At 41.5% G+C, this 72,089-nt stretch overlaps 1 protein-coding gene across 1 annotated transcript; it reads left to right on the top strand.

Annotated features, from left to right (window-relative positions):
• Nucleotides 1-21,045: 21,045 nt before the first annotated feature.
• LOC148014371 (hsp70-Hsp90 organizing protein-like) lies at nucleotides 21,046-39,046 on the top strand. Its single transcript, XM_087666230.1, has 9 exons — nucleotides 21,046-21,201; nucleotides 36,060-36,989; nucleotides 37,114-37,402; nucleotides 37,492-37,577; nucleotides 37,885-38,055; nucleotides 38,156-38,208; nucleotides 38,327-38,393; nucleotides 38,505-38,564; nucleotides 38,732-39,046. The coding sequence occupies exons 2-9, from the start codon at nucleotides 36,090-36,092 to the stop codon at nucleotides 38,843-38,845; spliced, it is 1,740 nt and encodes a 579-aa protein (XP_087522356.1). The 5' UTR covers nucleotides 21,046-21,201; nucleotides 36,060-36,089; the 3' UTR covers nucleotides 38,846-39,046.
• Nucleotides 39,047-72,089: the final 33,043 nt, after the last annotated feature.

The raw sequence follows: 72,089 nt of genomic DNA, 5'->3' as shown, positions 1-72,089 counted from the left end.
TTGCAGAGCGCATGAATCGGACCATACATGATAAGATCCGTACGATGCTATCTCATGCTGCATTACCCCATGGCTTTTAGGCAGAGGCTATTATGACAGTCATCATCTGATTAATAGGTCAACAAATAGGTCTTTGGGGGGGAGAGTCCCTCCGGAAGAGTGGTTGGGCAAGCCACCTTATTATGCTCATTTGTGAGCATTTGGATGCGAGGATTTTGTGCACATACGAAAAGAAGAACACAACAAATTGGAACCAAAGTCCTATAAACGCATATTCCTAGGATACGATGACGAGGGTGAGATGGGGTATAGACTTTGGGATCCCAATAAAAGAAAGATAGTACGCAGCAATGACATCATCTTCCGTGAAGATCGCATGCATAAGCACCCCGAGAAGATTGAGGAAGTCAAAAGGGTTGTTCTCAGAGAGGATGTACCTTTTAGACAGTCATTTGTGCCAAGTGAACAGCAGCATATACCTACTGTAAATACTCCTGAAAATGCAAGAAATGGTGTTGGAAATGACTTGCAAGGTATTGCCCATGATACACCATAGTTTCAACCTGAAAACATGCAATTAGAATAGCCTAAGCTGTCAGGATAGCATGCTGGAATTTCATGACAACAACATGTATATGCAAAATTACATGCCTGTATTTCAAGACAATGACTTGTAAATGCAGATTTGCAGCCCAGCAGAGCCAGCAAATACTGAGCCTTTGCTCTATAGGCTGACTCGACCATCGAAATCACCTGACAGGTTTGTTCCTAGTGCGCCATATGCTGCAGATTGTCATGTTGACAGATTGTGGTGAGGCGTCATGCTTCAAGGAAGCAATGACTAGACTGTACAACAAGAAGTGGTTCAAGGACACACTGTCGAAAATGGAATCACTTGATAAGAATGGTACTTGGGACTTGGTGCAACTGCCTAAAGGGTAGAAAACTCTTCCATGCAAGTGGGTTTACAAGATGAAAGTCACTTTCAATTCTTCACCAAAGTACAAAGCATGATTGGTTGCAAAGTGATACAAGCAAGAACATGGAATTGACTTTGATGAGATCTTCTCTATTGTAGTCAAGATGACTACCTTGACAACCATTTTGGGCTTGGTTGCAGCCGAGGATATGGAACTCATATAGATGGATGTAAAGACTGCATTTTTACATGGTGGTCTGCATGAGGACATATATATGCAATAGTCTAAGGGTTTTGTTGCTAAGGGCAAAGAGAAGATGGTTTGTAAACTAAAAAGAAGTTTGTATGGGCTGAAACAAGCACTGAGGGAGGGAATGATGTCATAAGTTTGATACTTTCATGCAATCTCAGGGCTTTCACATAAGTCAAGTTGATCTGTGCTTGTACACCAAGAAGGCAACAGATGGCAACCTGATTATCTTGGTTCTGTATGTTGATGACGTGCTAATTGCTAGCAAGGATACTCATGCATTGGATTCATTGAAGCAAAGTCTTCATGGCAGCTTTGAAATGAAGGATCTTGGTGATGCCAATCACATTCTTGGGATGCGGATACTCTGAGATAGATCGAAGGGGTTACTCTATCTATCTCAGCTGGAGTATGTATCCAAGATTTTGCAGCGTTTCAATATGGAGGGGGGAAAGCAATCGAAGTTCCATTGTCTCCATATGTAAAACTTAGTGCAAAGGACAACCCTACATTTGATGATGAGAAGGCTGAAATGGCCAAGTTTTCATATGCTTTAGCCGTTGGCAGTTTGATATATGCTATGGTTGCTACACATCTTGACATTGCCTTTGCAGTGGGAGTGGTTAGCAGGCACATGGAAAACCCTGGCAAGAAGCATTGGGAAGCAATGAAAGATATTATGAGATACCTCAAGGGCACAAAGGATTTGTGCATCTGCTTTGGTAAGTAGAAGGCATCTATCATTGGCTTTACAGATGCAGACTATGCTAGACATCCAAATTGCAAAAAGTCCACTTCAGGATATGTGTCTAACTTCACAGGGGGATCTATTTCTTGGATATCCAGGTTGCAGAAGTGCGTTACACTGTCTACTACAGAGGTAGAGTATGTAGCTACCATTGAGGCATGAAAAGAGGCCTTATGGCTATCACGCTTGGTTGTTGAGCTTAGGATTAATGAGGTTCATGTTCTCCATTGCGATAGTCAGAGTGTTATCATGTTAGCACGGAACTATGTCTTTCATGCAAAGACAAAACACATATAGGTAAAGTATCATTTCATCAAAGAGGTACTTGATAGTAAGAGCATTGAGCTGGTCAAGGTCACATTGATGATAACCTTGCAGACATTCTCACGAAGGGTCTTCCAACAAAGAGGTTTGCTCATTGCTAAGAGATGATGGGTATTGGATAGGTATAGTATCTTCAACTTTGTACATACTTAGACTTAGCTGATTCTTTTCCTTTACCTTTGGGCACATTGCCTTTAGGGGAGAGGTTGTTGGGATAAAAGGACAGTGCCCGTGTCTGCCCGTAAGGGCCAAGCTGCACATAGTACATATACCTATCTAAAACATTATTGAGATACACTCTTCAGTACCACAAATCATGTGTCTCTATCTCTTCTCTCTCTCTCAACCTGCATCTCTACACATAAGCTCCATTGCAACTACCTCAACAATTAAAGAGGTGGTGGCTAACAAGGAGGCTACCAAAAGGGTTGTGGAGCAATGCAACCTAGCCAAGTACTTCGAGAAATTTGGGCAGGAGCCTGACCACACCAAATGTGTGGAATTTTTTAGAATCTACAACCTTGACGGGGAATGTGGGATGGTGACCGTGGGGAGGGGAGAAGGAGCTAAGCAAGTGCAGATTCAGCTCAGTGAGGCCTTGGTGGAGAAGGCACCGGGTCTAGAATCCAAGGTGGAAAGGAGACAAAAGTAGGACATTTATGCCATGCTGAACATGAAGAAGGAGCAAGTCTTGACAAATGATGGCATAAGCATTCAAGACATCCCCAACCCAGAAATCAAAATGCAAGCAAAAGTCATCCATTCCCTCTTCTCCAGCCAAATATACAACTCCCTCATGCACAGAATCAGTGCACTCATACTAGAGAGCTTGGTAGCTCACTCGTTGGATGAAATAGACTAGAATGGCTAAGTGCAGAAAACCATCGATCAATCCGCTAAGGCACTAGCCCTGGGAAGCAAGTCAGCTTATGGAGAATCCCCGGCATCAAAGGGAGCTGAGAGAAAGAAACCCTCTTCCGAAGCCTCATTCATTAGGTATGGGGGAATTTTGATTACTCTCATCCAAGAAGCAGTAAAGGAGGCATGGGATGGAGAGGAAGGAGCCGATGAAACACGTGGAAGGTCACCTCCCCATCATGAATGAGAGCAGTCAAGCAAGAGAACAGTTAGTGAGGAGGAGGGAGAACCAGAAGCCTAGTCCAGCAAAAGAAAACCAAAAAAGCCCAAGAAAAAGACAACACAAGGGAAGCAGAAAGAAGAAAGGAAAAAAAGGAGAAGGTAGACTTGCAAAAAGCTAAGAAAGAGTCGAAGAAAGAGGCAGAGGAAAGGAATAAGAAAGAGAAAGAAGAGTCTGAGAGATTGGAAGAAGAATCAAGAAGAGCCAAAGAGGAGAGAAAAAGAAAGGCTACTGAGAAAAGGAGGAATTGAAGAGAAACGAAGAGGAGGACGTCGCGCTAGCTACGCACTTGTCCATCGAATAACAAGGCAGGCAAGACGAGCACCTTGAGCCCGTTAAGAGATGAAGGCCCGGGCTCGAGTGCACATGTACCAAAAATTACACCACCTGCAATGTGAGTAAGGGCAAGGCCAAGGCCCCTATTGACCCCATCCCACCCCTTTTAATACCCACCATCGTAGTAGCAATGTCTACTCAAGGCACCCTAGCCACAATAGATGCCAACAATCTCATGGCCTGGGTGCAGTACTTTGTCAATAAGGAACTAACACAGGGAAAGAATGTTGAAACCACAATTGTTGGGCAAAAGAGACCGGCAGCAGCAGCGGATGCCGGGTCAAGACATGATCCAAAACGACAAAAAGTGGAAACCTCCATGACTCCCATCCCTACAACAATGATGCCAACTGTTGACTATGATGAGTATGTCAAAGAGCTACTCTCGTAGCTAGAGAAACCTAAGGAGGAAAAGAAAATATCAGTGGGGCTAAGTTGGAAGCTCAGAAGGAGTCGGTGGCTATCTTCGAGCTGGAGAAGACTAGACAAGCGGCCATGTGCCAAAAGGAAATATACGACATGAGAGAAGAGCTCAAAGCAAATGAAGGAGAAGACAGACGGTAGAAGGCAAGGATGGCTAAAGAAAAAGAGATCTTCATGAGGATGCAACAAAACGCTGCGGAGTTGGGAGAGTTATGTAAAGAACTATAGGCGAATATGGCAAATCTTAGGGATGCCACAGCAACACTGAAAACACTGAAATAGAAAACTTGAAATAGGCAGCAGCCTCAGAGCAGGAGGAGTAATAGAGACTCAATAGAGAGATTGAAGATCAAGAGCAGAGGCTAATGGTACTAGCTCTCGGAGGCAAGGGGAAAGCCTTGAGGAAATGAAAAAGAGAGCTGAAGGCTGGGCAAACCACAACGAGAGAAGAGTCAAAATTTGGGCGAACCCAACAACATGCCTTCCTCAACACCTTGCTAGACGTCACTCAGACAAAGAAAGGGGAGACTATTGACACCATAAAGAAAAAGCTAGAGATTGCACATAGGGCCCTACGAGCATGCCTGCAGATGCCACGCAACTCGTGGGAGTCAACTTAGCCCTTGAAGAGCAACGAAGTTACCTACTGCAAGCAGGCTTGATACCACAGGAAATAGATGCACTAGCGTTCGTAGAGGGAGTAGTACAGGGAGACCATCAAGGAGAAGGGGTTGGACTGAGCTTTGAGTTTGGACCTCAAGAAGTGAAGGGGATGCAATGGCAATGGAGAAGGAGAAGAGAAAGCTGCGGGAGAGAAGAGCACACATAATGTAGGTGATGTCCAATTGAACTAATAGCCTTATTGCACTATCATATTATATATGAATAAAGAATGGGTGATCACAGTGTACACGGGCAGGCTCAGAGGCCATTTACCCCAACAACCTCCCACTAAAAGGCCAATGTGGCTAGGGAGTGAAAACAAAGAAAAGAAAAGAAAAAAGACAAGGTGAGGAATCATGACATCTCACCCAATGCCCAATCAGAAAGCGAGCTGTTCAAGAAGTGTTGGGAACCTCTGTAGAAGAAGAGTCAAGCATCTCCGAGTCCTTGACATCTAGGAGATAAGCGATCCTGCAACTCCATACAATGGAGCAATCCAAGAATGCTTCTCATAAAGCAAGCACAACTCATCAGTGCATGACTGTAAAGCACCAGAGTCTCGCATAGCATCACCGTAGCGCATATAAGACAGCGAAGAGCTGTCAAACTCTCCAGAGTCAATCACTGAAAGAAAGCCAACATCTCGGACACTCATCCAACAAGGTCTCAAGACTACATGTGGCCTCAGCGAAGCGGAAGACTAACATATGGTTGGCTGTCCAACCTGCAAAACTACAAGAAAACTGCTCTCATGAGCCTACAAGGGGTCTAGCAACTGACCACCAACATCCTGACCCTAACTGCTATGCATAGCTATGTCATCTGGGCCAATAAGTGCCTCATTTTCAACATAAACAGCTTGTTGTAATGGCACTATAGCTGCTATAAAATCAGCCATAAAGCATATTGAACGCTCATCAAGAGGCCTGAGAGATGTCTGTGTCTCATAGAAGACAACATGATGGCTACGTATGATCTACTAGGCATCCAAATCCCATAATCTATAGGCCTTAAAGTCACCATCTCCATAACCAAGGAGGATACATCTACGTGACATAGACTCATGTGGCATATGTACAAATGCCAGCCAACCAAACATCCTCAAGTAATCGTAGGAGGGCTACATGCCACTCCATGCCTCATGGGGTGAAATACCATCCAAGGTCAAGCACAGTGTCTTGTTAACCAAATAAACTGCCATCATAAGGGCCTCAATCCAAATGCCATAAGACAACCCATCTATGGTAAGCATAGAAGCAACCTTTGCATGTAAGGTCAAGCACATGCCATGAGCAATCCCATAATACCGTGGGCATAAGAAATCAATGCCATACTGCTGACAAGAGGTCCGAAAGCTGGGAGAGAGAGCATGACTCTCATAATCCATCTGCAAGCACTTAGGCTTGCTACTAGTAGAATCCATAAACCTGTCAAGTGTAACTGCAGCATCCTCAATCTGCACCAAGGGAAAAGCCCAAACACAATGGGTAGAATGATCAACAAAGGTAAAAAATTATGACGCTCCACCAAGTGACTAGGAAGGCATAGGTCCATATACTACACAATGGACAAGATCTAGAGGAGCATGCCTCGTACGATTGCCATGAGCCAAGGGGGCTCTGCAAGGACCAAGAGTACAATCAGGGCAAGCATCAAGATCTATAAGTGACATAGGAGGCAACAATGAGTCTAAACGAGACGAGATCTCCATCTCTTTGTGGTGCATATGGCCTAGGCGATAATGCCATAACAATGCATGTGTTATTCGGATAACTGCAACCATAGAATCTCCCACATGAGAGACATGCACTAGGTAATGAGAACCAACTCTAGAACCTTTGGCCAAAACCAAGCAACCACGACAGATCTTCCATGACCTATCCTAATGAGAAATAGTATATCCTGCATTATGCAATTGACTGACACAAATCAAGCACTTACGGAGCATGGGAACATGTAAAACATCCCTGAGTATAAGAGAAGTCTCATTAGGCAAAGCTAGGTGTATATCCCCTGTACCAACAATAGCATAAGACTGCTCAAGGCCCAAATCAATACATCCGTCAACCTCTGTGTAAGAAGAGAACCATGCTCTATGAGGGGTAACATGACAAGATGCCATAGAGTCCAAAAGCCAATCAAATGCATAGGCCTAATCACTGAGCAAGTAAGCTGTAGGGAAACAAGATGATAGGAGTACATGCTCAACTGCATCATCATGGGTAACTGCATGTATCTCACCAATAGTAAGAGTGGTAACACCTATTTCATATGTTGTATCTCTAACTCTCTGCTCATGTTGAGTCCGTCTCTGTCTCTGCTGCTCTCTAATCCGTCTAAAGCATTTTCTTTGAACATGCCCAAGCTTCCCACAATGGAAGCAAACAACATTTGAAGTAGAAGAACCTGTAGAAGACGGTAAGGAATCCAAGTCATCATGAATAGGGCTATCCATAGCATCCACGGAGCTCAAGCAATCGAGGGCTATCCCAATGGAGGGAACCTACTGATAAAGACAATCATCTGCAAGTACATCAATGGAATAAGCATGCTACAAAGGCTCATGAAACCTCAACAGACGGGAGGCCATAAAGGCATCCAAGGATGCAAAAGCTCCCACATGAAGAAGAGTTGTAGCCAACTGCATGACATAACCAACCACAGTACAGTAAATCATAAGACATCTATCATAAGAGCATATGGTATTCAACCATGAAATCAGTCCATAACCATAATGGCAAACATGACTCTATAGTACATCAGACCACATAGCAGCATCCAAGTCAATGCAAGACCGGTAAGTGGCATAAGATCCTGCAATGATCAAGCTCTAGGAGAAGCCCAAGTATCTGTACAACAACATCCAAATAAGTGGCTCTATAAAGTACATGACAGTAGACAAAGTGCATAGCTAGGTAAGCATCAAGAGCAGCTGCTCTCTGACTTGTATGGGCAAAAGCAACCCAACTAGCATAGAAGCTAGGCAACACAGAAGCAACAAAGCCATAACTACTAAACTCAAGCACTGTCAAGAAGTCTAGTGATCAAGGAGTAACCCGCAAAGAACCAAGCATCAATGAGCAATGAAATCTCAATAACCAACTGCCAAGACAATGGAGCAAGCACTGCTCAAAACATGTATCTGCATCCAAGTAAATCTAAGATCCATAATCGGGGCATTAAGGGCCAAATAGCACCAAGCTGCATAAGTAATAAGCCAACCAAATGCAAACTACTCCACAAAATTCTTAAATGCAAGTCGATTCAAGCCCAACATCTACCATACTGTAGTCAAACCCAAAAGCATCCACATCAAACATCAGTCCCATAATGGGTAGCACGGGGCATAAACCTTGTCAAGTGAAATGCCAGTTGCAAAGAAAATGACAGTGAACCAAGAATTGAGCTCTACTCTTTGCTCAAGAAGCATCAGAGAGCATAAACATCAAAGTGGCATCATCCAAATACATCAACATATCATCTCGAGTAGTCGGGAGCACCGGTAGACCATAGGCATAACCAAACTTGAGGTAAAATAACATGTCAACCAAGGTAGCATAAATCCCAACCAACAACAAAGTGTCCGCATCCAAATCAAGGCTCAATAGCTCTCAAATAGCATATCCGGGCATAAACCATGATGACCAAGCATCAATACATCCAACACGACACCCGAATGTCAACAAAGAGCATTATGCATAAGCAGTCCCTGATAAAACCTTACTGCCTAAACAATGTACAACAGTAAATCCCTGCATAAATCGAGCTATGGAAGCTCAAACCAAGTCCCAAAGCATCTCAAAACATTGGGTAAACATCCCCAAAGTATCTAGGCATCAAATACCAAGCCTTGGGAGCATCACATAAGCTAAGAGCATGGCATTTTCTTATTGTAAATCAACTCAATCTATTGCAAAAAATGCTATGATCAGAATTTGGCAGATCTGACATCACCATCGCATCTGAAGCATGCCAAAACCCCAAGTTATACTCGCCTAAATCGGGTTCCGAATGCCCAAGATATGAGAAAAATGGGATTTTTGAGCTAGATTTTGAAACAGGCACAAAAAAACGTGAGGTACTACTGTGGGGGCCTACTAGTTATGCTGAGGATAAGGGGGAAAATGGGGGCATACAAGGTGCCCAATGAATCCAAGGAACACTTGCAAAGAGCCTATGAGGGCCGAGGAGAGGCGAGAGATGAAATCTTACCTCGGGGGGAAGAAGCCATGGCTGGCATTGAAGCTCCAAGCTCCGTTGGCATTGAAGCTCCAAGCTCTAGGTCTTCAATCCACCAAGCTCCATGATCAAGCTTTGATCCAGAGCTCTGATACCAATTGAAGGGGATGCAATGGCAGTGGAGAAGGAGAAGAGGAAGATATAAAGAATGGGTGGTCACAATGTACATGGGCAAGCCTAGAGGCCTTTTACCCCAACAAGAAGAGGAACTAGTCCCACAGCCTCCTTCCCCACCATGACCAAAAGACCAACAATAAGTAGACACCTCTATAGAAAAAAAGGCTGCACTTAGAGAAAAGAGGAAGCAGATGGTGGAGGAAGCACAGAGGAGGCTGAGTGATAAACCAGTTGTAGGGCCATCTACACCTATCCCACCAAGCTAGGAGGGCTTCCTAGTAAGCTTCCACGCTGACCTGATAATCTGGGAACGACAAGAAATTGCTAGAAACCCCTTCGATCTTAGTTTCCAATTCCCCGCCAACTTGCATAGGGTTCTACCAATCAAGGTAATGCATCTATTTCCTAGATCAGTACCTGGCTATGAGTGCCAACCCACATGGAGAAGGCGCATCTGTGATGTGAAGATGGATACTTGGATGGCTTTTTGTAACATCCTGCCCTTCAAGTAGAACAACCCAACATTCATGCTGTACCCTCGAAGAGTAGGAGTGGAATTTGACCCTGATGACCACGACCGATACGACTTCCCTATAATCTACAATGCGAATTGTAATAAACCTGAAGAGGCCCTTGTCTTCATATCCAAAGGTTTGTATGACTCTATAGTCCGCTTTGTAAATGAGTTCTCCTCTTGCCTCGAACCTGCTTTCATCATTACATGTAATTACTTTAGACTACTTAGAATACTACTTAGGCAAGACCCCACTTCACAAGAACGCATCCTTCCAACCTTGTATTTTGATCGCAATGCCATAGACAACTACGCCATGACTTGATTGATGATGCGAGATACTCTTCTCCCTTCATTTTGCTTTTCCCTCCTCGAAGATATGAATGATAGCTGCTTTACACATTGCAATCATCCATTTCTATCTGCTACCACTCTGTAAGTCCGCCTGAACTTCAAAGGGTACTCGCAAAGTTGGAAATTATTGAATAAATCTCTTAGGCCCCCATCTCCACCCCACTCAAATGACGAAGGCTAGCTCTCATCTCATGACTATGTACGAGCAAAGCAATTAGACCACCTCACTTCACATAGGCCACAAGCACTACATCTAGGGGTTCTCAAGTTAGGTGCGCATCCGATGGCTTCAGTTGATTGGCCCTAACCCCCTGGCCCTTTTGATTTTCCACTATACACACTTAGGGCATATCAAGGGCAGGACATACCTAGGCAGGTCAAACTCGACCTGTCTCCCTAAGCCGCACCCACTGCACCTCCCTTATGCACAAACTGGATCCTCAACTGTGGGACACCACCCAGGCTTTGACCCAGCTCCCAATTCCACTTGCATGAGCACAGTGCACCACATGGCAAGGTAGACACACCCCCTAGGTAGCGCACTTATTGTCTTTCAGGTAATGAAGGATGCTGCAAACCATCAACAGTGGAGGCCCGCCATCCACACAACATATCCTTGGTCTCCAACAACACAATCATTTGCCAAGCTTCTCACCTAGTACCCACCCACACAAGGCCCATCATCACCCTAGCAACCACCCTTCCAAGCATCAAGCCCTCATTAGCAAAGCCCCACTAGTGCCATGGGACTGGCACTCATCTAGGAGGAGGTAATGTTAACCCCAATTCAAGACGGAAGAAAAAGAAGTCAAGAATGCGGATGCAATGGAAGAATTAGGATGGAGAACATTTTAAAGTGCAAGGGCGGCCTCAAAAATCAAGTCAAAGGCAAAAGGACATTGTTAAATGCAAGGTGTCCCTAAAACTATTATAAGAGAGCACTAGGCTCCCTCCTGTGCAAATTGTAAAAGGTAGGCGGGAATATGTAAAGAGATAAGGCAAATAGAAGAAAATGGAAAAGAGAATCTTGCCACAATGGCTAGTCATGTAAAAAAGGGATGGGTGCCCAAGGGATTTAGGGCATGTATAAAAGCAAAAAAGTGAATAGAGAAGCTCATTCTTTAGTGTGTGGCAAAAGTGGACTCATCTTCTCCTCTTCCTCTTTTTTCTTTGCTTGCTTGTGTGTGCTTGAGAGAGGGAGTGTGAGGGAGTGAGGGAGTGAGGGAGTGAGTGTGTGAGGGTGAGGGATCTTGGAGGTGAAGCTCTCCATCTTCTCTTCTCTTGTCTTGCGTGCGGCTATGGAGGATGGAGCTTGGAGATGGAGGCTTAAGGGTGCTTGAGCTTACATCACGAATCGTGGAGCTATCGGCCCTCATACGGGCATCGAGGTAAGCTCATTAAACCCTGGTAGGATCGAAGGCACATTGGCTAGGTGAGAGATAGCCATAGGTGCTCGCTTGAAATGCTTGAAGGGATAAGCAGTCCGTGGGCCTTGGAGGTTGAGCAGTGAGCTCCTTCTACATTATATATGTGATATTTTTATCATTGATAATGTATGTTTCCAAATTTCTACAGGTACTTCTTTTGTTTTGCATTATGTATGTCAAATCAGCTTTGACAAAAATCCTTATCTTTGATGGACAATTGGATGATACTAGTTATTGTGTTTCTTTTGATGATTCTACTTGGAAAATCACTCATGGTAACCTTGTTTTTTATAGAGGTGCCAAAATTGGTACTCCTTATCCTTTGCTTATGTTAGTCTATTGATCATGTATTAGTTATGAGCGATTTTTCTCATGTATCTCTGTGTCATCATCACCTTGGGCACATGTCACTTAAAGAAATGAAAGTTTTGACTCATTTGTACTATCTCCCATCCCTAGATTATTCTTGCTTTGTTTCTTGTGATCATTGTGTATATACTAGGCAAACATGTAATGCTTTCACTCTGCATACATGGGTGAGCCATTGGAGCGAGCTCGTTTTGATATTTATGGTCCCATTCCTTACAATATGTGGGTGTTGCTATGTATTTTATCACATCTACTAATGATTTTTCACATAAAGTTTGGGCCTATCCTATCAAGTAGAAATCAAAGGTTTTAGCTACTTTTTAGCACTTAGTTGCTTTGATTCAGAAAGAGTCTGGGCACAGGGTGAAATAATTAAGACTAGATAATGAGGGTGAGTATATCTCACATGCTTTTGAGTAGTTTTGTGATGATCGGGAGCATTAAGCATCAGTTAACCACCCATTATATCCTAACCCAAAATGGTATTGTTGAGTGTATGAATATGACCATTCATGAGAGGGTCCATAGTATGCTCAGTCATGTAGGATTACCACATATGTTTTGGGTTGTGACAATTATTATTATAGTTCATTTGATTAATAGATTCCCATGCACTATTCTTAGTGGTAGAGTTGTAGAGGAGATATAGTCTAGTATAAATCTCCTTCATATGCACACTTAAGAGTCTTTGGATGTGAGGCATTCTACCATATTTCCAAATATAAGCACAACAAGTTGGATCCAAATTCTATCAAATGCATATTTCTTGGATATGGTGATGCATATGAAATGGATTATCATCTTCAGGATCAAAAGCCCAAAAAGTTATTTGCAACCACCATAAGGTTATATTTCACAATGATAAGATGCATAAAAAATCTGAGCACATCATTAAGGGGCATAGGGTGATCTTTTAGGAGGAGCCTCATATTACTGTACAACCAATCCCCATTAGATAGCATGCAATCATTGTTGATACTCTAATGGTCCCAAGATCCACTTGTTGTGCAGGATCTTGTTGATGATGAATAGAGAGGATATGATATATTGGCTCCATAGCCAGTTTTGTGATGCTCGACTAGAGCCTCACATCCTTTAATCATTATGAGCCCTCTGTGCATTATTTCACGGTGACAGAATCTAATGAGTCCCTTGACTATGGGAAGACTACATGTAGAGGTGATAGCTCTTATTGGGAGAGGGCTATGCAATCTAAGTTTGACTCATTGCAAAAAAATCACGCCTTATCAACTAAGGCTTAAAATCTCCCCTCCTAAGTTGTGTTCATATTGGACATTGAGAAACTGGTTATCTTGAGGATTTTCCTTCACAATGGAGAGTCCATGAATTGGTTATTCTCTGAATTAGTTCACAATTAGAGATTTCACACTGCTGGAAAGTTGAACTAGCTATTTTGGAGGCCTAGAAGACTGATTTTATGCCCATTTCGTGTGTCATTTTGGAGGCCCAAAAATTGCAGAAAAAATTGTATAGCTTTAGCTTGATTGGGACTTCATTTCTAGCACAAAAAACTACAAAAAAATAGCAAGGAAATTGGTCGATTTTAAGCTCCTATTTTGATGCTTTTTGGTTCATATGAGCACCCGTTTTGGGTGCTTCTTGCTAGACAATCATTGTATAATGTATGGGCATTGTGTATGAATGTATATGACACCATTTGAGCTTATGTGTAGCAACCATTCTCTTGGAAGGGAATTTACATGAAATTTTTGGGCTATTTATGGTGCACTTTTTGTCTTGGGTTGACCATTTGAGGCAATGGATTGGTTCATGTTGCTGAATGCTTGATTGGGACAGCACATATTGCTAGTTTTTTTGAAATTGTAGCCATCAAAATGTTAGATACATCTTAAATTACCTAGATTGTTGGAGATAAATTGACCAAGGACAACTATAGTGTTTGGTGATACAGAATGGAGAACTATCTAATGGGGAGAGGTCTTTCGGACCTCATTACAAGTGATGATGCATGTCCAGAGCTTCTTGAGGAGCCCACAAAAGAGGAAAACAAGACATACAAGGATTGGACTGGAAAGAATAGGAAGGTTTTGCATTGGATCTCTATATGCATATCAAAGACTTTGATTCCTCGTATCAAGAAGGCAAATACTTGTAAAGAGGCATGGGAGATCATTGAGAAAATGTATGGGACATGTATGAAGGCAAGGAAGATACAACTTAAGCAAAGATTGCATGGAGCATGGAGAGGAAACCACACTATCAATGACTATGTTGCAGAAATCAAACAAGTTGCAAAAGATCTTGCATCTATAAATGCACCAGTGGACGATGATGACTTGGTTTCAGTCACACTTAATGGACTTGGCTCAGCATATAAATCTTTGGATACCTCTATTTCAATTAGAGGAGGCTCTATGCCAAACTTTGAATAATTGATTGCCTTGCTACTCACATAAGAAATCAAGTGGGTTTCTAGTAGTAGCAAGAATGCAAGTGGAGATAGTGTCTTTTATCATCAAAGAGGGCATGGCAGCCCATCTAGAGCTAGAGGCTCATCTTATGGCCATGGTAGCTTTGCACGTGATCGAGGTACCTTTGGTCATGGTGATTTCATGCCTAGAGGCAGGGGGAGAGCTTACTCTGGAGGTTAGGACAGTCTACTCCTCCACATAGAGATGGTGCATGTAATTATTGTGGGCAGTATGGACATTTTGAAAGAGAATGTTATCACAAGCAAAATGCTATGTCTAGGGCTTGAGGAATGACTTGATATAACCATTATGCAGGTGGTTATGGAGGTGCATGTTATGGATCTAGAGGTGGCTTTGCTAGAGGCCATTTATTTGCCATGGAACATGTACTAGGGAGCATGACACACCCTCCCAGTGAAGATGATTGGTTTTTGGACTCATGGGCTACAAATCACATGACTCATCATGTTGAATGGTTTGACACAAAGTAGCAAATGGAGAATGAAGAATATGTGGCTACTGGGGATGACACTTTGCATAAAATTACTCGTATTGGTAGTGTGCCACTTGTCACTAGAGATGGAGTTGAAAATAAGCTTGGGGATGTACTTTTACCTACAATCACTAAGAACTTAGCATCAGTTTGGTGGTCAAATGGTAGACCAAGGAATGTAGGTGAGATTCAATAGATATGGATGTTTCATTGAGGAATTTCAAAATGGAAGGCATGGCAGATTGATTGCAAAAGGGAAGAAGAAAGGTAGGTTATTTGCCTTGGATGCAGGTACTCCTATCATTCAGAATTCTATGTATGTTGAAAGTGGGCATGGTCAAGATTAGGATGTTGAATTATGGCATAGGAGAATTGGACATGTAAACCTGCAAAGACTGAAACAAATGCAAACTAAACATGTGGTTCGTGTTTGCCCCATTTTGGTTATGTTAATTATGATCATGTATGTGAGGCTTGTCAGTTTGGCAAGCAAGCTACATTACCATTTCCAAAGAGGGGGAGAATCATTAGTTATCCTTTGGAAATGGTGCATTTTGATATTTGGGGTCCATGTTAGAATGTTTCATTGAGGGGGAGATGTAGATTCTATATCACCTTTATTGATGACTTTAGAAAAATGACTTGGATGTATTTCATGTTGCATAAAAGTGAAGCCTTTGAAAGATTTTTGGAGTTTAAAGCTATGGTTGAAAAATAGTTTGGCTGATATATAAAATGCTTGAGGTCTGATAATGGAGGAGAGTATATGTTGTATGAATTTTCAAAATTTTTGAGAGATCATGGAATCAAAAGACAAGTGACATGTAGGTATACACCTCAATAGAATGGTGTGGCAGAAAGGAAGAATCATATCAATGCGCTGAGATTGCTAGGGCAATGATGAACCAAATGAATATGCCGTTGATATATTGGGTAGAGGCAGTGCATACTACGATGCATATCATTAACAGGACACCTATAGGATTGACTCATCATGTATCACCATATGAAAAGATGTATGTAGGACACCCATTGTTGCCTACTTCAGGGTTTTTGGATGTGTTTGTTATGTTCATGTTCCTAATGATTTGAGGAAGAAGATGGGACCCAAGGCTACAAAGTGCATATCTCTTGGATACCCTGATCAGAAGAAGGGTTACAAATGCTATGATCCAGTGAGTAAGGAAGTTTACATTAGGATGGATGTCAGATTCACTGAGTATGAATCATGGTACAAGCCCAAGATTGCAGTGGACTTAGATTCCCATGAGAGTAGTGATGATGATGCTCATGGGCAAAAAAATTCAGCAAATGGTAAGTTTGGAAATCAACACTTAGAAGATATGCTTGGACCTCAGGACAATGCAAAAAGCAATAGCAGCTATAGTCCGATTGAGGAGTTCACAAAAGAGTGCAGAATTTGCAAAAGGCAAGAGGCCTATGCTTGAAATTCAGAGGATGAATCCATCGAGGATGAGTATGCCATTCCTCATGTAAAAACACCGAGTACTAGAAGTTCAAGAAAATATGTGCCAACACATGCAAGAGCAGTTGAGACACCAAGTAGTGCATCTCAATTGAGGAGATCAGAATGGGTTAGATATCTTGTTGATAGATTGACATATAATGGGTTCATGAATATGCATTATGCTTATATGGTTTCTTATGTACAACATGTGGAACCTACTTGCTTTGAGGAAGCAGTGGAAAGCAAAGAATGGAGACAAGCTATGGACGAGGAGATGGATGCATTGAATAAAAACAAAACATGGGATTTAGTGCAGTTACCTCATGGAAAGAAATCAATTGGTTGCAAATGGGTGTACAAAGTCAAGTGCAAATCGAATGGTTCTCTAAAAAGTTATAAAGCAAGGTTAGTTGCAAAGGGTTATGCACAAACATATGGATTAGATTATGACGAGACAGTCTAGTGGCAAAGATGACAACAGTGAGATCAATTGGCTTCTATATATGACTGGAAATTGTATCAAATGGATTTGAAAAATGCATTCTTGAATGGGAATTTAGAAGATGAAGTGTACATGGATCAGCCTGAAGGGTATGTGAATACTAAATACCCACATATGTATGCAAGTTGAACAAGTCATTGTATGGACTAAAGCAAGCACCAAGAGCTTAGTGTGAGAGGATTAGCAGATTCTTGTGCAGCATGGGATTTCAATAGAGTATGGTGGATTACTCACTCTATGTGAGACATATAGAGGATGGCATGATTGTGGTTGTCATCTACATTGATGAGCTCGTTATTACAGGTACACTTGAGAGGGAGATTGGTGAAGTTAAGCATGGTCTTCATAAAGAATTTGACATGAGATATTTTTTGGGCATTGAGGTCATTTATACACCTCATGGTATTTGGTTGGTACAAAGACAATATTCTTTAGAGATATTTTTTGGGCATTGAGGTCATTTATACACCTCATGGTATTTGGTTGGTACAAAGACAATATTATTTAGAGATGTTGGAGAAGTATGGCATGTTAGGATGTACGCCAGTGGATACTCCCTTGGATTAGAACATCAAAATGATTGATGATGGGAAATATGTGGAAGGTGTGACTATGTTTAGAAAGATGGTTGGTAGTCTTGTCTACTTAACCATTACAAGGCCATATTTGTGTTATGTTGTTGGATTGATTAGCCAATTTATGCAAAGACCATGTAAATCACATTTGGATGTAGTGAGGAGAGTTCTAAGGTATGTGAAGTAGACAGTTGGATTTGACTTATTCTATGGGAAGGGAATAAAGCCTACATTGTTTGGGTATACTGATGTAGATTGGGTAGGTAATCTTATGGATAGGAGATCCACCAGTGGTTATACATTTTCATTTGGATCATCAGCCATGATAAGTTGGAGCAGTAAAAAGCAACCTATAGCTGCTTTATCAAGTACAAAAGTTGAGTACCAAGGTATTGCATTGGTAGCATGTGAGCAGACATGGCTGAGATTGGTTTTATGTGACACGGGGATTGAAATTGATGGTGGAGTCATCATATATTATGACAACATTAGTAGCATCATGTTAGCAAATAACCCGGTCTACCATGCCAGGACAAAACACATAGAAGTGCACTATCACTTCATTAGAGAGAAGGTCATCAATGGAGAGGTTGACTTGGTCCATGTCAAAACAAATGACCAAGTTGTTGATATCTTTACCAAAGCATTAGGTAAAGATAATTTTGAGTATTTCAAGAGTGCACTTGCAGTATTACCTTTGCAAGCTCAGTCTGAGCTTGAGGGGGAGTGTTGAGAAATAAGGCATAGCCTAAGCCTTATCCTATGGTTGTATTAAGTAAGTGTGTGAGAGGGTGTGTAAAGAGTCCTAAAGATCAAAGTGTCTATCTCTTTGTGAGAGACTTGGAAAAGTAGACTGTAGAGAAGATAGAAGAGAATGAAGAAAGATCGAGCCTCCATATCCACGTCTCAACCACCTTCCGTTGTGCATCCCCATCAAGTCTCTCATCTATTCTTAGTTCCTACCAATCAAGCTTCGGATTTGCTTGCCTTTTGGTAACAGCTAATACCGTAGGTTCACGTCCCTGACAATCCTCAACTTTAATACAATTAGAACAATCACATTCAACATGCATACTTATAGTATTCAAATTACTTGACACCTCCTCACTATTTTCTTGAAATTGTTATTACTGAATTTGTTCATAACCAACAGCACATGTACCACCAGGAAATTGCCTTTGATCATCTTGGTCAAGTAAATCTATAAGGAATGTTGCAAGTGGGGCAGGTGCACGAGGTGCTCTTGCATGTCTTCCATCATTGCGGGTCCTTGCTACCGGCATTCCTCTCTCAGTCCCACCCCTTGCTCAAAGTTCACTGCTTGCATTGACAAAGTGTCCTTGACCTCCAAATTCCCGTTTGGGTAGTTTGTTGTTGTGGACGAACATTTCCCCAATGCTATCTTGCATGCATTCTTCTAGGTCCCTTAAAGGGCCTTTGAGGCATTGTGTCAGTAATAACCCGATTGACTACAGCTGGCTGAACAGATATTGGTCTAGGCTGCATCATTGGCATCTGTTGTGCCATCCTAACATTAGGAATGTACCAACAAGTCCTAGTTTCATGGCCATTTCTTTGGCATATCTCACATTACCAATATAGTATTGGAAAACATTCAATGATGCATATTCTAACCTTGCTTTTAAAAAAAAAAATAGTATTTCCTAACAAAGGTACTCGACTTACCTGCTAGGGTCCTTGATTTTTTAGGCTTTCAATTTAGCATTTTAGATCCTCCTAATTATAGATCCTTTAGCTATTTTTATCACCTTTTTCTTATAGCTTTTGGGCTACTTTTTATCAATGTTATACATTGAAAAATATACTTGATCTGAATGATTAATGTTTCTAGTCTAGCAAGCATGAGGCTTTTCTTATTCACGAGGAAATATGTCAAATTAGAGATCTATTTCTATTGCTTATTGACCCATCAAGATGATATTGTAGCTCATAAAAGGAGTTACATTCTCTTATTAAGACCATATTGTCATTCATTATTGATCTTTAAATCATTATGCTACCAGCGTAAGGGTTACATGTGTTACTCAATCAGTTGAGACAAATATATGGAACAATCACTAATTACAATGATTGTGAAACATTGTCTTCGAATAACTATTGCAAAAAGACAACATTCTAAAGACAAATATATGGAACAATCACTAATTACAATGATTGTGAAACATTGTCTTCGAAGAAATATTGCAAAAAGACAACATTCTAAAGATATGCAGAGCTTGGTTGCCATGAGCTTGATTGAAAAGAAAGTTCATGATTAATATTTGGGTTTCCAAAACCAGATAATAATGATTTCAACATCACATATCCCCAAGGTCCTTGCCATTGCATTCTAAGCAAGAGCTAAGGATAACTACATAGAGTGCCAATAGACACTTGAATGAAGAGGCTTGTTAGGAAGAAATATTTGCTGCTATGGCAACATGGGAACCAATGGGCTTTGGTTGTAATGAAAACCCTAAGATGGGGAAGAAATTTCTGCGAGTCTAAAGCAATGGACATTGTAAGGTAATGGAAGAGTCGAACCCAAGAAAGATTGGACTCTCTACCCTTGAAGAAGTAGGTAGTACACACTATTTTTTAATAAAAGTATTTTTTTCCCAAAAGGATTGTTTGCAATTGTTTTTATATATGTGCCTAAAGAACATTCAAAGGAACCTTGTTTAATGGGCTAATTATGAAAGCTATGTTTATATGTTCACATGGTGTGATAGTATGTCCTGCTTAGATAACTAAAGTTGATTTGGGTGTTAGAAAGTAGGTGGGTGTTAACTCAACAAGTGTCTTACAGTTGGGTGGACTTGATTGCTTGAGTAACTTTCTAATGATAAGTGTTAAACTAGCAATTATGTTAGCTCATCAAAACCTAGGATCAATTTGTTTTAGGGAAAAAAGGTGGTAGAGGATCAGTCCTTAAGATCGTGAAAGTAGTTGCTACCTTCCATGAATGAAGTGTGAGTGGATCCATATTTTGTATTACTACATTGGCCTAAAGGATACAACGTTATTAGAGCTAAAATTGCATTGGATGACCAATGTCATTCTCGAGTTTGATTTAGACCTTTAAGCTACATGTAAGGTGGTTTTGAAAAGTCTGGATGGCTCCTTTTAGCTAAAGGTGGATCTATTGTGAAGTTCGAACATATTTCTCACAAAGGTAGTGCCAATTGGCATGTTAAAACCAATTGGTGATGGGTATACTGCCACTTGTTATCCCTTATGTTTGTAATGGCATATTTGCAAATAACAAATATAAATATGAGTGGAAGCGTGCCAATCTATTGGTACAATGTTTTGGCAAGAAAAGCCAATTGCTTCTTGACACTTGTAGCTATAGCATTTTTGGGATACTGATCCTGACTTGTCTACAAGGGAGCATGTTCTACCAAGTTGTCATGGGCCTGCCCCCATGCATGACAATTGAGAATGAGCAAGGAACAACTGATGCTTTCAACTATGGCAACCAGCAATTGGATTGGCCTTTCTCCACTCGAGCTCACTCCAAAATAAAGCAAACGACAACATGGCCCAATGAGAAATTATGCAAAGCAATTGCCAATACCAAGCCTCGACAAAATGCACAGCGACAGCGTGTGACAAGGTCCTAACACTATGCCAGGTCTCCGAACCTCACGTCTGGGGTTTTGGTCCGAGGTGGGCACGAGGCTTGCGAAACCTCAGGAACAATCTAGAACAAAACTCTCTGGAGATCACTCCAGGATTGAAAAAAAAGGATTGCCTAAAGAGAGCGGTCACTCTTCCAGGGGAAGAAGCAGGGAGAAGAGGAAAATTTGCGCGTATTTGCTTCAACCCAGGCGTCCGTCTCGTTCCGCGCCGGCGCTACCGCCATCGCCTTCCATCTTTCTTGCCGGTAAGCTTCCCGCGTCTCCCTTCTGTGGTCTCTTGGTTCATTCCCTTGCCTTGTTTGATTGCTGGTAGATCTATGGGGGGACTCTTTCAAAGCCGTATTTGACATCTTGTGCGCGCGCGCGCGTGCGCGAGAGAGAGAGAGAGAGAGAGAGAGAGAGAGAGAGAGAGAGAGAGAGAGAGAGAGAGAGAGAGAGAGAGAGAGAGAGAGAGAGAGAGAGAGAGAGAGAGAGAGAGAGAGAGAGAGAGAGAGAGAGAGAGAGGTTCAAACAAAAAGAGTCGCCACCTCCTTGCTGTTTACGCGGCCTTTGTATATCCTGACCATCTCCCTGAGCTTGGTCTTGCACCTGAACTGCATCAGGATCTAGTTTGGTCGCAGAGATAGTAGGTCAGACATTGTCAAATAGCAGCTCTTGGAAGCCGTTGGGAATTGTTGGCCCTATATTGTAAATCTCTTGACTGATCATGTGAGAAGAGTTGCTCTAGCAAGAGCAAGTAAGCTCTTTTTATAATGCATGAATGCAATTGTGATTCTTCATAAAAGCGTAGTGGGCATAGGAGCTTGGCACTTGTTGTAGCGGATAGTCTCTTGAGGTTCTTGATACATGGGGGGCTCTTCTAGCCCTCTAACCCTTTACATAAGGAAATTACAAATACATTTGTGGAATCATGATAGCGGAATAGTCTCTTGAGGTCCTTGATACATGGGGGCTCTCTAGCCCTCTAATCCTTTATATAAGGAAATTACAAATACATTTGTGGAATCATTATTGCGGACTCACTTATAGTGTGTAAAGAATATGCCATTTAATAAATCTAAATTTTGATTTAAAGTGTTTAAGATGGAAGGAATTGCCAATAGCTTTTCAGCTATCATTCATTGAAATTTGTTGATAAAGAAAATTACTTATGCTTCTTTGACATGGACTTTTCTAGCTATATTAGTGGGATGAACGTCAATGGTAGTGATCTTTGCTTTATTTGACCTTAGATCATACTTGAAAAAGAGTAATTGTCAATAAATTTAGTGGCGGTAGGGCTGAAAATTTTCTTGTTTTAGTTGATATCCTTTTCTTTTGGCAATAGTAGAAAACCTTGAATTGAATGCACTCTATCCATGGTTTGCAATAGTTTGAAGCCTTGAGTTGAACAAGGGAAATGATTCCTTTGTTGAGCTGTTAGGATAATGAACAACTATGGTTAAAGAGTTTAGTGGAACATTAGTTGAACATTTGTTGTTTAGAGTTTTCATGTATACAAGGAAAGTATTTGAGGCACAAAAAAATATACTCATTCAACCCACACGACATTAAAGCAATTTTGATGGTGCTTCTCTACATGGTTTTTTTTCCCCTTACAATTTAAACTTTGCACAATAGATATCAAGGTTGTGGTTTGAAATTTTTTTCATATTTGCTGACACTACTTTAAGAAAACTTTTATTTTTCTTGGTATTGTCAACCTTAGCTCTCGATAAAGTGCATGCTATCGAAGGTTGTTGCCAGTCATTGTTGAATTAAGTTACAATTTTAGGTTTATGGCCGTTTCCCTCATTGTGAGGCACATTGTTTGAAATTGGGGTGGGATGTATGAGTTAAGTTGTTGATTTTGGCATTCGCGTCACGATCTAGTAAGTGCAAGTTTTTTTTGCCACCTATGTCTTGTGGTGGTGGTGCTTCATTTTTAATAATTTGATAGGCATAAAGTAGAATCTTAAATTGGCCTAGGAAATGTTATGCCAGTGTAGTTACCATTGCCTTGAGATGATTTGCATTGTATGAGAAAGTAAGTTGAGCATACTAAAGTTTTAAACTAGGCGAGAACTTTTCCAAAAGGGTTAGTAGTCATAGGGCTATAGATGGCTGAATATAAAACTTTCAAGGATGTTTAAAAAGGATGTGATAAAGATACTTGGTGAACTAGGCTATTGAAAAGTATTACACTCTTGGCTTTAAGTTGTGTTAAAGTGGTAATAGTGTATCCTTGATTAAGAAAAGACTACTTTTCTTATGAAGTTTTCTTTATTTACTGAATTTCTCAAACAATGATGGAAAAGAATGAGGTGGAGGTTTTCATCCTAGTCAGCTTTGCCTATATAGAACCTAGTTTTAAAAAAATATCATATTAAAGGACAATTTGATTCCATGTGCAAAGTTGGGCCAACTATAATCTTCAAGGACCAAAGTTTCAAGTTAGTTGTTTCCTATGTTTCAAAAATACATGGACATTTCTAATGTTTATTGTAGGATGTGCCAAAGTGAGGTATCTAAGTCTTCTAGGTAGAGAAAGGGCTATAGACTAGCTAGGAAAATGCTATGTAGAGTTTTTAGTAGGTAAAAGAACAGCTCTTTATATCCCTTATCATATCACTCTCAAGTGGGACCTTGAGATTGAAAGGGATACAAGGGTCTCCTATAGTCCATCGAGAGTGCTGTATCCAATTAAGAGAAGCATAACTAGGAGATTGAAAGGGATATGAGATATTTTATAGACCATTGAAAGTGCTACATCCAATTAAGAGAACGTACCTAGGAGATTGAAAGGGATATGGGGGTCTCTTATAGAACATTGAGAGTGCTATATCCAATTAAGAGAAGCATACCTAGGAGTCATGGTATGGATCTGAAAGGCTCCTAAGCCCTACTAATTTTTTGAAGGTGATGGTAGGTGGTTTTGCCTTCTCTTTTGTTTTCTATTGGGAATGTGTCGTGTGTGGCTCTTAATTTTCACATAAGAGAATTAAGATGCTCAACCACATTGCATACCTATGGTTGCCAAGAACTTACCAAGAAGAAAGGAAAGACGCATGGTGACTAGTTACTTGCTTGAGATGTAGAGACTAGTTTGTCACAAATATTTGTGAAAGGGCTTGGTGTTGCACAATGCATAGCTTTTCATATAGACAGTTGTTCAACTAGGTTTTCACTCTTTCAAGTGCCCAAATGAAACCAATCTCAATTGAACATTAATCACAATGAATCACTATTTTTGGATTGACAATCATTGTTTTCCATTCCCAAGTTTTGTCCCCATGCCTATTCCATGTGACTACATAGTCATATGTGATGGTAATTCATAGCTGTCCCCCATCTCTTGTCTATGTCCCCTATTTAACCTTCCCATGGAACTAATTGGAATGAAAGGTTAGTAGAAACATAATCTTGCAAGCACAATGAACCAAACAAATAGTTAACACTTGATAGCTCATAAGGATAGAGCTAGGATTTTCTTAAACTAAGTAGATGCCATGTGATAAAATGTGCTGGCCCTAGTTCCCCTTGTGGTATTTCTCTATAAGTGACGATGAGATTTTGATGTGTAGTGCAAAAGTCAATGTTGATTTGATAATGGTTTCAAGCTAGTGTTTGCTAGTGACTATTAGTTTGAATACCACTTTTGTCAACTAGAGTTAGTACATTTGATTTATTATCTTGCAAATCCCAATATAAAGCAATAAATTAGTCCCTCATTTGGCCAAGGACTATAGAAGTGGGAAATGCCTTGACATGCTCGTTAGAGGTGCTGCTTGAAACTTTGAAATGACTTGAGAAATCTAGAAATGTGTTTTCTTGTGGTAGTATTTTTCCTCATTTGAAATAGTGCCACATGGTATTTCTATGTAGATACGATTATCCTTGTTGTTTTAGAATGCCTTCTCTTAGCTTGGATGTAGCTTAGAATGGTAATAGAAAACAAAAACATGGGTTGACGAATACTAAAGAGTAAGATGAAGGTGATAAAAAGCTTAGATTAATGAAGAGTTTGAATATATGAACAACCTTGCATACATTGTAGGATATAGTTCTAGTGAGGACGTGGTGTGAAACTAACTTTTCTCCTTGGCAAGGGTGGTAATAATTTAAGTACTCACTAATTACAGCACGCAATAAAATTTAAATAAATTGAAATGCAAATGTTACCACGTGATCTTGGTCAATGGATGCCCTATTAGTTCCAAAATTGGTGCCCCTCGCGGCATTTGTTTAACTTGTATTGCTAAAGGTTAAAGTACAATGAGATCTAGGTTGGCCTCTTTTAATCTTTTGCTGTCCATAACAACCAGCTAACCTTCATACCAATTTGCCCCTTGGTTTGCTTGGGGATTGGCCTTCAATTTCCTCTTTGGATTGCAAATTCAATCCCAAACTTAACGTTGTTTGGCCGACCTCTTAAAATTCTTTGAAATCTTCAAATTTCAATTGCTGAATTTCCAATATTAAGCCTTGAATTTTGAGCATGCTTTTTGAGATGGTTGGTGAACCCCAATTTTTACTGCAAATTAGAGTCCACAGAAGTATATGCTTTGTTGTCCACCTTCTAAGATTGGAATTTGCTATATATGGTTGAGAAGGAGAGAGAAAGTCGAGAGGAATTTTTAATTTTTGTTGTAAGAAAGTGTTAGAACCACCCATTGTTTGTTGTGAAACAACATTAAGTATTGTTGCCCGATAGCTTGGAGCTCTCCTTGTTGGAGTTGGTTGTAGAAGAAGCTCTCTCGGCTGGCTAGAGATGACCAATGTAAGAGTGCAAGAGAAGAGAAACACAAACATAGAGAGAGAAAAGGAGAAGAGAGAAGACAACATGAATGGAAGAGAAGTTTGTATTGAGTATGAAAAGGATGTTAAATACAATGATGGATTGACTAATTCTTGCATGTAGCCCAAAGGACCAATGAGGGCACATATCAAGTTGGAAAATGATGGCAGCATCGAAGATGGTGACAGTGATGGTGACAGAGAATGTAGCCAATAGCCCTAACAAAGAAGAATGCCAAACCCCAAGTGTGCACATTGTTATGGGAGTACTAGATTGTGCTCGAGAGATTGGACTAGATTGAAGATTTGTTTCAAGAATTCTGATTTCAACATAATCCCACGTAGGGGCATAAGGTACAATGATAACTTAACAAGATACGGAAAATCCTACCCTTGAAGTTGGTTAGAGGGGGAATATCTATGATCACCTTGACTTTAGAAAAGTCCATGGCTATCCCATTCTTTGACACGACACACCCTAAGATACAACCATGCTTCACCCAAAACTAACACTTTAAGGGGTTCAATGAGAGACTGTATTGCCTACACCATTCAAAAACTGTTCGGAGCTTTTACAAGTGCTCTTTCCAATTGGTGTGGGCACATAGGTCATCGACAAAGACTTCCAACCATTTCTTGAGCATGTTCTTGAAAATGGCACGCGTGAGGTGCTAGAAGGTAGCAAGAGAATTAGTCACTCAAAATGGCATGACTACCCCCTCGGGACCGTAGGTATAGACAATAGGACTTGATAGGATATGAAGGATCCCACAACCTGGGACTGTAGGTATGGGTACAAGATATTAGAATTACAAGATTTCCCCCGATGGGGATGAACAAGGTTACTAGACAAGATCTCGTACTACGAGATTACAAGGTGATAAGACAATAGGAGTATAACGAAAGGCAAGACAAGACTAGATACCTTGACTAGATAAGAACTAGAATTGGAACTCAAAGTTACTTACTTGGAGGTTTCGAGTCCTTGAGCACCCAAGACTGACATTGGCAAGATTGAGGAGCTTTATGGTGAGCCCCTTCTTTTACAGGCGTTGAAGGGTAGTTAAAGATCTAGAATGTTCCATGATGGCATTATCAATGATGCAGGCAATGACATGGCGTATCTTCCAAAAGATTCTATGATGACATGGCAAGGGTGGGTTTGCATGGTTGACTCGAGAATGTCTTGTTAAGGGTGCGCTTGCATGGGGTGTGGATTTGCATGACATGAGCAAGAATTAATTTGTACACTTGATCATGGCATGTTCGTGATATTACCCCCTCCTCCATCGACGAGTTTCATGAGGAGCGGTTTGGTGGTTTGGTCCAAATTTCCTTGGATTTCTCTTGTGGAATTCTTTAACTTTGAGAGGTGCTCTTTGGAGATATTTTGTAGGTTTCCAAGTGCAATCATTGGGTCATATCCTTTCTAGTAAACAAGGTATTTCAATTGATCTCGGGAGATCCTCGAGTCTAAGATATACTTGATCTCAAATTCCTTATGATCTTCAATTTGGGTAGGTGGTGGGGGATTAGAGATTGCGTGCTCTTTGATTATAGCTGTACTAAAAGTATTTGCCAATGCTAGTCTCGGAAGCTCAAGGAGTCGAGACCTCAAAGTAAGTAACTTCGAGTTCTAGTTCTAGTTCTTGTCTAGTTATGGTATCTAGTTTTGTCTTGTCTTTCATTATACTTTTGTTATCTTGTCACTTTGTAATCTTGTAGTATGAGATCTTGTGTAGTATTGTCTTGTATCTTCATCCCGATTGAGGGAGATCTTGTAATTTTGATATTTTGTATCCATACTTACAGTTCCGGGTCGCAGGATCTTTCATATCCTATTGAGTCATGTTGTCTACCTATGGTCTTGGGATGTGGGATTTTCCTTATCTTGTTAAGTTATCATTGTACCTTGTGTCCCTACATGGGATTATGTTGAAATCAGAATTCTTGTAACAAATCTTGTATCTAGTCTAGTCTCTCGAGCACTGTCTAGTACTCCCATAATAGGTTGGTAAGACTGAGGAGCTCTTTGGCAAGCCCCTCTTTTAATAGGTGTTAGAGGGTGGCTAAAGATCTTTTAGAATGTTCCATGATGACATTATCAATGATGTAGGCAATGACATGCCATAGCTTCTAGAAGGTTCTATGATGACATGGTAAGGGCCGGTTTGCATGGTTGACTCCAGGATGTCTTGTTAAGGGTGTGCTCGCATGGGGCGTGGATTGATATGACATGAGTAAGAATTAATCCGTACACTTGATCATGGCATGTTCGTGACACACATGTAGAGGAAAAAGAAGAATGAATGATTCGTGCCAAAGTGGGACCAACTATATATATTTGAAATGCCTCAAAATTGGTTGAGTTGCTAGTTGAGCCCCTAAATGTGGCAATTGGCCATTTGCAAAAAATGCAAAAAATATTGACATGGTAGGGAAAATGCCGATATGGGCGAATAGGGCAAATTGTAGTTTGGTGGGGATGCATGGATAGAGTTGCTTCCTTTGTCAAAGCACATGGTAGACACGTCAAAGCTTCTAATAGCCTTGTTTGACTGAGACTGAGGCTCACAGACTTGATACTTGCTTAGATAGGTCATATCACTCTCTCCTTTCTCTCAACCTCCACAAGCCAATAGTTGACCTTGCACTAGCCTCTAATAGCCTTTCCTTCACTTGCATGGGTAAGTTTTGCCCAGTGGTATCCGTCTAATTAGATTTCTTAGTCATGTAATTATTTTTAAGAATTCATAATTTTGAAATTTAACTTCAGTCCTCGTTCTTGCCGAGTAAATTAAATGTGCTTATCCACAATTAAATTGGCTTGTACATTTTGACTTGCAAGTGAGCTTGAGTATTGATTACCCTTAGAATTGGACATTAATTAATTGATTAATGTCTAGCTCCTAATGTCACCGGTGACAATTAAATCCTAATTAAATACCCTAGGCCCATAGTTGCCAGGAAATATGTTTCTTATAGGTAGGAAATGTTAGAAATGACCAATGCATTTTTGAAATGCAGGAAATGACCAAATTGGAATTTTGGTCCTTGAAGATTACAGTGGGCCTAGCTTTGCACATGGAATGAAATTACCCTTTTCTGCCTAGTCAAAGTTGGCAGAGAGATGGATTTGAAGTTTGAACATGGTTAATAACAATTTCTATGATTCATGTGATACGTCACATAGTCCATGGGCTCATTTTGAAGTCCTATAGAGGCATGGATTATTATTGGTTGATTGTAGTTTATATGTTCAAGTAGTTTTTAATCTATGGCATTATGCTTCTTTTATATTTATGAAACTTGCATGATGAATCATGATATATGGTATACTGTGTACGGTATATTGTGTATGTAAATTGTTGGTCTACCGATTGTTCATTTAGATTTTTTATACAATGTTGAACCATGTGCAATGTGTTTTGTTGTGGCCCATGGGACCTAAAGTACATTTATGTGCTTAAAAAATTTAGATAGTTTTTATCTTGAATGAAACTTGTTTCTTATGTTTCATACTCTAATTTATTACAATTTTTGTCTTTGCTGTCTACTGGCCTCTTGGGGTCCTAGCCTATCATTGTGATCTCATTGACTTGCACAACACATGCACTTCATGTTTGCACAATTTATTAATATAACTAAATCAACTGCTAAACAAAACATTAAAAATGCACATCCTTGTGATAGACTTCTCCCTTGAAATCCTTGTTGTTGCTTTGATTGCATTGCAATTTGTCAAAAGCATCTGATGCCACTGCCAGAAATACATGTTGGCATCATAGTCAAATAACATGCACCTCTATTGCTTAACCATGCTTGTGTCCTTATATGTTTGAATTTCCAGCGGCTTAAACTGGTTACACTCCATACACATGAATAAGAAAAGTGTGTGTGTGTGGAGAGAGAGAGAGAGAGAGAGAGAGAGAGAGAGAGAGAGAGAGAGAGAGAGAGAGAACACATTCAAACACATGACAAACTGCACTTGTCATCAGTTCACATGCAATGGATAGACAGCTGATCACAAAATGACTGCTGTAGAATCCGATCGAACATAGCCAAGAAATAAACAATCCCAAAGTTTACAGCCAATGGATAGTGGAAAAGGCCTGAAAGCCTCAGCTTGCACAGACAAGGAAATGTAGAAAATATAGGGTCAGCTCAGAAAGAGGCAGGCTGATGAAGTAATAAACACAACAAACCCATTGAAAGTAGGCCATGTGCTGCCCTGTAGAGGTTAGGCAGTGGAAAACACAGGCAGTGTGAGCATTTGATGCTGCAGGTCAAGCATAAAAGACTGCAGAAAAGCAGAACGCTGACTGTAATGAGCAAAACATTGATGTTAGAAAGCTGAAAACGGGCTGCTTTTGGGCAGCAGCAGGGCGCCTAGGACTCTAGAAGGCAACAGCTTGGAGGTGGTGAATCAGCAATGGACCAGCGTGAGGGCAGAACCTGCAATAGCAGAAAACAACACCATAGGATCAAACATAGACATTTGATTCCATGTCAGAAGCGGGTGTGGCAATGGAAGTGTAAGAATTTGCAACAATAGGTTGCACAATACGAGAGAAGAGAGATTGCATAGAAGAAAACATTGCAGAGACACATGCAGCAATTGAATATGGTAGTATCGGCAGCAGTTCCCTCTCTCCAATAGGATCTAAAGATGTTAAGAGTATGTTGATGTGAAAAAGAATGTGGAGGTATCGCTAGGGTTTGCACTGAGGAAACGCAGAGTGTACGACTGTGACAGAAGCACAACGAGACAAACACGGATACAGAAAGCAAAACTCAAAACTCAAACACAAATAGAAGAAGGGATAGAAAAAACACAACTGTGAAGTGAATGAATGTTGTAAATGAATGTAAGAGTATACAGTGTGCCCAAGGGTAGAGCAGTATGTAGGAGAGCGACATCCATTGGAGGTGGATCTCAAGTGTTGTTGTGACTACCAGTCGGTGACGGAATGAGAAAAACTCCAAACATTGATCACCAGAGTGTGAGGAGACTGAGGCGATTGTAGAGGACGATGTTGGATGATATGGGCGAAGCATCAAAACATAGCAATAGAAGGCCGAGGTAAAACGCTGCAATAGAACGCCGCAATAAAATGCAACAATAAATAGCCACACGTGTGTGGACTCATGGCTGAAATTTGCACACAAGGGTGAGAAACTTACATAGATGGGATTAAGGTTGAATGGGTACAGCTTGTCTATTTATAGATGAGGATGGACCCTCCCAAATTAGGGTTTTATTATATCTTGAACCGCTTCTCGTTTTATGGGTTTCATTAAATTAAGCTTGTTTTGGGGTTGTTTAACTGGCTAATTAGCATGGAATGAATTTCTTAGCTCAACATCCCCTCTTAGGTCCAAAACAGGGTGAGAAAGAAAGGCCAATCCATTTTTCTCAAGGCGTCCCATCCCAAAGTAGCCAAGGTATTGGATAAAGGATGCACGATGGTTGCTCGGTGGCCTACTAAGACTACAAAGGTGATGATTATCTTATCAAGGGAGTCTAAATAGTCATCCTAGAGAGGACAAAATATTGAACAAAGGTGCACGTTAGTTGCCCAATGGCCTACCTAGCCCTACAAAGGCGGATGGAAGTATGATGAACATTGATTGGGATTTGTTTTTGTTTGTTTTAAAAAGTGAGAGATGGTTTGCGGTCATTTGAGGAGAAGATGGGAGAATGAGAAGTGATGGTTAGGTCCAAACCATCACAAAACAGACAAGCTATCCATCCACTTGAGGATGTCGATGAGGAGGGAATGGTGAGGAAGTAATGGCGGTGTGGTGGATAAAATGTCGGTGGAAACAACTTAGGATTCATCTAGTAGTGCTCTGCACAATGGGTATGTTATATGCTATGAAATGCTCATGCAGCAGGTACCATTGGAATAGTGTTCCTCGTGGAGAAAAATTTCAATTGTCCAAGTGACCTAGCACAAAGAAGATGAAATCGTGCAATGCAAGGATGAAGGTACAACAGGGGGGAAGGCTAATGTCAAAGGCAAGTGCCAAAACTTGTAGAATATCTAGAAGGGTAGAAACCCCCTGTCAACCTAGAATGGTGACGTCGAAGGAGGAAAAGGAGCCAAATGTAGATTTTCATGTGGTGCCGAAAACCATGATGAGAAGAAGCATCTTGATTGTAAAAGCGAGGTAGAAGTCACCGACGTGATAGCATTAAGAGAGATGTTGTACAATCTGTGCCTCAGGAGGGGAAGCCTCCATGCTAGTAGAAAAGCAAAACTTCTAGGAAGATGAAACTATGAATGGAACAATGTGCATTCTATGTCTCGAGCCAAGGTAGAACGAGACAAACTTGTATGCTAGCCTTGCGCCGAAAACAAAGTCTGCAAAAAAGAGAATGATTTGTAATCACAGAGGTTAGTAGTGAGATGCTCTAAAAAGAAAAACAAAGCCAAAATGAAAATTGAACAAAATGAAGAAGTGTAATAATGTAAATGTGTGTGTGTGTGTGTGTGTGTGTGTGTGTAAATGTAGGGAAAGACTTGAAAATGAAAGGCCAAGTGTGTGGCCACCATTGCATACTGCGAGGTCGGAAAGAAAGCCTAGAAGGTGTTGGAGTTTCTAGGAATGGATGCATAAAGTGAAATAGAATCAGTGCTAGCAGACCAATTAGTCAATCTCTCAGGAATAGAGTAGGATTGCCGCTGAGGCTGTTTGTGTGTCACATGTCTAGCAGTTGTGGGGATTGAAGGAGAAGATGGGGCAATAGCGCGAGGCGTAGCCACACTAGACTGTATAGTTGTAGTAGTTTGTTGCGGTTTTCTTGGAGGAAGATCTTGGGCCTTGGTACAATAGTCCTTGTCCACATGGCTTGACATTTGGCAGTGTGTGCAAAACCTATTTTTCTTAGGAATTTGTTGCCAAAGGGGTTGTGCTTCTTTGTTTCCGTTGGAGAAAGTGGTGTCACCCTTGTTTTGGCTTGCCTTCGCATCTTGCAAGTTCTTGCCATTGTTGGTTTTCCCTTTCAAAGAAAAGGCAATAAACCCGTGCCTCTCTGAATAGATGTAAGTGGAGGATTTTTTGTGCACTTGATCATGTAGCCTCGCTTAATGCAACAATTGACACTCAAAACTCCTAGAAGGTCGGCAATCTAGGCAGTGAGATAAATGTGCTACATAAAATTGAAGTATTTGTCAGGCAACTTGTTCAAGAACACGGCCTGATCATCATTTGAGTTTGGAGAGCCAGTAGTGGCAAACTCGGCTAATAACCTTTAGTATTCGGCCAACTTGACTTTTAAATCATCCCCTTTCTTAATGGAAAATTCTTGAAGCTCAAAGTCGATGTTTATATGCTGAGTACGATCTTTGGCTGCATAGCGGTCGATGAGATGACTCCAACGTTTCGATGCAAGAGGGAAGTGCTGTAATTGAGAGTGAAACTCAGGAAGTAAACCTTGCATTAGCTTGACATTGGTTGTGGCATTGTGAGCTCTCCATAGACGGATGTAATTAGGGTGGCCTAGTTGAGGGTCGCACACAGGCTAAAGACCAACAACAAGGTTCCAAAGACCTTGGGACTCAAGCACTTGCTATATACAGTTTCACCAAGTAGTGACATTTGACTCGTTGAAAGGAGTCTTGTCCATGAAGGTATTCTTGGCCGAGGCAACAGGAGTGGTAGGGCTCAAAGAAGGTGGGTATTGTGGCGGAAAGGAGTACACTTGGGAATGGGTTTCATAGTGCCCAATAGGCATTCGAGAAGTATGCACAGTGGATCCAAATGTATGCATGGGATGACTAGGTATGGGCATTGTCATTGTAGGAGAACCCTTTGCTGGAGGGATAGGGACACGTGGAGCAAAGGATGAAAATCCCTGTGTAGGAGTGACCCATGGAAACTGTGATGACGCACCATAAGAAGAGTATGGAAATCCTTGTGTAGGAGTGACCCATGGAAGTATGACGATGCACCATAAGCAAAGGATGGAAATCCTTGCATCTGAGAGGTCATGGTGTGTATGTAGCTGGGGGTAGTGAGGGGAATGCCCATCACGGCCATCCTAGGTGGAAAAGATGTGCCTACATGAGGAAAGGTAGAGGGAATGGCTTGTGGAAAAGGATAGGTGACAGTGTTAAGAGGTGGAATGCTCCCTAATGGGGCAACGTGATGTGAATATGAAATAGAGAATGAGAATGTGCTAGGAGCGGAGACAGAAGGTCCAACTCCTAGTGTGGTAGAGGTGGATGTAGAATGTAAGCCTAGGTTTTGGAATGAGGGTGGTATGCCTTCAAGAGATGAGGGTGGGATGGGAGGCAGAGAAGAAGAGTAATTGACTTGCTCAAATGAAATAGAAGATATAGGTATACCTGATGATGAATGTTTGCTTCATGAGCCCCCTCTATTAAGATTTACATAAATTTGACCATTCGGATCTTGTACACCTAAAGGCAAAATAGGAGAGGGTTTTGATTCGAATGACTCAAAAGGGTTGTACAAACTTGGTACAAGGCTTGGCCAAGATGATGAAGATGTATCACGAGTCGTCCCAAATGCCATATTGCCTCCATGATTAGAAAGGTGGCCAGCCTTACCAACCGGTCTGGAAGCAGTAGTGAAACTGGAAGAAGGGATGGCTTTAGGTGCGTATTTGTTGCGTAGGTATTCCTCAAACCCCTCCTCTATGAGGTTAATGAAATCTGGAATATTCGGCATGGGTGTAAATATAGAGGGTGATGGTGAGGGTGAATATGGAGTGTGGTCTTCCTCGTCGAGTCCATAATACCTCCTCAAGGCATCCAACGATAAGACATCATGGGGTCATGAGAAGGTGTTTGTGACATTATGATTTGGTTACGAGTCATATTGTGCGCCTCGTGCAAAGACCAGCACTCCACAATATCCGTAGGATACTCTTAATAAGAGCACTAGCTTTGATACCATGTGAAGAAGATTGTGGAGACCCTACTAGGGTTTGCATTGAGGAAACATAGAGTGTAGGACCATGACAAAAGCACAACAAGACAAACATAGACATAGAAAAGCAAAACTCAAACCCAAAATGCAGAAGTCAAAACTCAAACATAGATACTCAAACACAAATGGAAGAAGGGATAGAAAGAACATAACCCTGAAGTGAATGAATGCTGTAAATGAATGTAAGAGTATATAGTGTGCCCAAGGGTAGAGTTGTGTGTTGGAGAGTGACGTCCGCTGGAGATGGATCCCAAGTGCTGTGATCGCCAGTCTGGGTGACAGAGTGAGAGAAACGCCAGTCAAGGTGACGGAGTGAGAGAAACACCAAATGCTGATTACTAGAGTGTGAGGAGATTGAGGCAACTGCAGAGGATGATGCTTGATGATGTGGGGGGAAGTAGTAGAACGTAGGAGTAGAACACCATTGTAAAGTGCTGTAGTAGAATGTGGCAATAAAACACCGTAGTAAAACGCAGTAGTAAAATGAGGTGATGGCAACAGTCGTGAAGGTTGGATAGGTATGTGTGTGTGAACTGATGGTTGAAATCTGCACTCAAGGGTGAGAAACCTGCATAGATTGGATTAAGTTTGAATGGGGGCAGCTTATCTATTTATAGATGAAGATGGATCCTCCCAAATTAGGGTTTCATTGAACTCTCTTGAACCACTCCTCGTTTTAGGGTTTTCATTAAATCAAGCTTGTTTTGGGGCTGTTTTAGTGGCTAATCAGCATGGAATGCATTTCTTAGCTCAACAATTCACGATGATGAAGATGACTCCAACTCACTCTCCTCATCATCCCCCTTTGTCATTGGCAAATTTGTAGTTGAATATGATGACTACAAAAAAATCAGCAATTGCCATATATGGAGAGGGAGGAGAGACATAAGGGGATCCCTATGTAGTATGGAAGAAACTGTGGGGTGACTTGCAGTAACGGCAGGAATGGGGTATGTGCGTCTATGGAGTTGCTCTAGAGCCACCCCTTAAGCATTGAGCATCTAACATCCTTAAGGAATATTGACAATACAATATCCACACCAAATGGCCATTGTAATCTGTTTACCGTCTTGGAAGTTGAGGTAGAAAAAGATGCTTCAACACATCCATGTTGAGAACTCAAAGAAATACCTTTAATGTTGCAAACAAATGAGTTACATTAGGTCGAAGGCGGCTGTGTACCAAACAATAGTCCACTAGGTTGTTACGATGGCCATATACCTTCAAAATGCAAGGTCTTTAGCTCCACATGTTATTGTCCATCCAAAAATGTCAAAGGATGCTACAGCCTGAAGTGTTGTGCAGGTCAAAAGTGAGACTGTGGAGTCCTTTTCTTTTTCTGATACTTATGATTTGTAACATGCAGGTTTTCTAATATTCATCAGCCACTGAAGGTATGGCAGATGAAGCAAAGGCAAAAGGGAATGCAGCTTTTGCAGCTGGGAAATTTGAAGAGGCAATTAAGCATTTTTCTGAAGCTATAAGTCTGTCTCCTGATAATCATGTTTTATACTCGAATCGCTCAGCTTCATATGCATCTCTCCACAAATATGAAGAAGCGTTAGAGGATGCCAAGAAAACAGTTGAGCTGAAGCCTGACTGGGCAAAAGGTTATAGCAGACTAGGAGCTGCTTATATTGGGCTGGGTAAGCATGATGATGCGGTGTCAGCATACAAGAAGGGATTGGAGTACGAACCAAACAATGAGGCCCTTAAATCAGGGTTATCTGATGCTCAAGCTGCTAAGTCTAAACCACGTGGATTTCCTGGGAGTTCCCCATTTGGCGACCTTTTCTCAGGGCCTGATGTTTGGGTAAAGATATCTACAGATCCCAGGACAAAAATGTTTCTACAGCAGCCTGATTTTGTTCAAATGCTTCAAGATGTTCAGAAAAATCCAGGGCACCTGAGTTTGTACTTGAAGGATCCAAGGATGATGCAGGTTTTAGGGGTTCTACTTGGTGTAAATATACAAACTCCTTCAAGGGAGGACATGGAAAATGGTACATTTGATGAAAGTCCAAAGAAATCATCTTCAGCTTCAGCTTCTGCTTCCAGTAAAGCACGAGAACCAGAACCAGAGCCAGAGCCTGAACCGATGGAAATATCAGATGCTGAAAAAGAGAAAAAAACACGCAAGGCAGAGGCTCTGAAAGAGAAGGAAGCTGGTAATGCTGCCTATAAGAAAAAAGATTTTGATACTGCTATAGCACACTACACAAATGCGATGGAGTTGGATGATGAGGACATTTCATACATTACTAACAGAGCAGCTGTATACCTTGAAATGGGAAAGGTCAGTTGTTATATGGGCTATTTCTACTACATGCAAGGGTGTTGGGTGTCTGTGAGTGGTGTACTTTGGAACATTGTATTTGAAGTGCTGGTCTCACTTGTGTGTCTTGTGTTCGTGCCAACAGTATGATGAATGCATCAGTGATTGTGATAACGCTGTAGAAAGAGGGCGGGAGTTACATTCTGATTACAAGATGATAGCTAAGGCCTTAACAAGAAAAGGAACAGCATATGTGAAGCAGGCAAATAGCTCAAAGGATTATGATGTTGCTATTGAAGCATTCAATAAGGCCCTAACTGAGCATAGGAATCCAGATACCTTGAAGAAGTTAAATGAAGCAGAAAGAGTGAAAAAAGAGCTTGAACAGAAAGAGTATTTTGATCCTACAATAGCAGATCAGGAGCGGGAGCTGGGTATGCTGCATTACTTGACAAGCTATTAGATATTTTATGTGAACATAAATTTTTCAGATGAGCTGACTGAAAGTACCATATTGTGGCAGGTAATGAGTGTTTCAAAGCTCAACAATACCCCGAGGCTGTGAAACATTACACAGAGTCCATAAAAAGGAATCCAAATGATGCAAAGGTGATTCATACCTTCCTTGTTGAAGAAGTTTGGGTACTCTGTGGTAGTCAGTGAGAATACTGGGAATAGCTACTATACTGCCCAGCATACTTGTTTACCAGCTCCTCTGCTTGGTGCTTTTGATATGCGGTCTTTTTGAGACCGTAAATTTCTATGGGTTTTGCTAGCACGTTTTTGTGGTTTGGTGCACCCCTTGCATATTGAGAACACTCCTGTTGGATGCATTGCACCTGTGCACTCTGTATGTTCATGTGCATGCTATATAGTGGTGAGCGATGAACCTTGGTGGTGCATTTTCCATTCACAGGTCTATAGTAACAGAGCAGCTTGCTACACTAAGCTTGGTGCACTACCTGAAGGACTGAAGGATGCTAACAGATGTCTTGAGCTGGACCCTACTTTTGTGAGAGGCTATGCTCGAAAGGGCGCTATCCAATTTTTCATGAAAGAATATCATAAGGCCTTGGAAACTTATCAGGTTAGTCATGGTGCCTAGAGGATTTTCCTGTGGTTTGTAGTTTTGTTTCTTTTTGACTTATAGTGATTGAAGGTGTGGATGCTTCTGTTTTGATTTACAGGCAGGTCTTAAGTATGAGGAAAACAACCAAGAACTGCTGGAGGGTGTTAGAAAGTATGCACGTACTCTCATAAACGAAATACTGTCTGGAGTCTGGCATGTGAAGCTAGTTTTTCTTGTTTGGCTGCTCTTGTCCTGTGGTCACGTACTGAAGAGTGTTACTGTGTGACAGATGCTTTGCTCAAATTGATGCTGCCAATAGAGGGGCAGTAAGTGAAGAGGAACTGAAGGAGAGACAGGTAATATATAGTTCTTTTTGAACCTTGAAATTAACATTCTTGCCGCTTCTGGCTATTTTTAAAGTTATGAACAAGTTCATGATGTTGAAATTGGGCTTCATGCTGTGCCAGGCGAAAGCAATGCAAGATCCAGAAATTCAGAGTATACTTTCAGATCCGGTCATGCGGCAGGTACTTATCTTGTTGGTTGGAGTTGGGTACATGTGTATTTGTAAGCGGCAAGGGGTTGTATGCACATGCATATGTAGACAAAGATCATGCAAGCGTGCACACATGAAGGGGGATGGAGGGGGGTAGTGAGGAGCAGGAGAGATCTAATGGTGCAATATTTTTTGCAGGTGTTAACGGACTTCCAAGAGAATCCTAAAGCAGCCCAAGAACATACAAAAAATCCTATGGTCATGAGTAAATTGCAGAAGCTCATGGCTGCTGGTATCATCCAAGTACGATAACCTGAGGATGTGCTCGTATCTGATTCAGTTGGCTATGCTCCATGCAATGAGTTTCTTGTGTGAATTTTTGTCAAGTCTGAGAGTGAAATGGCCTATGTGAGGGATATTGCTATTAGTGCAAGTTGTTTGTTTGTGTAACCTGCTACAGAACTTTCGAATGAGCAACTAGTTATGTCGCAGAAAATTGCGTCTGCAGTTCCATTTTTTGGAGAGAAGGATCTTTGTTTTGTACTGAGTGAAATGGTAAATGAATATTTCATTGTTGGGCTTAGATCTCTCCAACAGCTTCTTACCTGCCTTTTTTTAGTTGGATATACTCTTTGTGTGTCTGGCCCTAACTTAAGATCAAGTTTTTCTGCATGCACCCTTCTTGTTAGGTCAGCTCACATCCATTCTCTCCATGGTTTACCTTTCTGTCTCTCCCCCCCTCTCTTGCTCTGTGCATGCTCCCGAGTGTAAGTTCAAAAGCTTTTTTTAGGAGGGTCCTCTGGTAGGCCAGAACTTTGTACATCCTTTTAAGTGAAGCTTCTCTCTATTTGTACATGATGGAAGGTACTTGGACTCCAGCTCTTACAGTGGAAAATGCATCATTGTCATCATCATGTCTGTCCATGCTTGTGCAAGTGTTTTAATGTGGAAAATAATATATTATCAGATTTCTGTGCAACTGGTTTAATGCTGAAAATAGTAAGCTATCAGATATTTAGGTCCTTACAAGAAGATTTCAAGTGTTGACAAAGCTGCATAGGTTTGATTTAATGGAGGTTTACAGCTTTTAGAAGAATCTTCTTACAAATAACATTTCAAAGCTTAACAGAGTCTTTAAGCTTCGAAAGCACTAGCTGATGAGTGTGCTTCGACTCTAGGGAACTTAATCACACACCAACAGAACCTGTCCAAATGATCAGCGAGGCTAATAAAAATCCAGCCCTTGCATTTGAATAACTGATTTTTATAGCACGACATCTTTTGGATGGCTGCACCCTTGATAATGTGCAATACTTCAAAAATGAGTGGAGATGTCCCTCCTTTATACAACTGAGTTCTTCAAGCAGGCCTGGATTTTTTTCCCAAAGTCCCCTTATGTGATTGCACGACCCAGAAAGTGGAAATTATCATTCTTCTAGTCTTAATATGTAAGATTTTGGATGTTTTTTCAGAATCCATTTGCAAGCAGAGGGTAGTTTGTCTTTTTGAGACTCAAGGATCCAAATGTGCTTATTGCAGAGCCTTTCTAACTGCGAAAATGTAGCCTTTTTCCCTCATCAGGACTACAACCAACAATACTGCCACAACACTCCAACTCTTATGAAAATGTATTCTCTTCCCCTCATCAGTACCACAACCAACAATATTACGACGCCTACTCTCCCCCTCATTAGTACAACAACTGGCAGCACCAACACTCACATATTTCTCTCCACCTTTTAGCTATCTGAAGTACCAACTCTCTCTCTCTCTCTCTCTCTCTCTCTCTCTCTCTCTTGTATGTTGGGAATCCATCATGGACATCTCCCTTTGCCCAATAACATCTCCCCTTGCCTCCTCCCCCCTCTCTATCCTCCTCTTTTTCTTAGTCCAAACTTTGCCATTAATTGTCCCTCCTTTGTCTATCTCTTTGATAATGTATTAGTAATCTCCTTAACTTCAACTCACCAATTGAACTAATGTGCTCATTTTTGATAATATTATAATGATACACAAGCGATGTCACATACATTTACACGTCTCTCCAATGATGCACTAGTACTCTCTCAACTTAATCTCACTAATTGATGTTAGTGGTTCAATTGTGCATGCACAAGTGATGCCACACACACACACACACACACACACACACACACACACACACACACACACACACACACACAGAGCGAGGGCCCAAGAGTTGGCGCCCTGTAGAGTGTGGCCCTGATTGGCTTAATCTGTCAATTCGCGTATCAAGTAGAAGAAAGCATTTGCCCATGCTGGAGTAGACACATCTCTCCACTTGCATGAGGCAGCATTTGACCACCCAAGAGTGGCCGCAAACCTCAACTTGCGTGAGGTGCGCTTGAAAGACACCTCTCTCCTTGAAATAGGTTGGGCGTTGTATGCTCGAGGTTGATGAGGAAATTGTCGTCTTGCGAAGGTGGTACTTCTTGCGTGTAAAGCGCGATTGGAAAGGGGGATGGCCGTTCTTTTATGCTCATGGCTATGCAAGTTTTCCACTGCTTTTTTGGCAGCTTGAACCGTAGCCTTTTGTTTATACTCCTGGCGAAAGGAGTTCTTTATCCTTCGGATCTTCATCCTTTTCTTGTGCGATGGGGATACAGGATAAGTGGCCTTTCGTTTATCCTCTTGGTACAAGGAGCTTGCTAGATAACCATCATATGCATGGAAAATGCCCATTTCTTTAGTCTCATGCGGCAAGGAGCCCCTCCTCTTCTTACTACTTATCCCCCCTCGACCATCTCCTTCTTATCCTCATTATCCATCTTATACCACCTATCAGAAACCTCACGGTTTGTCTTCCTCATCAGCCAAACATGCCTTTACTGGTAAGAGTTGTTTTAATGGGTCACACTTCACTATTGGGTCCAATCTAATGAGACATGTTCTTGCCTCCCAGAACATATGGGATATTGTGCAGGGGTTGGAACTCCAACCTGATTCTGCAATTGTCCTATACGAGGTCATCCACTCATGGAACTTCGACTGTATAAGTAACAACATTGTCCTTTTCTTGATCCTCTTGGAAAAGGGAATATTTGCAAATCTCATCGTGGAAAATGGCTGTTTGTTTATTCTTCTGGCTCCAGGAGTCCTCAATGATATGAATGTTAGGCATGGCCGTTTGTTTATCCTCCCGGCTCAAGGAGTCTTCACAGGAATCACCCTGATGGTTGTTCGTTCGTTTATCCTCCCGGCACAAGGAGTCTTCACAGATATCATCTTGGAACGTTGCCATTCGTTTATCCTCCCGACTCTAGGAGTCTTTATAGGGCACGCAGTCATGCGGGGACTGGGACTCCTCTACCTTGTCCACCATATTGCCCTCTTCAAGGATCACTCCTTTTGGTAATGGATCCGACCCGGAGGTCGCCTTTTCTTTAGCACAGTCTTCTATCAAAACTCCATCAAACATAAAACCAGGCCCATCGGCCACTTGTAAGCACACTATAGGTTGTATGGCCACGGGTTCCTTTATGCTCGCCCGTGCCTTCACGAGTTCTTCATCCTGCTCCTCTGTATTTGAATCTGACCCTGAGGTCGCTTGTTCATCCTCATATTCTTCGATGAGCACTCCATCCACCATATAACTAGGCACATTGGCCCCTGATAAGCCCAATGGATGCGTGTTAGCCACGGTTTCATTTATACTCGTCCATGCCACCACGAGTTCTTCATAGTGCTTGTCTGCATTTGGCCCATAGGCTCCTTTTGGTTCTACCTCATATGTGGTCGTTCGTTTAGGCTCTCGGCTCCAGGAGATTTCAAAGTTATCATCGTGAGAAATGGCCATTCGTTTATCCTCCCGACACAAGGAGTCTTCACAGGGATCACCCTGATGTGTGTCCATTCGTTTATTCTCTCGGTACCAGGAGTCCTTACAGGGATCACCCTGATAGTTGTTCATTTGTTTATCCTCACGACACCAGGAGTCTTCATAGATCTCATCATCTAGGTAACATTGGCCTGACTCTTCATAAAAAATGGCCCTGTCTTCTTCTGATTCATTGTCTTCTCTCCAGTATCTCTTCTGGTCCACTAGAATATCTACATTTGTTTTCGGATCTTTGGTTTCTGACTCGCCACTATCTGACCCTACCATGGCCCTCGGCAGCTTACTAATAACTTGGTCACGCGAGTTCGAATTTGACTCCATGCCATACTGAGGTTCACCAACCCGCGAGCTCGAACCCGGCTCCGAACCCGGCTCCGTCTAGCCCCTTTTTCCATTCAGGGCCTTCGCCCATAGCAGCCTAACCTTCGCCATGGTGGTCTTCTATGAGACGGTATAGACCGAACCCCTACGTTCAACATCTTCATCCTCCTCTTCATCTTCTATCTCTGCTTCTTCCTCTTCCTCCTCTGCTTCATCATTTGCATTCTGCTCTTCATCTTCTTCTTCGTCATCCGACTCTGCAAAGTCGCCTTCATCATCGCTACTTGACTCCTCAGAGTCATCTTCATTCTCACTTGGCTCCTCAGAGTCATCTTCATCCTCATAAGACTTCGTAGAGTCATCACTATACTCACCGGAACAATCGTCGCTCGAGCTTGGACTGGGCTCTTGGTGACTTCGTTTGGCTTCTGGCCTCGTATAGGTAGTTGGGGTCGACATGGCCACCCACCGTGGGGTTGGACGTGGCACATTTTCCTTCTGAAGCTTTGGCGTTGGCAAGCCACCCATCGCAGCATCTGCACCAAAGTCCCTAGCGATCCCTCTCTTCAAGGTGCTTTCAAGATATAGGGTATCCTCGTCACCCACTCTCACAAGATACTCACAATATTGCATAATACCTGTGTTCAGCATTTCCACTTCTTTCTGGCACAACTCTAGGTCACTGTAGACCTCCTCCATGTGCCAGTCCAGCTCCGGCAGCGTCGTCCCAAGGGGCTTTGTTTTGCCATTCAGCTTATCCACCTTGGTTTGACATAACTCCATTCTTAAAGACTCCATTTGCATGTAATCTACTAGGAGGCGCCTCTTCTCGGCATACCTCCGCTCGATTTCTTTTCTCATGGTAGCCTTTGATTTTCTCACAAGGGACATTTTTCTTCTACCTGGCTCACTCACTCGGGGGTTAGCCCGCACCAGCTGAGGAGTTTGCTCTGATATCAAGTGTAACAGACCCTCCTTCTGAGGCCCGTTATGGGGCAGGCAACACCCACCGTGTGAAACCCGCCTCATGAGGGATCACCCTCTATTCAGCGTCTCCACAGCGTTGCGGAAGCGTATCGCGCCTCGACACGGAACGCGGAAGCATAACACGTAATGGGCAGTGGAAGGTAACATGACATGAGATCAAGGTAACATGGCACAAGGAAACAAGAAGCTACAAGGGGCTAAAAACGAAGGGCCCCTCTTGAGGGCCTGAGTGTATTGCAAAGGCGGAACGAAGGCACGTGAGCATAACATGGTGCGAATGCGCAAGGCACAAGGTTCGCGGGCATGGGATGGCGCAATATCAACTTGCTCTCCACCACGACGCGACACTGCGGGGCTCATGGAGCTCACACACACACACACACACACACACACTCTCTCTCTCTCTCTCTCTCTCTCTCTCTCTCTTGTTGAGGGTTTAGAATTCAATTCCCTATGCGTGTGTCCAACATTGCATCAGTAGTCTCACTTCAATTTATTTCTCTTATTAATAAGATTACATGTTTGCTTCTCTCTCTCTCTCTCTCTCTCTCTCTCTCTCTCTCTCTCTCCCCTCTAAGATCACATTAATAGTTCTCTTTAATTGATTTATCCCACTAAAATACAACTTTTGTGCTCATTGTTGATAATATTATCATGATATTAGCAATTTAATTGTATGCACACAAGCGACATTACATACATGTATACACTCACATTTCTCTTATGGCAGGTCCAAATTCCCATTCTCTCTTTCTCTCTCTCTCCCCAACAATGCATTAGTAGTTCTTTTCCTTCCATTGCTTTATCTCATTAATAAGATTGCTTGCTTGCATGTATTTTATAATTACGTCTTGATGTATTAGTACTTCAATTGTGCTCACCCATGTATTAGTACTTCAATTGTGCTCACATGGGTGAAACCACATACATATGCATGTACACTCTCTTTCTTTCTCTTACTTATTTAATTGGGCTTATGTACGAGTTGAGGTTATATATAAATTTATAATATATCTTTTTTTGTTTCATAATCTTTATAAAATATACCTCTATATTGCTTTGTTACATGCATAAGTTATTACTTTCAAGAATGTACCATTTTACACTCCAAGCTTTACAATCAAATATTTTGATACACTAAGGCGCTTCACATTAAACTACACGAACTTACTGTTAAAGAATATATTAAATCCACAAATGCATTTGTGAGTTATTAAACTATCGTGTGTAAAGTAAATACAAATATTTATTGCAAACATCAAAGTCTTCTTTTTCCTTTCATGTCCTCTGCTTTCATGTGGTTAATATTTGCCCCTCTTCTAGATGAGTGCTAGTCCCATGGTACTCATACTAGAAGGAGCTAAGTGGATGGCAAGAAAAAATGGGGTGAGGAGGTTCTACTAGAAGAAGGAAGTGAGTAGGTGATGGGAAATTGCACCGGTTGTGAAGAGTAGGATGGTGGTCGTCGTTAATGGATGAAGTCAAGGTACTTGTAGGTTATCAATATTGATAGGTCTTTTAGGGATCCAGTGTACGTGTCATGTTATTGTGCTCTTCCTATGGGGTATATCTAGCTATCTAGTGCAGTGATGTGTGCGTGAAGTGTTGAGGGTAAAGGCGCTTGTGTTTAGCCATCCACATTTACTCATTGTACACTGTACCTGCACACTTGAATGCTATAGGTGCGGATGCTCATCATTGTTACTTTTTTCTTTATTCTTTTAGTGACTATTGAATAAGGAAAGGTCAAACACAAATTCTGACTATTGGAGTTCCCACATACAATATCTTTCTCTCTTGCTCTCTTGCTCCATCTACCATAGCTCTTACTTCTACTTGTGTGCTTCTAATCAGACTCTACCTTTCAACTAGTATTAGAGCTTGGATTCAAGGAGCTTTATTGATCATTTGCTTTAGTCGGTGAAGAAGCTTTAGTTCAAGGTTTCACGGTAGTCATTGTTTCTTCCTTCCGAGGTATGCATTGAGTCTTTCCTTCTCTCAACTTGTTCTAGCTTACTCCTAGCTTGTCAAGGAGCTTTGTAGGGTGGTTTAGTTGAGCCGTGTTGAGTGCTTATTGAGCTGAGAAGCAGCCATTCTATCCATTTTGATTGGATACAGAGCATGTTGTAGAAGTGGTGGATAGTTATGTAGCTTCACAACACTCATATTTTGGCTAGAACTTTTGCATATGATATCAGATTTGGGTATTTGATAGCTAGAAACGAAGAGTGTGAGGATAGCTACAAATGTGGGCACTCAAAGAGTTGATTCTATGCAATTTTTAGTTCTCCATTTTACATAGTACTGAACAGTTTTGGTTTGGACATCAAGCATTTGATTTCTTATGCTCTACTAATGCTTATGGGAAATGTTTATAATGCCCAAATGATGCATTGATGCTCCAGAAAGGATTTTGGGATGAATGATTAGAACTTGATTAGCTCAGTAATTGAAATGTTTATTATTTTAATAATAGTTTGGGCAACAAGCATACAACGGTGAGCTTCAAGCTTTGAATGCCTATTGTGTCTAAATTCTATTTCGGGTATACTACATGCCTACGATTATGTCTAGCATTGGTGTATGAGCCTTGATATAGTTACAACATGCTTTGACACTTGGATTTGAGCTACATTTAATGTGCTTGGGTTTTGGTCAATTGCTTCTCGGATGCTTTGATGTATATGTCTTGAGCTTTGCTTCCTCACTCTTGCATATTTTAGATTTTCTTCCAATGGAAGACACTTGCATTTACTTGTTGGTAGAGCTTGGTTCTTTGAGAGAGTTGGACTCTTGGTTCACGTGTATACTCTCTTGTATACTGTTGTATATAGTTACCTTTGCTTGTGGGCTGATCTGATTTTATATGCTTTGGACACTAGTACTTATCTATGTCAGCAGTTTGTCAGTGATGTGTACATGCATATTGGTTACGTACTGAGCATCATTGCTCTTTGATTAGTCACTTGTGCATTTGGAAAATCTCTGCAGTTGCTCTGGAGATCTTCTACATGTATGATGTATATGCATATGGGATGTATGGCTTATTGACACTTTGAGTTCATGATAGTCTTTTGGTACAAGTGGTCTATGCTCAGTCACTACTAGTTGCATTCTTTGTATCCCAGTTGCTACATGGATATCGTTAGGAGTGCAAGCTTAGTTTCATGGCTATTTGCCCATAGTTGGATTGCCATATACTATTGTCTTTATTTTAGCATTGTTGTCATTACAGTTTTCATCATTCTTTTGGAGAGTAGATAGTTCGTTTTGGCACTCTTTTGCTTGCAATTTGTGGATAGATCTAGTCACTTTTGTTCTTGCTCTTTTGGTTGCCTTTTTGGATTAGTTTTGAATTAATTTTGCTAAATTTATAATATCCTATACTCTAGTATTTTACATACATTTGCATCCATCATGGCAAGTTCATCGAAAGATAATGCTATTTTTAACATTGAAAAGCTTGATGGCAATAACTTTCAATATTGAAAGACACAAATCTGGCAAGTCTTGGTGCAAAAGAGGTAGGTTAAGCCATTGAAGTTAAAGAGCATGAAGCTTGAGCTTTATGATGCAAATGATTGGGCTGAACTTGATGAGCTATGTAAGTCCACATCATTTTATCATTATCAAAGCATGTGTATTTTAATTTCATTGACATTGAGAGTGATGCTTATGTGTTATGGAAAAAGATTTGTGATCTCTATGACAATCAAAGTCTTGCATCTCGGTTATATTGGTTGAATAATAAATTTGGACCTTTGCATGAAGTAGAGTATGACTATGTCTACTCATTTGAATGAGTTTCATTACATTTTTAGCCAACTTGTATTGTAGGGCATTTAGTTTGAAGACAATATCAAGTCTTTATTGTTACTTGTTACACTACTTGAGTCATCGGACACCTTTCATACTGCTATGATTGCTCATCCCCTTGAGGGTAGTTTTAAATGTAATGATATAGAGAGTGTTCTATTAACAGAAGGGGTACACATGAAGAACATTGATGCATACTGCACTTCTCATGCATTGACTATTAGAGGTAGAAATAGTGGTAATGGCAATAATGACTGTGGTAGAGACTCATAGCCCAACAAGGGCAAGTCTTAGTCTTGTGGGTAATCCTCCAAAGAGTCACATGGACGTAAGTTCTCCTTGATATGCCAATTATTGTGGGCAGTAAGATCATATTAGGCCATAGTTCCATAAAATGTGCAATGATAGGTGCAATGAGAAAGGCAAGGGAAAAGTGCAAGATAATGCAAAGTTTGATGATCGTAGTGTTATCCATAGTATGCCCAATGTAAAGATTGAAGAGATAAATGTAGTGCAACTTGAGTCTGATGATGACTATATCTTAGTTGCTTCATCTCTTGATGCTACTTAATTGATCGATGCTTCATCTACTTACTTTCAATATTAGCTACTTGATTCAGGGGATTCTTTCCATGTTACCCTACATCGGGATTGGTTTCATACCTATCACATCATTATAGGTTCTATGAGATTGGGAAATGACAATGCATTGGATATCATTGGCATTGGGGATGTTAGATTGCAATTTGCTTCATGTAAATCTTTTGTTTTGCATAATGTATGCCATGTATCAGCTTTGGCCAAAAGGTATTCTCTATTGGATAGTTAGATGATGTGGGATGTCATGTCCCTCTTGGTTATTCTACATGGAAGATTACTTGTGGTTGCCTTGTTTTTGCTCAAGGTGCCAAGGTGGTTGGCAACCTCTATCATTTGTTTGTATTTGGGTCTATTGACTATGACAACTATGACTACCTTATCACATGTATTGCCATGTCATTATCACCTTGGGCGCATGTCTTTGAAAGAAACGGAAGTCTTGACCTGTTTGTAGTATCTTTTGCCTCTTGGTTACTCACATTTCGATTCCTATGATCATTGCCTTTATGGTAGGTAGACTCACAACTCGCATAAGTCCTGGTTCTATGTGGTTCCATGCTCATCAGTCATTGGGTGGTGTGAAGTACTTTGTAAATTTATTGTTGATTATTCACATAAGGTTTGGGCTTATCCTATTAAGTAGAAATCAGATGTCTTGGCTACATTTCAACACTTTGTTACTCTTGTTGAGAACTAGTATCTGAAATGCCTAAGGTTTGACAATGGGGGAAAATATGTCTCTAAGGAATTTTGAGCAGTTTTGCGATGAATTGGGGTATTAAGTGTTAGTTGATTGCCCCATATACCCCACCTCAAAATGGAATTGTAGAGTGCATGAACATTACTATTCAAGAAAGAGTCCATAGTATGCTTAGTCAGGTAGGCTCACAGTAATACTTTTAGACTATTAAGGAAGTTACTACTGCTGTGCATATTATTAATAGATCTCCATGCATTGCTCTTTGTTGTCAGGTTTCATAGGTGATATGGTTTAGAAAACCTCCATCATATGCTCATTTGAGGGTCTTTGGACGTAAGGCCTTCTGCCATATTCCCAAAGACGAGTGCAATAATATGTCAAACATATCTTTCTTGGACATGGGGAACCATGACATGATTTTCCATAAGGAGAATATGCATAAGTAGCATGAGTAGATAGTTGAGGTACGTAGGGTGGTCTAGGAAGAGCCTCTTATTACAATACAGCCAACTAGAAGATTTACTTGTTATGTAGGGTCATATTGCTAGATAGAGAGGATATGTGGTACATGCCCCACATCCAGCTTTGATGTGCTTTGCTGCTAGAGCTTCACATCCTCTTGATTCTCACTATGAACCCTTTATGGATTATGTCATGGTGATAGAATTTGCTAAGCCACTTACCTATGAGGAGGCTACATGCAAAGATGATTCTCATTCTTGGGAGAGGGCTATGTAGTCTAAGTTTGATTCATTATAGAAGAATTTACAAGAGACTTAGTTTCCTTGCTCTTTTAGCTAATCCTAGAGCTTCATAAGTCCTGTATTGTACTCCTTTAGCTGAATCTAAAACTTTGGACTCGTTTTCCTTGGAGATCCTTGAGCACAACGTCATGTTGTTCTAGTTGGGTCTGAAGCTATGTGAGCCACTAAGTCGTGCTCCTTTAGCTAGGTTTGGAACTCTTACTTTTTCCTTTCTCGGATCTCTTTTTATGCCTTGTCACGAGCCTGCAAAACTGAGCTTGGAGCTCCTCGATCTTCTTTTTTGAATCTATCAAGAAGTTTTTGTACTCCTCTTATGTTTTCTCTTATCTTCCCTACAACTCTTGATTGGTCTTGAGTGCATTCACCTTGTCCTCCTTGGGCTCTTCGATTATCCACTCAAGGGTCCCCACTCTTCTTACAAAAATTTTCCCTTTAGAAGATTCTTATTCATATATTGTGGAATCAATTGAGTGGGAGCTCATTTCTAGCCTTGTGATGGTGTCTTTTGGAGAGGGTTTTGCCTTAGCTAGCTCTAATATTTGTGCATATACTTGTTCCATCTATTTTTGTAGGTTGTGTAGGAGAAGTCCATCTATTTGTTGGGCTTCTTTTGTTGCCTTTTTCTATCCTTTTTGGAGCTTCTTTCACCTCTCTTTGTTGTTACAAAATTTCCCATTTTCTTACGCATTCAAGACTCATGCTCTTATGGTTGCTAAGTACTATTCCCATTTTTTTGTCATGAGATTTTTCCTCTTGTCAAATTTGCATCGCTCTGGATGCTCTTCAAGCTCTTTTCTTCCCTATCTTCTTTCTAGTGGTGGTTGTGCTACCATATGGGTATGCGGCTTAGTTTGTCGGTGTCTATTTTCCAATAGGACACCTTGTGAGCTTTTGCAAGAGATTTCATGATGCACTCTAGCCATAGACAATTAAGCTCTTGCTTTTCCAAGTTTCCAATTAGGATGCCTTCCATAAGCCATCTAGGTACTCTAAACTTACTTGTGGAGGGCCTATTGTAGGGGAACAGATGGCACATATGCTATGACTTGTAACTCTTCTTCTTGTACCCCTGCGAGTAGCACTCCATCACTCCTAGTGACAAGGTCCTTTCATCACTATGACACTTGTACCAATTCCTTAGCTCTAGCATATTTTCATGACTTTGCCTTTATGCCCACTTTTTTCTCCACAATCTATGGTTTGAGTTGTATCATGGCTTCATGGCCCTCCCATTGTTCTCCTCTTTTGAGATAGTACTTGAACTTGAATTATTATTATTTGGATTATAGTGACTAATGGCAATCTCACATGCTAAAAAATGGATGCTAGGGATGGTAGCTCTAATGTGAGCACCTAGTTCACATTTTTCCATGAACTCTTTGAGTGATTGGTAGTGGACTACCATCCTCTCTATATTGTTATGGGTTTTGAATCAGTTGTAGCCCATCTCGTATATTCAAATTGTTATTTTGGTGCATTGTTAGAAGTGAAGATAGCCTTGTCCTCATCCAAGGGTCCTTGATGAGGGTAGGATGGTTCCCTGTCCTTAGTTCTTGAAGGAGATTTTCAAAGTATATTTGTATTAAAAAATATTTTTTGATTATCGAAAGATATTTCCACATTTAAAGACTAGGTTATGACTCACATATCCTAGAATCACAAAATTCTTATCCATATCTTTACCTTTACCATATAACAATTTTTGTTACTTGCTTGAGTTCTTGGTTGGTTGGCCCTAACACTTGATATTTTGGTTGGAAGGTTGATCGCTAGGGGTTGGCCTTTTGGTTTTCGAGGTCATTGAATGTTTATAATTCTCGATTTTAGTCTTTGACTTTGGTCTTGTCCATCCAAATGTTGATAGTGGTTATTGGCTTTGGTCTTGGGCAATCTAGTCTTTCCTATCTCCCCTCATGCAAAAGTGAATCGACCTTCCCAGCTTGGGAGAGTAGGTCATAGTGTGTGCATAGAGTTTCCATGGTTTACATTATTATTATTCATAAGGGAAATGGGTTATTTAGGGATGTACAATGGATGAAGATTCATGGATCAACAAGTCGTAAAAATCTAGGTTGTACTCAAATTCTGCTAGGGCATCCAAGGCATTGAGTTGAATCAACAACTTGCAAGGATAAGAGGTGATATCATCGAGGAGCAATGGGATATTGAAAACCAATTTGCAACATGGAGCTCTTCTTCAATGAGTTTTATCTCGATCAATGGACGATGAAGTAGTTGTTTGTGGAGTATCAATATGCAAGCCTCGATGATGGTGCGTAAAGGTATGGCCTCATAGTATGTTGGATCATATTTAAGAACATGACAATATTGTGTTGTTCAACCATGATGGCAACCTATTTCTTATAGTTGCAGCTTCATAACACATGGCATACCATCTTTTGAGAAAATGAGTGGTTGTATTGTAGAGATAGTGGAGTCTCTTGATGGTAGAAAAATCCTTAAGAAGCATTGCCGTAGTGAATGAAGTATGTGACAAGCTTGTAGTTGCTATTTGGGAATCTATTGAGCTAGTTGATCCTATATAGGAATTTTTTTTCAAAAGAGGTATTCTTTCCCCTCCCAAGTGGATGCCAATGTCAAGCGAGCGTGATCATATTGGGTTCAACTAGCCCAAGGTTAATCATGGCAAACAATTTGGCAAAGGTATTAAATGTGCAGTCGAGTTGCAAAAAGCATTTGGACTAGGGATTTCCTACCTAGGTAGATGATTCTTCCACCATTTAATAGATTGATAGGGTTTTTCAATGCGACTACTAGAGAAGCTTGGTATTTGCTCATTGAATATGGAAAAAATTGATACAGAGGTCAGAAAGAATATCCTCTGGTGGAGGTAGGTTGGCAAGAATAGTGGCGTCCAATTTAGAAGATTGAGAGGTCATGTTTATTAGGGAACTAGTAGGTGAAGAAGGAAATTCCAATGGGAGCGAAGGAGCTTTTGATCCTTTGTTTTCATTAGTAGAAGTGTTGTGTGAAGGCTCAATGAGGGCTGTTTTGTTTGACTTATGAGGTGTCATTAGAGTAAGAGCAATGATTTGAGGACAAGGAGGATCCATAAGTGCGGAAGTTGGATGATTTTGGCTGTGAAAGAGTGCGATAACCACTATAATATCCCTATGCTTAAAGAAGGATCTTTAGAACCCATCAAGCTATTACATACATGGGGGTTACAAAAAGTTTGGCAACATTAGTGGACATGTATTCACTTTTGTTTCACTAGCTTGTGGTGCAAAGAGGGGTGGGAGGAGTTTTTGGCCTACCACTTCCATTGACGTGGAGCTCACATGTGACTTCTTAGGGGCTTGATCGTTTAATAGTTGGGTCAAAAGTATGGTTTTTTTAGGTGCGGAGTCAGATGGAGATGTAGGGATGATTTGAGTAGGCAGAGTTTGCATATCTTTAGAACTAAAGGTTGTGACTACATGAGCATGTACCAATTGTAGATGGATCCATTTATTGATGTATTTGACATTACGATTGGTTAAGAACTTGAACATTTGTCCTAAAGGAATTTGAGCACCACTCCCCTTAGAGTTTGGAAGAACATAGAAGACGCGTGGAATGCTCTTAGGGCCTCAATAGAGACAATCCATTTACATTTTCCCAGCAATGATAAAGGTCTTCCTTTATAGGGATTCAATTTTGGATTCATGGGTTGTAATTGAGGATAGCCTAAGCTTTTCCAATAGCAGTATAATTCGACCTCTCATTAATAAGTGCATAAGCCAAAACTGACCTACTTGTTTCAAGGTAGATATGAAGTTTAGCCATAATTAATGGTTCATTTTCCATTTCTAGATTGCTAATAATAATGGCTCGAACATTTATGATGGAGCCAGTTGGATTTGATTGGAAGAGTGGTGCAATATTGGATTGCTGGTATTGCTTAAACTATTCATAAAAGGTCTGTTGTCTATGCACAACAAGGGACTTTCATTATTTGCCATGGGTGGTTCATGGAAAGGGATTGTCTCAATGGATAATAATTTTTTATTTTTTCTACTATTAAAATGGCCAATGGTTTGGCCATCTAGTGTTTCTAGCTCGACATTCCCTATCCTACTAATTGTACGGATGCAAAAGGGTCCAAATTCCGAGAGTTTCAACTTTTGCTTATGACCTTTAATTGAATCGAGTAATATGAGATCCCCCTTATCAAAGAACCATTACTTGAAATGTTTGTCAAACTAGAACTTTCATGGGGTTCTCTTAGCAAGTAGGGCATGGTTGGCTAGTAGGTGTATTTCAATCAAGAACTAGGGATCTTCAAGGCAATCTTACCAAGCTCTAATGGCTTTCCAACATTCTTAGTTAACAATGAATAGCTAGGGACTAAAAACTATACATGCATGATAACATCTATAGTGTATGTAAGTTGAAATGGAGTTTGTGCTATGGAAGTCATATAGGCTATTTGATAGGCCCATATTGCTACCATGAGAGCTGATGATCCCGGTCTGAACGTGATGTTAAGATGGTTTTTGCCAATAAACTAATGATAACTTTGTTCGTGGCTTCTACTACAACCTGGTCATTTGCTTAGGGATAATAAGGGCTAAACTTCCTATGGTGACCACGAATGTCGATAATAGATGATGGTCAAGCACTTGATTGAGGAAGTGCATACCTTCGTCACTAACAATTTAAATGGGCCAATCAAACCATGAGATGACTTGCTCCCAAAGAAACTACATTGTGGTGCATGCATCGTTCTTATGGGTTGCCTTAGCCTTATCCCATTTAGTCATGTAATCAATGTGTGCTATGATGATGTATCGAGCCTACGAATATTGTGCAATTGGGCTAATGGGTCCATGAAGTCTATACCCCATTTATCAAAGGATTGGTAGGAAATTATTAGAGTGAGTTCCATCTTATCCTTCAAAATAGGTAACTTCATATGTTGTCACTTAGCACTCAGCACAATGTTTGAAAAAATTGGATGCATCATTAAAGAGAGTGGCCTACATTAATTAGGCTTTAAGCACTTTTTAGGCTGTGGCATCGGTGTCAAAATGTCCTCCAACTATGCTATCATGATTCTTTTACAAGAGATTCTTGATTTCATGCTAAAAAATGCACCACCTTAGGAGATTGTCCTATTGTAGGTGATATAGCTAACTTGGGATTAATTTGGTAGGGTCAGGTCTTGATTAAGAGCTGTGTCAGTTGAGTTTTTTCGATTGGTCATTTTGGTAGGCCTTGCTTAAGGATATGTAGTATATTATCAACCTAATGGGGCATGAGATTGGCCTTGAAGAGTTGAGCTCCATGGCTAATGTAGAGTAAATGAGCATTAATGCATTGATTGTCAATTCTTGTGGTCTCCACTTGCCATTGTGATAAGCGATCGGCAATGAAGTGATGTTTCCCTTTGCACACACAATAAAGAAATCAAATCCCAATAATAATAAAATCCCTATGGTGATGCGTCTTATAGCACAAGGTTTATTTACAAGGTATAGTAGTGCCTGATGGTTAACAAAAAAGATGAAACATGTAGCAAGGAGACAATGAAAAAACCTTTTTACAGTGTAAACCATTGCTAACCCTTCTCTTTTGGTGGCAGAATTTTTCATTTCTACCTCAGTGAGCTAGCTATTCGCAAAGCTCATGGGAAAATCCATGTTATGCTCATTGGGCTAGCATAACACAATGCCAATAGCAATTCTACAGGCATCAATATATACTTGGAATGTTATGGTCCAATCCAAGTTCATAAGATAGAGGTAGTCATAAATTCTTTTTTAATGCTTTGTAGGAAGCTTAGGTAATTAGTAGCTTTAGAGTGGTTGCACAATGGCAACATAGTTTGACATAAAGCATCAATAATACTTGGTATGGCTAAAGAAGCAATGCATCCCCTTTAGCTGATGGGTGGAGAGAGATGTTAGAAGTGGTCGTATCATAGATTTACAGTGTTGTTGGTGGGGAGAGATATTAGAAATGGTCATATCATAGGTTCAAGGTGTCTATAGCCTAATTTATGGGCACTTTTTTTATTCTTTATTTGGTAATTGGAATGCCTATTTTTATGGTAGAACAACTTTATTTTTGTCCATAAAAAGAGGGAGTGTCTCCATAGTCCATTATCCATTTAGGTACTTGCAGATTCTTGGTGTGGAGAGAGGGAGCTTGTGGAGTGTATGAGTTGGTGCTCAACCATTTTACTCTTGTATAGTGGATTCCAATTCTTGCTTATATATTGTGAATTTTTTGTTTCATCAATATTGTATCTTTTGTTATTTTGCTACGTGTTTTTCTCTTCTAACACGGTATTAGATGTTTATGTTTCTTGAAAGAGTTTTTCTCATTGATATAGATGTGGAACATGTTTTATGTGTGTGTGTTGGCTACTTGTGTCAACATTTTAGCCTGTTAAGTTTGACTTTATTGTGCCGAGGTATCGATCTTGCATTGTGATGAACCTGTTGTGCTGATTTGATCCACACTTGTGCTACTATTGCATTTATGGGCCACATGTAGCATTTTGTAGAGGTTGAGTATTGGTTATGTGCTTTTTGATGCTTTGGTTGGCTTTGTTGTTAACCGTAGCATAAGAAAAAGCAAAAAAAGTGGAAAAGCGCAAGCCAGGACCTAAAAGAGATAGCCTAGAAGGAAATCAGATGCAATGGAAGAAGCAAGAAGGGAAACGACCGAAAGCACAAGGGCGGCCTCAAAAGCTAAGGCAAAGGCAAAAGCACAATTTTAAATGCAAGGCGCCCCTAGAACTTTTTGTAAAAGAGCACCAGGTTCCCTCCTGTGCAAATTGTAAAGGTAGATGGGCGGTAGGAATGAAGCTAGAAAGATAGGAGGACAATGGGAAAGAGGGCCTAGGCCATGGTCGACCATGTAAAAAAGGAGATAAGGTGATGGCTGCCCAAAAGGGATTTAGGGTTTTGTATATAAAGTCAAAAAGTGAATGAGGAGCTCATTCTTTGGTGTGTGGCAAAGTGGACTCATCTTCTTGTCTTATTTTCTTCTCTTCTTGCTTACTTGTGGGTGCTTGAGAGAGGGAGCGTGAGAGTGTGAGGGAGTGAGTGTGTGAGGGTTAGGGATATTGGAGGTGAAGCTCTCCATTATCTCATCTCTTCTTCTCTTCTCTTCTCTTCTCTTGTCTCGCGCCGACTATATGGAGGATGGAGCTTGAAGGTGGAGGCTTGAGCTCGTATCTCGAATCGTGGAGCTACCAATGTGCTTGAGGGAGGAGGCAACTCGCTTGGCCATCAAGGTAAGCTCACTATACTCCAGTAGGATTGAAGGTGCGTCAGCTAGGTGAGAGATAGCCATAGGTGTTTGATTGAAACGCTTAAACAATAAGTGGTATGTGGGTCTTGGCGGTGGAGCATGAGCCCACCATCTCTACATTTTAGTTCTTTTGTCGTGACCAACAGATTCAAGCTTGAGCACTTGTGCACCTCAAATTGAGTGATGAAGTAAGGGTTTCATCCCCGAACCGGAGCTTGAGATAGGCAGGAGGTTTTGGGTTTTTAATCTTTACAACAAGTAAGTATTTTGGTTTTTTGATGATTAGGTAAGTAGGAGGAATCATTTCGGTATTTTACTTTTCATTTTTGTTGCATTTAGAGTAGGATAGGACCAAGAAATCAAAGAACAAATCTTTAGGGTTTCCATTGTGAAATAGGCCCAAACAAGGAGACAAATGGGGAAAAAGAGTGCTTAAAGGTGTTAGAATCGCATGGGGAGTGATTGGGTAGATTGAGGTTGGGTCCATCAAGGGTTTAAGACCTTGGGAAGCAAAGGGAGACCTCATTTTTAGTTTTTGTAGTGTGTGTGTGTGTGTGTGTGTGTGTGTGTGTGTGTGTGTGTGTGTGTGTGTGTGTGTGTGTGTGTGTGTGTGTGTGTGTGTGTGTGTGTGTGTGTGTGTAGAGAGAGAGAGAGAGCTTGTGAGAGACTTGAAGCTTCTGATGAATTGATTGGCAACCCCACAGGAGTTTCTTGCTTGGATAAGGTGTGTAAAAACCTTTTTGTGTATCTACCCTTGGATTTTGGAGAATCTTGCTTGTGGGTGTGGCCAAAATCGTTGGCGTGAAGCAATTTTTGTTGCCGTTGTTTGCGTGTTGATAGAATCGGACATGATCCGTAGGCATTCGATTCCCAGAATTGGAGGCTCAGACACCCTACACCCATCTGATTTCGAGAATCGCACACCCAACACTCGGACCAACTTGACCAGTTCAATTGGACTCAGTAAAATCGGACTTGGACACTCAGACACCCCAACAATTGAACCATCACTACATGTCCGATCCTAAGAATCGAACACTTAGACCTGTAACCTTGTCCGATTTTGAAAATTGGACTCTCGAACCACCCTGTCTAATTTTGGCAATTGGACTAACCTATCTTGACATACCCTGTCCAATTTTGAGAATCAGACATCCCATAATCGGACCATTTAGAATTAGACACCTGTCAAATCGGACGTCCGATTCCTGGAATCTAACATTGTAGAATCGGACTAGATTTTGATATATCAAAATTGACAAATCTAGCGCATGTGGGATGACAAAGAGTACAATTCGCAACAAGTGAATTCACCAAAAGCCTTACATGAAAATTTAACCCTAGAAATTGCACCAAATTTTGATATATCAAAATTGACAAATCTAGCGCGTTTGGGATGATAGAGAGTACAACTCGCAGCATGAGAATTCACCAAAAGCCTTATAGGAAAATTTAACCACATCAACATATTCGACATAGTTACAGCCGTAGGCTAATCACATCAGACCCCATTTGACCTTGAGCAAGCTGAACAACGTAGCACAGACCCTGGAGACCAAAGGAAGTGGCCATGAATCAAGGCTAGAGCCCCATTAGGCCGAGTACATTGACAAGAGTGCGAGAATTGCAACTGTCACTTTGTATTCACACCCACATTATTTTCCAACACACTTGAAGTGCACTTAAGAAAAGCTGAAACCTGATTTCGCACGATGCACGAAAGAGAGCACATACACATATGCCGAGTGAGCGCTAGCCCTAGCAAGCAGAAATAGAACATGACTTGGCATAGAGAGGGAAAGAGAGCTAGAAGGCAATCTCACATTGAGCGATCTTCTCACGAAGCGACTGCTAGACAACTCGTCAATAGAGGAGAGTGCTGCTACAATGGCAACCTCGTTGCTTGCAAGATTATAGGAGTTAACTAGGGATCTAAGAGCCAATCGAGAATCCCTATTGTGGCTAAGCAATTAGACAAGTACCAGCCAAACAATGACCCATATAGCTTCATAGAGGAATTCGAGCAAGTCTACAAGACCAATGGCCTCATCGATCTTACTCAGCGCTCGCAAGCTTTCTATCTATGCTTAGGAGATAAGGGTAGCACAACATGGTACACAAGTTTGGATGCTGGTGAGCAAACTAACTTCAACAACCTTAAGAGTTTCTTCATTAAGAGATTCTCTGAGCTTGGGTACTTCGATAACCTTCTTATGCAGTAGAAAGACAAGGAGGACATTAGAGACTACAACAAGAGAATCCCAACTGGTAGAGTGACCCATCGAAGAGTAGTCTCCACAGTCTTCATAAACAGGATACAAAGTGAGGGACTCTATAAGAACTTGACATACAATTCAAGCTTGCAGCAGGATGTACTAGCTAGGGTATTTGATGAGGCGATTAGAGTGGACGACCAGCTCAAAAAGAGAAGCTCCAAGAGCTCGATCTGAGAGGAGACTAAAGCTAGAAACTCTGAGAGAGTTTCAATGTCAAGTGAAAAATCAAGCCCAAGTACTCAGATGATAAAGGAAAGGGCATGGATGCAAGTCAAGAGCTAGCAGAGATGAAGACAGAGCTAGCCAAATTACAAGAAATGATGAGACGACCAACATGCCCTCACGTCCAATGCATGTATTGTGGTAGAAACCACCTGCCACTTGATTCGTAGGACCCGAGGTCCCAACCTTGCACCAATTGCGGTACGTTCGTCGGCCACCACGATATCCTGCATTGTAGGCTACCGAGGAGACTTCCATACACTCGCAACCATACATACAACCTTACCTAGTGAATAGTCCGCAAAACGTTTTTGGAAGGGGAGCCCCATTGGCTCTCCCCATACCTAATGATGCCAAATTGGCCATTCCTAGGATGGAGATAAGCCCCACAGGCATACCTAGACAACATGGAACACCCTATGTAACCCATCCACCGACCCAATCCACTATATGAAGGAGTCAAACGATGAAGAGCCTTACATGCACCCCTATATATCATATGATGAAGAGGGAAATGAAATCCTTATGGATTACCGACATGTACTGGTGATGGCGTTAGGTAGGGGTAGAGTCAGAGGCAGAGGCCTAGGGGGCAAACGAGCCATCTATACCATTGGGGTTGTTTGGAGTTGAGACATTTAATAGAGAGGACACACCCATCCCGAAGCATATCATGACCCATGCGTAGACAAAGTAGGCCGACATATCACTACCCCTAGACCCAACAATTTAGATGCAATCTCAATTGAAAAGAAGAGTTGTAGGCGAAGGAGAAAGAAAGCTAACACAAAGGTCACGATAAAAACTGAGAGTGCCATGATGCTGCTTGCTGGAAAAAAGGTGATAGATGCAAAAACAAAAACATCAGCTCCAAAGACAGCCAAGAAGGGGAGTGCAAAGGTCGGGGAGTACCCCAACCTGAAGCGCTAACTCAAGGCCATTGAAAAGGTCAAGGAGTGGGTGAAAGAAGCCTAGGAGCACTTGAAGGATGCTGAGCCCATATTGGAAGATGAGATTGATGATCTCTCAAGCATAAGCAAACGAGCCTTGCCTCCATGACCAAAGTCAAGGGACGCAGCCGTGCCACAATCAGTGCCGCTTAAACAGAGCCTATACGCTACGTGCCAGTAAACTTGTTGGGGGCAATTGGCCAAGAAATAGAGAGTTGGGAGAGAGGCAAGCAATTAACAACCTCCTCACCACATTGGTGACTACCTCGGTGACTCTAACCCTAGGAGATCTGCTTAGGCAGCATCTAACACTATGGCAAGAACTGAAATAGTGGGCTGAAGGACCGATGGAGCAAGGGGCAACTAATCTACATGATCGTGATGCAGTAACTCAGATACCTAGTCTGACGTTGCACTTAGTGCCTGAGTCCTTGCACATCAATGCTTTTTGGGAAGGCACCAAAATGCATATAGTCTTACTACCGCTCCTAGCTCTAGGAGACACCACAAGAAAGGGAATAGTGGATACAGGAACAAGAGTTAGTGTGCTGAGCCCCTGGGGGGTCCACTAGGGTTTACCGTATGGTACCGTGTGAGTGCAAGGGAGGGGGTTATTTAAGGGAAGGAAGGTACATTTTATAAGGTAAGGTCCCATAAATAGGGGTAGATAAGGGATATTTTCATATATTTCTTGCATGCAAGTGACATATTCTTATTACTACTAGTGAATCCCCCTGTGGCTAAGCCACGCAATACTCTAGGACTAGGGTAACTCACTTGTTGAAATGCTCAGTTCAATGTCACCCTAGCCAATGGAATGAAAGTGTGGCCATTTTGAGCATTAAAGAACTGGCCCCCATTGAAGATCGCAAGATTCTCTGTTGACTTTATAGTCATGAAGGGAGTGTACTATGACATCCTATTAGGCCAGCCCTAGATGCACAATGCATAGGTCATAGAAGATTGGGGTAACGGTCTAATCTTCTTAGGCAATCAAATGGAGGCAGTAAAAGTAGAGGTGGATACATGGAAGACCACATTAGTCGACCTGGATGTCATCTCCACCATGCTAAAGGGTGATGCACAAATTAGAAAATCATACAGGCCACTCATCAAGTATATCCCTTGTCCTAAGGATGAGCGAGATTGGATGCATGTGCTAGCCATGATTGATCTGCCATTCTCGGATAGTGAGAAGTATGAGCAAGCCACTAAGGCAATTGCTAAGCCTAGTGACACATCCCTAGTACTAACCTGCATGATGGCAAGGAGCTCTCATAGACAACTCAACCCTGTCAAGGTACGAGCGGCCACCATCACAAAAATTGAAGATAAAGATGAGGAAGTGGTGGCACTTGCCTACCTATGCTTGTCAGTTGACTACCCAAAAGACACACATATTTGATGCACTCATTGACAAGGGAGCTAACTATAACATCCTTACGCATGATCATTGGACCCTCATTGTTCAACCAAAACTGCAACCCACCGATGCCAAACTCAATCCATTTGGAGGACGGTCTTACTCACTGCTTAGGAAGTGCAGAATAATGGTCTCTATCAAGTTTGAAAGCCTACATGTGATCTTCTATGTGATGCCTAACACTAAGACCGCTGGTAAGGAATCGCTACTACTAGGACACACATTCAAGAAATAAGCACATTGCAATGTTGACTACTATTAGTTGCCGTAGCACATTCACCTTGCCATTGGCAATGTTCGGATAGTTACGACTTTCAGCAAATAGGCTGTATGTCCCCATCACACTCCACAAAGCGACTAGTAGAGAAACCTACCATCAAGTCTAAGAAGGGGGATTGTAATTCGTCATCACATGCCAAATCTCATCACCAACAAAAAGCTGACCACAAAGCTAAAACCCTTGAACACCAGTTCAAATGGATGCCAAAAAATTCACAACAGGTGCTTAGGAGCACCCAACCATGTATTCACAAGGCTAGGAATCTTCCCTCGAAACCTGGGAGGCCTAGAAGAAACTATAGGCATCGATGTGAACGGTCAAAGCGTGATGGGTTCCCAAGACCTTATTGCAAGCACAATGTTACTACGAGGGTAACATCTCAATTTGGGTATCTAAAGCCAAGATGGCCAATGACACTACCCCAACAATGGCCCCAAACTTACCCACACCAAGCCATGTGATAGAAAAGGCACCAATGCCACACATGGCTCAAAAACTGCAAAATACATAGAGCATCAAACACAAAAGCTGGCAGAGACTAAACAAGTCCATTGACCAAAACCGAGAACCTTGCTACTCATACACTGCCTCAACCTGGTCCTACTAGTACCCCTAAGACCTCACTAGCATCTAGTAGTGCGTCACCCGCGACTTTGACCAAGTCCATCACACAAGAAGCCCAAGCATACTCTCATGAGCAACTAAAGCTGCAACCATCAGTAGCCAAATTATCTAGTGTAGTCAAACCCTACCTCCCAACAAGTCTTAAGCCATCCTATGAGCGACAATCGATGCTCACATTGGCTAAAGACCTAGCTGATAACACAGGAGATGACTTGATCACCTACATCAAAATCTTGGATGCCACATTCACCCTACTCGCTAAGAGCTTTGAGCACTTGGACCTAGGTCTGCTTGATCCATCATTGGTGTCGGATATCCACGCCATGAAATGCACATGGGAGGAATAAGAATTCGTGATGGTAAAAACCCCCACGATCATGGAGGAATTAATCACATGTCGAGATATCTCGAGACCAAGCCCTTAAACAACGATTGATCACCTCCTATAACAAGAACAGAGTTACTGCCACAAGTCAAAAGTTGGACGAACTCCGCATGCTAGCCGATAATGACTCATCTTTCTTGAGAAAGTGGTATGTTCTCTGACTCCAGTGGAAACAAGAAGGCTACCAAATCATGACCAATCCTGAGCATCGATGTGCCATTAAGACCTTTGAGTATGATCCCACTTATGTAGCTCCAACCTCCTATAGGATGTTGACCACCATTCGTAATCGACCCCTAGAAGAGCACATCCTGACCCACCCATATTTAGATCGAATTCTCACTGAGAAAGAGTTATAAATTGCTAGTAGGATCGACTCTAGTTATTTCCTCACGGATATTCTCACCTACATCACTCGAGCCGACATTCATCCTATCGACATGGACCACTGTGCCAATCTAGAATATAATCTAAACTTCTATGCCTAGCTTATGTGAAAATAAAACACCGCAAACCAACATTTGAATGCCCTTGACCTCTCAAACCTTAATCCTAGGAAGGATTTTGGGGCAAGGTGAAATCAAACATGTAAACAGGTAAGGTGAAAGAAATGCACAGACAAAACATCCATTAATGTTCAAGTGCGGAGGAGAGCGGATAAAAATCAACTCGTGAGTGAGGAACAAGTCGTAAAATTTTTGGAATGAATGGACTGCTTGAAGGAAAAATGCTATGTTTTTATTTAAGCATGTTATTCTTCCTAAGAAAGCATAATCAATTCTTACTTACCTTTAAGCAAGAAATTACCTTAAGGACACTAATGGTGAACTATGGCATTATGATAGGTACCCACAATGGCATGCCAAGAGAAAAGCAGCAAACTTCCATTCTCAGAGGAGCAGGTAAAGTACAACCTCTCATTGGAAATGAGGGCTTATAATCAATTCAAATTCAAGCATATCTTGAATTTAGACGATATACTCATGGAGGAGCCAACTATCAAGCAATTGGTGAAGTAGTGCAAATTGCAAAAATACGTGGAGAAGGTGGGCCAAGCCATCAACTATGAGAAGTGCACCAACTTCCTTCATACCTTCAACAAAAACTGAGGCACTGCCATGGTGCACCTAGATAATGAAGCCCGCCAAATCGATCTGAGCACGGAGCTGGTAGAGAAAGCACTAGGCCTACCAAAAAAAGTGGAAAGACCGACAAAAGGGATGTGTGTATGACATGTTGGGAATGGACAAAGGGATAGTCCACACCAACAATGACATCAACCTAGCTGATATCCCCGACCCCGAGGTCCAAATCCATGCCAAAATGGTGCACACCCTATTCTCCAGTCAATGGTATAACACATTGATGAATAGCATCAATGTACCAATGTGGGAGAGTATCGTTGTGAGGAAGATGATAGAGACATCGACAAAAGCATTAGCCACCGAGGGAAGACCTGCGCGAGGAGAGTCCCCAACCTCCAAAGCTAGGAAATACTCATCCTCAAAGGCCTCCATCATTGGCTTTAGAGGAATCTTGATAGCCATCATAAGAGAGGCACTAGGGAAAGCACAAGACGATGAGGTAGTAGGCACATGTCCCCTCTGCAACATCAAGGATAGGAGTAGTCCAGCAAAAGGATTGTGATTGAGGACAAAGGAGAGCGAGAAGCACAATATGGCTAAGGAAGGGCCAAGAAATCAAAGAAAGAGACTCCGCAAAAGAAGGCCTAAGAAGAGAGGGGAAAGAAAGAGAAAACATGCCTACACGAAGCCCAAAGTGAGTCCGAAAGCATGAAAGAACGAAGAAAGAAAGAAGAAAAGGATGAGGCAAAGAGAATAAAAGAGGAAACCAAAAAGGCTGAGCAGGAGAGAAAGAGAAGAGCTAAGGAGGTAGATGCGAAGCTCATGAAGAAAGAGAAAGAAGACATAGCCCTTGCTATCTGCCTCTTGATGGAGCAACCTTCAAGACAAGAAGAGTTGGCGGCCATGAGCCCACCATGATACGAAGGTCCAAGCACCAACTCCAAGATACCCAAAAGCTTGCCACCCTAGTGATCGAGGGAAAGGGCAAGAGTTTAATCAACCCCATCTCGCCCGTCCTACCGCCCGCCACCTCAGTCACTACACCCACCCAAGACTCCTCTACCATGGTAGATGCCAGTAATCTTGTGGCTTGGGTGCAGTTCCTGGTCAACAAAGAGGCAACTCAAGGTGCAAGTGCAGTAATCCTTGTGACGGGAGCAAAAAGATAGGCAACTGCTATTGCAGACTCAAAAAATAGACACGACCTCAAAAGGCCAAAGATAGAGGCATCTACAACCACTAGTCCCACTGCATTGCCATTGTCCAAAAACTATGACGCGTGCGTGTGTAGAAACTCTTGTCATAGCTAGAACAAGCAAAGGAAGACAAGAAAATAGCCCTTAGCTAAGATCAAGGGTGAAAGGGAGATGATGGCAACCTCTCAATTAGAGAGAACTTATCAAGTGGCCATGTATCAAAGAGAGATCAAGGAGCTAAAGGAGAAGCTTGAGGCCAATGGAAGAGAAGATGAGAGGTGGCAAGCAAAACTTGCGACATAAACACACAGCCTCATGAGCCTACAATGCAGTTTTGATGAGCTAGTGGTGCTGTACAAAGATCTGCAAAAAGAAAATGAAAATATCTAAGATGCCACAGAGCAGCTAGCAATGGTAGAAGAAGAGAGAAGTCGACGACACCAAAAGCATATAGAAAATTTGAAACAAAGGATAGCCTCAGAGCTTGGAGAGCAACAACGCTTGGAAAGAGAAATCGAGGAACAAGAGAGGAGGCTAAGGGCATTAGCATGCAGGCACAATGAAAGCCTGGAAGAAATTAAGGCAAAAGTAGATGAATGGGTGAATAGGAGAGAAGAAAAAGTAAGCAACGTAGTGCACCGACTAGCCCTCACAGAAGGTGATAGAGTGTTAGCAGAGCTGGTAGAGACTGCACATGTGACTTTGGAAGCCCAACAACGTGCCTCCTCCACTCTCTTGGACGCCACACAATCTGAGGAAGAGGAGGCAGTTAAGTCCTTAAGGAAAAAACTGGAGATCACTCGCAGGGCTCTAAGGCATGGGCCACACATCCAAACACAAATTGTTGGGCCTATAGAATTAGAGCCACTAGAGCACAAGGGAGAAGAGAGGCAAAGGCTAACTAAAGACGCAGGGCCAAGTTTTGAAAGGGGGCAGCAAGCTGCAGCTCCTTAGTGGGAGGTTTTTACAACACAGATGTTGCCCCCCACCACTCTTTTTGACCTTAAAAGTTGGCAAATATATTTGTGCAATGGCTAGATTGATGTGTTAAAAAAAAAACCACGTAGGTCACAGTCATCACTGCACCTAGGGGTCCTCAAGTTAGAAACGCCCGGTGGCTTTGGTCGCGGGCCGGCTCCATCCCTAACCCCCTAGCCCATTTTCATTTCCCACTTCACGCTTAGGGCACCTCAAGGGCAGGACTTCCAAACTTGTCTCCCTAAGCTACACCCACCGCACCTCCCCTATGCACAAACTGGGTCCTAAACAAGTGTGGGACAACACCCAGGTGACCCAACACCCAGTTCCACTTACACAAGCACCATGCACCACATGGTAAGGTAGACACACCCCCATATAGTGTACCTTCTTTTATTTTCAGGTAAATACAAATGATGCAACCCACCAACTTTGGAGGCCCCACCATCAGCGTTAAGAAGGGATCAATCCCAACACCATATTCAATTTCAAGGGCCAATCCATCCAACACCATCCCCTGCAGGGGCTTGTATACAAACTCAAACAAGCTTTCTGGCTACACCCATCCTACCTTCCAACTACTACCCATCAGTGCCATGGTATTGGCACTAGACTAGGAGGGGGCTAATGTTAATCGCAACACAAGAAAAAGTGAAAAAAGTGGAAAAGCGGAAGTCGGGACCTAAAAGAGGTGGCCTAGAAGGAATCAGACACAATGGAAGAAGCAGGAAGGGAAATGGCCGAAAGCACAAGGGTGGCCTCAAAAGCTAAGGCAAAGGCAAAAGCATATTTTTAAATGCGAGGCACCCCTAAAACTTTTTGTAAAAGAGCGCTATGCTCCCTCATGTGTAAATTGTAAAGGTAGATGGGCGGTAGGAAGGAAGCTAGGAAGATAAGAGGACAATGGAAAAGAGGGCCGGCCATGTAAAAAAGGGGATAAGGGGATGACCACACAAAAGGGATTTAGGGTTTTCTATATAAAGTCAAAAAGTGAACGAGGAGCTCATTCTTTGGTGTGTGGCAAAGTGGATTCATCTTCTTCTCTTCTTCTCTTCTCTTCTTGATCACTTGTGGGTGCTTGAGAGAGGGAGTGTGAGAGTGTGAGGGAGTGAGTATGTGAGGGTGAGGGATCTTGGAGGTGAAGCTCTCCATTATCTCCTCTCTTCTTCTCTTCTATTCTCTTGTCTTGTCTCACGCATAGCTATGGAGGATGGATCTTGAAGGTGGAGGCTTGATGATGCTTGAGCTTGCATCTTGAATCCTAGAGCTATTGGTGTGGTCATCCACATAGATGACTATGATGACCAAACCTGCATCTCCCTTTCTCACATAAAGTGAGTGATCAGCATCAAAAACATAAAAGCCAATATTGACAATATACTCTCTGATCTTGTCAGACCATGCTCTAGGTGCTTGCTTGAGCCCATAGAGCACCTTCTTCAACCTGCACACATATGTGGGATGCTCTAAATCTTCATAACCTGCTGGCTAATCCATATACACTTCTTCCTACAAATCACCATGTAAAAAGGCATTCTTCACATCCATTTGCTGCAACCTCTAACCTTTGGCTGTTGGCAAAGCAATCACACATCTAATAGTTGCCATCCTAGCAACTGGACTGAAGGTTTCATCATAATCTATGCCATATGTCTGGTCATAGCCTTTTTCAACGAGCCTAGCTTTGTACCTACTAATAGAACCATCTGCATTGTGCTTCATCTTATAAACCCACTTACATCCAATAGCTTTCTTGCCCTTTGGCAATGATACTAGATCCCAAGTCTTATTGGCCTCTAATACAGCCATCTCCTCATCCATTGCTCCATCCCAATGAGTATGACCAACTGCAACCTCAAAACAAGTGGGCTCAACATCCTCAACTAGTTTCACCATATAAGCATAATGGTGAGCTGCATAACCTTCAAAACCAAATCTTTTAACAGGGTATCTGACCCTGTTAGATCTGTGTACCACCGGATCACTCAATGGAGCCTTTACATTACTATGAGCTTTCTGTACACCTGGTGTCCTGATAGAAGGAATGCCAAGCTCATCATCCAAGCTCTCTGAGCCACTAGAGTCTCCATCAAGAATTGCATCAATGCCATCTGACACTTTATTCTTTCCTTTGTCTTTACCTGTAGTGCTACTAGATGCACTTGAAGATGTAGAGCTACTCCTTAGTCTCCCAGACCAAGGACTACCAAATGATGTCTCTGGTCCACTAAGAGTTTGTGATCCTTGCTTTTTAGCGTACACATGAGTGTCATGATCATCATCATCATCCAATGCATCACCACTAGATGCATACCAACTTCTCATTTCATCAAAGATGACATCCCTACTCACTCTGAACTTACATGTGATAGGGTTATAATAGAGATACCCTTTTTGCTCTAAAGAGTATCCAATAAAGATACATTTTTCTGCCTTTGGATCAAGCTTCTTTCGTAGCTCATCTGGCACATGAACATATGCAACACAACCAAATACCTTCAAGTGCGATACATCAGGCTTCTTGCTAGTAAAGCATTCTTCAAGAGTCATCCCATGAACTGCAGCTGTGGGAGTTCTGTTCATAATATAAACAACAGTATGAATAGCCTCAGACAAAAAATGCTTAGGCATATTCTTTTCAGCCATCAAGGCGCGTGCAACTTCTGCAATATGCATATTTTTTCTTTCTACAACCCCATTTTGATGTGGGGTATACCTGCATGTGAACTGTCTCTTTATCCCATGAGACCTTAGAAAATTAGTGAACTCATTTGAGAAGTACTCTCCCCCTCCATCTGACCTCAAGCACTTTACTTTCGAGCATGTTTCTCTTTCAACTGTAGCCCTGAAAGTTCTAAAGTGCTCAAACGCTTCACTCTTTTCGTTCATAAAATATACCCACACCTTTCTAGAACAATCATCAATGAATGTGACAAAGTATGAATTGCCTCCAAGAGATGCATTTTGTGTAGGCCCCCAAATGTCTGTATGCACAACATCAAGGAAATTTCTACTTACATCTCTATCATGTGAAAAGGGTTGTCTTGCCTGCTTACCAAACTAACATGCTTCACATACCTTATGAAAATGTAGGCAAACAACCCTTTGGAGTGCATTAATTTCAGCCTTTGTACATTTGCATGTCCAATGCGTTTGTGCCAAATTTCAATATCTGCAACAACGCCTTTTCCTTTAGTATACATAGTAGCATTCATAGTAGGAATTCCAGCATCCAGAGTAAACATATGTCCAACTCTACTTCCCTTTGCAACTAACCTGCACTTGTCATTGAAGTCTTCTACAAAGCAGCCCTTTGTATTAAATCTGACTTGTAGCTCTTGCTCTACCATCTGTCCGACTGACACCAAGTTCTTTGTAAAAGATGGCACATGTAATACATCTGAAAGACTTTTTGTCTTACCATCGTACAAGGACAAGGGAACTTTTTCAATGTGTGAAATTGGGTGGCATGAATCATCACCCGTCTGCACATCTACATTTTACAAATCCTGCATCTCTCCAAATCATTTTTGCATGGCTGATCATATGATTGGATGCACGTGAATCAACATACCAAACATCATCATGTGTTCCCTTTCCTGTAATAGCATTCAGCATATGCTGCATAACAAACAGACGTTCATTTTTGTCTTCATTCTTTCATGAAGACGATGCATAGTTTCCTTACTGCAACTTACCACTGCGAATATCATCTTTCTTAGCATAACATTGGAATGCAATATGACCTATTTTGCCACAGTAGTGACATACAATACCAGAGTTGTTAGAATCTCTGTTCTGCCATCCACCTCTTCCTCTAAAGCTCCCCCTGCCTCTAAAGTTACCACGACCTCCTGAAACCTGCATATCGCCAAATTGTTGATTCAATCTATTTTGCTAGTTGTCACTACCACGTCATGTACCATGGCCTCTTGAAGAGAACTTGGCATGTCCCCTTCTTGAAGTGGAGTAGAAAGCTTGGACCTGTTCACCACTTCTTTCAGATGTCTCACTCTGCATGTTGATCTCTTCAGTGATCATAAGGGAGACCAACTCATCAAAATCTGGAAATAGCTTTCTGACATATACGGAAGTTACAAAAGACTTCCAAGCCTTTTCATTGTTAAGTCAACCCAAGGTAGACGACACCAAATCATCATCATCGGGCATTGCATCAATCGCTGCCAAGGCATCTGTAATGCTCCTTACCTTCAGTGCATACTCATTGATAGACATCTTTCCTTTCTTCAATGTATTCAACTCTTGCTTGAGTTGAATCTTTCGTGCCTTTGTATTTACGGAAAACATACTTTCAAGTATGGTCCAAGCTGCATATGAATTCTCTGCATTTTTGATATGTCCCAGCATATTATTGTCAATTACTGTAGACAGCCCAATACATGATCTTTTTGTCTTTTGCATTCCATTCCTTCCATGCCTTTGTCTCTTCTGCAGTTGGGGGATCAGTCACCTCTGGCTCCTTTTCTTCACTTGACACAAACTCGTAGAGGCCTTTTCTAATAAGGAAGTTCGTGACACGGAACTTCCATGAAGGGTAGTTGTTCTTGTCGAGCTTCTCAATGATGGGGTTTCCACTATTCTCTGCCATTATCACAAAACTAATACCAAACAACAAGCAAATCTTCTCCAACCCTTGACCTGTAGTGCATAGCAATACACCAGACAGCCTTTTTCACTGCCTGCTCAACAATACATGCAATCTGCAACCTGTTTGCAGATAAACCTTGTGTTTATTCACTGGTAAACACCTTTGAACTTATAGATCTGAAATCTGTAACCAGTGCACCTGTATATGGCAGACACAACTAAAATTGCAGGGTATCTTGAACTGCTATCCGCAACCTTGAGGCTCTAAAATGGGGCCTGAAATGACCCCAGATGGCCAAAATAGTAGCGGTAAAGCCCTAAAGGGTGTATCTATAGAATACACAACGCTCTTCGCGTGCACCAAATCTCAATGCAATTTGAGATTTTTGCTCTGTCTTGCTTCTAGTGCCTCCACAGGCACTGTCCAAGAGAAAGAGGAAGAATTGGAGAGCTTCTTACCCGTGGCTTGCTTGCTCGAACCTTGCTTCTTCTCCTTCACTTCAGCCTTCGAAATCAGCCTCTCTCAGTGGCGCGGCTCTGATACCATGTCAAGAATCGCGTGGTGGGGGGACTTGCTCAAGATGCTACGCCGAACACACACAGAATGCACAAGGAGAAGCTCACTCAAGAGATAAGAAGAGAGATGGAGGACAAAACGTTTTCTTGCTGGTTTCTTCTTCTTCTTCCACACACATTACAATGTACACAAAGTATAGATAAGATATAACATAAAGGAAAGTGGCCTACTAAGTCAAACAATGCATAACCGACTACACTAGTTGACTGGCACTATAACTATGCCAGATGTAAATAGTTGTAACAAAATGAATATAATAAGGAATGAGTCAATGGCCATGTGAGAGTCATAATGACCACTGACATGATAGGTGTAGACGTGTGGACCCATCTAACCAGGCGGTCCATCATTAATGTCCGCATGTGTTGAGCTTGTCATCTCAACATGTTTCATAAACTCTATAACCGTGATAGATTTTGTTCTCTTTCTTATTGGTTCATACTCACTATCCAACTCAATATGAAGATGATAGAGAGGTCTTTTATGAGAGCTACAGAGATCATTGGATGATTGATCCATATCTGAGTTACAGAGATCATTGGGTGATTGATCCATAGCTAAGGATATGATTAGAAGCAAGAATGAAAACAAAAAACAGACTACTAAGGAGGAGAAAAAAAGAAGAGAGAAACGATGGAG

Source organism: Lygodium microphyllum, chromosome 25, assembly GCF_053477565.2.
Source record: "Lygodium microphyllum isolate KBCC chromosome 25, Lygodium_microphyllum_v1.1.10, whole genome shotgun sequence".
Taxonomy (NCBI): domain Eukaryota; kingdom Viridiplantae; phylum Streptophyta; class Polypodiopsida; order Schizaeales; family Lygodiaceae; genus Lygodium; species Lygodium microphyllum.
The sequence above is the reverse complement of the archived record's forward strand: the minus strand, read 5'-3'. Positions and strand labels throughout refer to the sequence as shown.

Coding starts and splice junctions, on each gene's coding strand:
- LOC148014371 (XM_087666230.1), top strand. CDS start 36,090: ATGGCAGATGAAGCAAAGGCAAAAGGGAATGCAGCTTTTGCAGCTGGG. Junction 37,578..37,884: donor GGAATCCAAATGATGCAAAG/GTGATTCATACC, acceptor TTCCATTCACAG/GTCTATAGTAACAGAGCAGC. Junction 38,565..38,731: donor CAGATCCGGTCATGCGGCAG/GTACTTATCTTG, acceptor TATTTTTTGCAG/GTGTTAACGGACTTCCAAGA.